Raw genomic sequence first — 72,089 nt, 5'->3', positions numbered from 1 at the left:
ATAGGACCATTTAGGAAAGGGTCCATAGCATGCTTAGCTAGGCTGGCTTACCATAGTCCTTTGGGCTGAGGCAATTACTACTGTAGTGCATCTCATTAACATCTCGCCTAGCAGTGGCATTGACTTTCAGGTTGCAGAGGAGGTATGGGCAGGCAAGCCCCCCTCTTATGATCATTTGCGTGTCTTTGGATGTGAGGCATTCTGCCATGTGCCCAAAGACAAATGCAATAAGCTGGATCCTAAAAGTGTCAAATGCATTTTCATTGGCTATGGGGATGTAGGAGAGATGGGTTACCATCTATGGGATCCGCAGGCACGAAAAGTGATCCGCAGTCATGATGTTATCTTTCATGAGGACAAAATGCATATGCAGCCTGAGAAAGTGATTGAGGTATGCAGAGTTATCTTTCAGGAGGAGCCACCTACTCCCGTTCAGCCCGCCGCTCCACGGCCAGCTAGACAACGTGCAGCATCACCTGATGCTCATGGCCCAGATGCTAGACATACTAATGTTAGACAAGATGTCGGTTAGGCAGTAGAGCCTGGATTGAGGCATTCTACTAGAGATAGATGACCTCTTGACCGTTTTGCGCCCTCTATGGATTATATACTGGTTACAAATGCAGGAGAGTCTCTTACTTATGATGAGGCTATGCACAGGGGTGATTGTCACTCTTGGGAGAGGGCTATGCAGTCTGAGCTTGACTCATTACATAAGAATCGGACTTGGGATTTGATTTCCTTGCCTCAGGGTAAGAAGGCTTTGCCATGCAAGTGGGTGTACAAGCTAAAAAGTACCCCTAGACACCCCAAGCCGGTATACAAGGCTCGATTGGTTGCTAAGGGTTTTAAGTAGGAGCATGGTGTTGACTTTGATGATGTCTTTTCTCATGTGGTCAAGATAACGACCCTACACTTAGTTTTGGCCTTGGTTGCATAGCTTGACCTAGACTTGTACCAGATGGATGTCAAGATGGCTTTTTCACATGGGTACTTGCATGATGAGATTTACATGGAGCAGCCTAAGGGCTTTGCAAACCCTGGCAGGGAACACCTAGTGTGCAAGCTAAAGAAGAGTCTATATGGCTTGAAGCAGGTACCTAGGGAATGGTACCATAAGTTTAATGCATTCATGCAGTCACAGGGCTACAACCACAGTGCTATGGATCCGTGCTTGTACACGAAGAAAGCTCGTGAGGGTTCTTTACTGATTTTGGTACTCTATGTGGATGACATGCTTTTAGCAGGGAAAGCTCAAGAGGAGCTAGATGCTCTTAAGACTCAGCTCAAGAGGAGCTTTGAGATGAAAGATCTAGGACATGCCTCTCATATACTTGGTATGCGCATTACACGCGATCGATCTCAGGGACTCCTCTATTTGTCACAGAGGGAGTGTATTCTTAAATTCCTTGAACGCTTTCGCATGTAGGATGTTAAGCGTATTGGCTATCCATTACCTTCTCATGTGAAGGTTTCACAGGCCGATTGTCCACAGACAGATGAGCAGAGGGCCAAGATGGCCAAGATTCCCTACGCATCAGCCGTGGGCAGTCTTATGTATGCCATGATAGCCACCCGTCTAGATATAACTTTTGCAGTTGGGGTTGTGGCATGTTATATGGCTACACCTGGCAAGAAATATTGGGATGTCGTGAAGGGTATCATGAGGTACCTGAAGGGCATAGTAGATATGTGTCTTTGTTATGGCAGCCAAGATATAGGAGTCATGGGGTACACTGGCTCTGATTATGCATGACATGCAGATAGTAGGAAGTCCACTTCTGGCTATGTGTCCACCTATGCTGGAGGGGCTATCTCTTATATGTCCAGGGTGTAGAAGTGTACGACCCTTTCTATTACAGAGGTCAAGTATATTGCAACCACATAGGCTTGCAAGGAGGCTATCTGGTTAGGCCGTTTGATTGCAGACCTTGGTATGATAGATGCTATGCCTACACTGCATTCAGATTCTATGAGTGCCATTCAAATGGCCAAGAATCCAGTCTTCCATGCGAAGACGAAACATATTGAGGTGAGGTATCACTTCATTTGCGAGGTCATTGAGGACAAGTCTATTGACCTTGTCAAGATTCCGACTGAGCAGAATCCTACAAACTTGCTCACGAAGAGCCTCACTACTGAGTGCTTTGCCTTCCTCACAAGATTGATGGGCATTGGATGAGATGACATCTTTTTCCTCATCCTGTTATACATGTGTACATGTTATACTGCCATTTCTTTTTTCTCTCTCTCACTGGGGCAAAGTCGCCTTTAAGTGGGAGGTTGTTGGGGGTAAAGGCGCCTCCGTCTAGCTACCCGTGTATTACTATACTGATAGTACCCACCATTGCACACTGTAGGTGGTGGGTGCCCATCACAATCACTTATTCTTTATTCTTTTAGTGACAGTTTGAATAAAGGAAGGCCTAGCCACACATTGTGGTTGTTGGAGTTGCCACTTTTGAGTCTCTCTCTCTCTCTCTTGGCTCTTGCTCTCCATCCGCCATAGCTCTCACTGCCAAGATTCTTCCTCTTGGGTTCCACTTCCCTTTCAGACTCAAAACAAAAGCCTTGGATGATGGTTCTTCATACCCATGCCGCCTAATGCACAAGATTTTAAGGGTTTTTAGACATCATTGTTGTAAGTGGAGGCTATGCCAGTGCCTCTAGGAAGATAATTATGCCTCCAAGAAAGGGGGAAACAGTATTTGTATCTGGATTGCAGGAATGGACAACATGTAGTCTTGGTAGTTTTAAGAATATTTCAGCCATGTGCAGGGCTAAAAAGAAATATGTAGGATGGGCTGAAAAAGAGCTGAAGACATATGGTTTGATGGCTGCAAATGAAGATATGTCATGGTTGTTTTCAGGGCTGGTTGATATGGATACATTAGATGAAATTTTTGCAGTAACTAATGCTGAAAATAGGGCAGAAAAAGAGGTTATTTGTGTTGACACTTTAGAGATGTATAAAGTCATTCAAGAGTTTGCTAAGCATGAATGTTATGGGCTGCAAAATAGGGCTAAAGCAAGGGTGGATACGAAGTACAAAATAATTGGAAAGAAGGTCAAGCTTGTGGCTTTGCCTTTACTGCTTGAAAGGGTTAAAAAAGTGACTCAACAGCCTAGTTTACGGGATCCACATGGAGTAGGACATAAATTTACAGTTGAAACTTTACAAGAGTTGAAAATTGGTGGTACAAGCTTTCTTTTGCTTGCAGAAAGAGCTTGTTTCTTGCATATGTTGGCAAGGCATGGGAAAGCCTTTGCGTTTTAGCCAAATGAATTTGGATGTGTTGAGTTGCATCTATGGTGATCTTTATAGTACCTCATGTGCCATGGAATTAAAAGCCTATTCCAGTGCCTTGGGCATGTTTTCCTAAGCTACTAAGCTTTTGAATGAGAAGATCAAAATGCAAATTTTGGAGCCTTCTTTAGCTCCATATTTGAATCGGTGGTTTATTGTTCCAAAGAAGAATGGTGCTTTGAGATTTATGCAAGATTTACAACCAGTTAATAAGGTCACCATAAGAAATGTTGGATCAGGCCCAATAGTAGGTGAATTTGCAGAAGCATTTGTAGGCAAGGCAATTTACTCTATGGGTTATTTATATTTAGGATATGATCAGTTCCAGCTTGCAGTGGAAAGCTGGGATATCACTACCATGAAGACACCACTTGGATTGGTTAGGATGTGTACGCTTCCATAGGGAGCAACCAATTCAATAGCACATATGATGAATGCTATGCATAAAGTTTTGAGAGAGTATATTCCTGAGTTGGCCTTACCCTTTCTTGATGATGTGCAAATCAAAGGATGTGATATTTATGAGAATAATGAATAGTTAAATGGGCATGGATGAAGAAGATTTGTGGCTGGTTGATTGTGACAGGATTTTGAGCCATCTTGAAGAAGTGCATTTGACTCTGTCAGGAGAAAAGTCTGTTTTTGGAGTGGAAGAAGTATTAGTTGTTAGGTGGACCATATGGGAGAAAGCCCTCACCACTAGTAAAGATTGATGCCATAAGTAGGATGCGGGAGACATGCTTGAATGTATCCAAGGTGAGAACATTTTTGGGTGCATGTATCTTTTACTTGATATGGATTTTCCACATTTTGCTCATGTGGCTAAAAGTTTATATTAGCTCTTGAGAAAAGGGAAGAAGTTTTGGTAGGGTAAACAACATACGAAGGCAATTCTCAGAAGTTAAAGAGCTTATTGATTTCAGCCCCAACATTGAAGAGAGCAAATTATGAGAATGGGCAGCCTATTATTCTCATTGTGGTGGATACAAGCCCAATTGGCATTGGTTGGCAATGGGTCAGGATGATGCTGATGGGAATAGGTATGCCATTCAGTTTGGAGCAAAGGTCCTCAATGAATGGCAACAGTGATATTCTCAAGTCCAAAGAGAGCTTTGGGGTGTAGTGACAGCCCTTAAGTGTGATAGGGAGTATTTTATGGGAGCTCATGTAGTGGTAGAGACTGATTGTCTACTTATATTGGGCATGATAGTAAATTGCTCAACTCTTGATATTGCCATGTTACGGTGGATTGCATATATAAAGTCACTTAACCCTAATTTTCAGCATATTGCAGGTAGAGAAAACCCCATGGCTGACATGCTTTTACAAGCAAGGCTTGAAGATGAAGAGGAGCTGATGGAAGATGAAGAGGATGATGTGATAGGTGTTGAAAACGATTGTAAGACAGGAGGAAATGAGTATGCAGCTGTTGTTACTGGACATACAGATTTGAAAATAGCAAGTACATTTGTCATAATAACAAATACAGCAGTACAACTATTGTAATAGGGATTTTAGTGATAAAAAAAGAACTTATAGCCATGGAGAAGAGATGGGCAGTAGAAAGAAAGCATCATTAGTGTTATGCTTCAGTGAGAACACAATTTTTGGAAGAGTTGTATGAGGATGATTGGCTAAAAATAGGCCAATATCTCAACCTCATGACAAAGAAGACTGAGTGGTCAGAAACTGAATTCAAAAGGATTAAAAGAAAAGCTTATGGGTTTTTCTTAAAAGATGGATATTTATGAAAGCATGCAAAGAAAAATAGAGGAGCTCCAGTATATGTATTGGGAGATACGGCTTCTCAACAATAGGCGATGTAGGAGTTTCATGAAAGTTTATGGGCTAGACATAGAGGAGTTTGGGGCACATTTTCCAAGATCAAAGAGAAGTATTGGTGGCAAAAAATGTATAAAAGTTGTTTAGCATTATGTGAAATCATACAGTGACTGTCATATGGTAAATCATAGAGATGGGTTGCAACCGACCTATCCATTGTCTATGCATTACAAATGGGTAGTTGATTTAGCTACCATGCCTACAAGTTTATGGAATATGAGATATCTTGCGCTTGCACGAGAAGACTTGACAAATCAAATGGAAGGTTGAGCTCTTAGTACAAAGACTACTCAAGTAGTTTGTAGGTTCTTATTGGAAGAAGTCTTTTGCATGTATGGTGGTGTTGGTAAAGTGGTTTGCAGATAGAGGAGAATTGGATACTGATGAGGCTCGTGACTTCTTTTCACGATGCAGATGAGGCTACATGGACACATTGTGAAAAGCTCTAGAGTGCATCATTATTCGGCTTTCTTATTGATCTAGAGAGTCAATGCCATATTATTCATTAGTGTCAATGTCCGTGTAGTGTGGATGGTTCAAAAATACTAGATTTTTGGACAATTTTAGCATATTTTTGATATTTTAGATATTATTTCTTATAAATATCCAAAAAGTGTAGACAACTTCTAGAATAGGATGACATGTAAAAAAAAAAAGCAAGTGCCTTTCAGTCATTTTTGGAGAATTTTATGCAAAAAGAAGGATTGGTGAAGTCGCACACAACGCACAATCGCAGTTTACAAGCAACAAACAACACTTCGAACTGCGAGAAGAAGGAGTGATCTAGAAGAATTCTAATAAGGTGTCCTGGTATTTTACTCCCCTTTCGAAGTCAATAGAAGCATTAAATTGACACTCTGGGCAGCAGAGAGAAGAAGCTATTGTTTGATGCACGTTTTTAGTCTACAAGGGATTTATCTTCTCAGGATGCAGAAATAAGTTGACAGGCTTCACCTCTATGAGTATTCTTCTACATATTCTATTTCTTCAAATCCCTTCTCTTTCATCAATTGCTCTCCCTGAATCTCCTTTTACCCTACTGTCTCTTACCCCCATGGTAGACTTTCGGCCCCAAATGCTTCAACAACGTCACTATTGCGATGCCGCTTTGAGAAAGAAAAAGTGCTGAAAACCCGAGCATGGCATTTTGCCGCAAACAGTCTGAGAGAGAGTGAAAGATATGGTGGCTTTGGGAGGGAGAGAGAGAGGAAGAGAGAAAGAGAGCTTCTCGCCACTACCACCGTACAGGAAGAAGAGAGAAAAGTGCACGAGGGAGAAAGAGGGGATGTCGCAAAGAGGAGACGAAGAATCCATCCTCGGGCCTTTGCGCTAGGTACATTGCCTCTTCTTAGTTTGTTCTTGTGCTTTTTTCTTTTCTTTCGTTTGTTTTTCTTGAGAATGAGATGCATAGAGAGAGAGAGAGAGAGAGAGAGAGAGGAAAGAGGAGAATAAGTGAGAAAACAATGAGGGGGTAGAGAAACAAAGAGAGAGGCAAAAAAGAAATAGAAAGAGAGGGGAAAGAGAACACGATACAGAGAGTGAAGAGAGAAGTGGATAAAAGGGTGAAGTAAAGAGAAGGAGAGTGTAAAAAAAAGAGCGAGCTAGAAAGAGAAGGGGAGAAAAAGAAACAAAAAGAGGGAGAAAAAGATAAATAGAGAAAACAACAAATAGAGAGCAAGAGAAAGAGAGAAAAACAGAAAGAACGAGAGAATTAGAGAAAACAAAATGATAGAAAGAGAATGGTAGAGTGGGAAGAGAAGCACAAAAAGGGGAGGGAGAGAGAGTCTTTCAATGTCTTGTTTTATGATTTTTTTATTTTTTATCTTTGATTTTGATTTTGATGAGATGCTTGAGTGTGAGTGAAGAGGAAATGAGAGAAAGACATAGAGAAAAGAAGGGAGGGAAAGGAAAAGAGAGGAGAAGTGAGAGTGGGGAGGAAAGATGGGGGGGATAAAGAAACATTTATAGAAAGAGAGGGGGAGAGAGAAGCAAAGAAGGATGAAGGGAGGCAAATAAAAAAAGAAAAAGAGAAAGAGAACAAAAACATATTGTTTATTGTAATGTAGACAAAATGGAAAACAATGATAGTTGTGATGTCCAAGATCGTGAGGCATATCTTAATCAGCATGTCCCGTGTCCTTGCTCTCAATGCAAGCTAGCAATCAAATGAAAGCGTTGTTTGTCTATAGAACACGTATGATGCTTCGGCAAGTTCCAATCGGAGATCATTGATCAAGCAATCTTAGACTTTGAGAAAATGGTAAGAAAAGTGTGTATCAATCATGCCTTACATTCACAAACTAATTGAATATCATATACAAAAACATTAGACGTGCCTGTAAAATTTATACAAGGAGGTGACACCTCATTCCAAGGAGGAACGCACCTATTATGACTAGTTAGAAGAGTTTGTGGGCATTCAATGGATGGAGTGCCTGAGCCAATCCACCACTTGGAAGGCACGACTCAGTCTACACCCTCGATACCAGAGAAGACAATCATCCTTTTGGACCTTCCTCCAATCTTGGAGTCTGAGATGGAGACAATGATCAATGCATTGATGCCCATGGATGCCAAGTCATCTGATCTGCTAAGAGAGGAAGTATCCATACTGTTATATGATGGGTGTCAAGTATCTTGCCTGAAGACAATGTTTGCACTTCTAAGTGTATAGACAAAATATGGGTGGAGCGATGCAAGTGTAACCGAGTTGTTTAGGTATATTCTATGTATGCTGAGTTGATCTTTTTAACTCCATTATAAAAAAACTTGTGCTTTTTCAAGGTGTTTTATGATTTTTTTAAAGGTTGCTAAAGTATAATATATTACCACTTGGAAATACAATGCCTGAGTCTCGTGATGATGTACGACATGTTTTACGAAAGCTTGGCAAAGACTATAACAGCATCCATGGATGTGCCAACGATTGCGTGTTGTTTTGAGGAGACTACAGGACTATGGAGACATGTCCAAAGTGTAGTACTCACAAGTATCGATAGGACTTGCAAGGACAAACCATCCCTCATTAAGTTCTTAGATACTTTTCACTTATACAACGTATATATCACATGTTTCATATGTCAAGCATGGCGAGCTTGACAATGTGGCATGCACATAATAGATCCATAGATGGAGTCCAACGAATATTAGCAGTGGATTCACACGCATAGAGCCACATTGACTCTACCTTTCCAAGCTTTGCACGAGGGCCAAGGAATCTTCGGCTCAGTCTTGCTATGGATAGCATGAACTCATTTGATCTTCGCTCAACTTTTTACAGTGTGTACCCTATAGTCCTTGTTAACTACAACATCCTGCCATGGCTTTCTACAAAGAAAGGACACCTGATCCTTAGCTTGCTTGTTCCTAAGCGCTACAAAGTCAAGAATATGGATGTCTGTCTCCATCCATTAGTTGATGAGCTTAAGATTTTGTGGGAGGAGGGGGTCACTGTGGAAGATATGAGCAAGTGCGATGGTCGACAGTCTGCCAATATACGAGCCATTCTCATGTGGACCATCCATGACTTTTTAGGATTTGGAGAGTGCTCATGTAAGTAGGCTTCCGTTCATGTTGGTGATATCTAACATAGCTCGTTCAAGTTTGTGTTGACTAAATAGGGGTGTTGGGACAGGTCTAGCTACCATAGGTTATCATGCATGTCCATTGTGTGGGCCACAGTTAGACTCTCCAAGGTCACAAACCATGAAGAAGATGGTATATCAAGGGCACTCTGTTTTCTTGCCAGAGGGTCATGAACTAAGGGAAGGTTTTCTTGGACAACCTCTAGCATGACTGAATGCCCAAAGCTGGTACGTGTTGAAAATGGTCCATATAGAGTCACATCAAAACGGAATGCAACAATTCTCAATTTTCTACGAGTTGCCATATTGGACCCACTTACAGATCAACCACTTGTTAGATTCCATGCATATTTTCAAGAATGTGGGCAGCTTATTATGGGACCACATCATAGGAAAGAGAGACATTGTAGGGGCACGAATGGATTTGAAGGAGATAGGCAAGATGGAGGTTTTTTGGCCACAGTTGAGCAATGATGGTCGCTTGCAACTACGTCACGCTCCTTGGGTTTTTTCCACTAAAGAAGAGCTCATTGTGAAGCAAATTATGAGGTCTATCTGCACCGTGATGGGTATGATGCGTTCCCTCAGATCCGCTTTTTCTAAAGACGACCAACTATCAGGGATAAAATCCCATGATTGGCATAATATATGTTAGGTTTGTAGTGGTATCGATTGTAAGTGGCCTGCGTATTTTAGTATTTAGTATCTAGTCGGTGTTTGTAATGATTCTTCATTTGTGACAGTTTGTACTACCGATTGCGATCACGGGATGCCGCACTCCAAAAATACACGGGGTGATTTACAGGTTGTCAAATTTAGTGCAATGAACCTCATAGAAGGAGATCAAGACATCCTCTATTGAATCTGCAAGGCATGGAGTAGTGGAGATGGTCTATCTCTTTGGGAAGTATGTGTCCACCAGCATGCTCACGATACAAACCCACCTCTTGGTTCATCTTGTAGATGAAGTGAAGATTTGTGAGACCCGTCCTCCATACGCAATGGATGTTCCTCTTGGAGAGCTTCATGAAAACCTTGAAAGAATTTGTGCAACAACAAGCTCGGCTAGAAGGTAGCATGATTGAAGGTTGGCTGGTGTTGGAGGCATTATTGCATACTTCACAATGGCTACCAACTGTGGATTCAGACAACAATATGCTATGGTCTCGTTGAAAGACGATGATAGACTGATTGGAGATGTGGTGGTTGGAAATGGGGTAGAAAAAATGATGTATGTTGCAATGGAGAAGAAAGTGAATCGTTTTTGTATGTTGCATCATGCATCCATGGAGACGTGGCTCACTAGGTATGAGCAGGCTGTCAGGAAAGATCGAGAAGAAGCGTGATCAAAATTTCGATGTTGCAGTTTATGTCTATGTGATGATGACATGGAGCTTTGATCGCAACTTCTCGTGAAGGGGTGCAGGTCTCTACTGAGAAGTGTGAATTCTTGAGGGGATGTAGTCCAAAAGTGACCACATGTTTTATAAGCTATCGTATCTAGATTTTATATGTGACAACTAATCTAACCATTTCAATGCACAATACAAAATATACAGTGCAGCATGGTAACGTGAGCAACATTTCCACGTTGAGCGCATCGCCAAAATGCGCTCCACAACTGATTGCGGTATCATGGCAAAGTTTGAGCAAGAGAGTCGATGGTAAACCACGGATCCAAACATCGTTATAGATGAGATGGAGTATTTTGGGAACTTACAAAGTGTTATCTCAGTGGATTACCATAGCTTCTCCATGATCATATTCGATGTACAGTGGTTCAAACTGGTATTGGAAGAAGTTGGGACAACCATTTGGCGAGATCCATCTGGATTTTTGGAAATAGATTCCGAGAAAAGATGGACAGATTTGTGCGACATGTTTGTCAACTCATTGTGAATAGGTGCATAAACTATTTTTTAAAATTTTTTAACAACATAGAATAGTCACAAATGTTGAATCACTCTTATATGTGATTTTAAACAAGTAATTTTCTATCCAAACCCCCAACAACCTCAATGGTGGTATGTTATGCCTTCAGCTCCTCAGAGTGCAAGTGTGTATGATGAAAGCAATGTTCCTAACATAGATGAGGAGAGTATGCAAGTGGAGGGTCAATATTGTAAGGGGTGGAGGTCGAAGAGGTCTTGGAGCATGTAGAGGAGGCAGATTCGAGTAACAATTTGACGGAAAGATAGGAGGCCAGGAATTCTTTGAGAACAAAGTGAACTCCTCCTTCTATGGTGACCTATCTATAGATCTTCCAGTCTACACAGAGTTGTGCCAAGAGATTGACATGGGACCAGGCTAGGTCATATTTGCTGCATCCACCTACTCAATTCATTGATGAATCGCTTTTAAGGGTACTTTAGAATATGCATTTTAAGTAACATAATTTTTTTCAGACTTATATTATCATGCTTTACTTGAATCTTTATATTGATTATGCTAACATCATTTTCTATATGTGCAGGTTACCTTTGACGATATTTTGAGAGCATAATGAGTTGAGGGATGTGCAACGAGGAGTTTTAGGAGATATTCACACGTATGTCTCCAGATTTGATGGCCCGATTCAGAAATATGGCATACCAGGAGCTGTCTCGGACACCATCGGGCCATTCCATGAGATCTACTTCGATGGCATGTTTTGATGCTTTAGTTTTTAGTAGACGAGGTCGATGCTCCAAAAAACTAGGCCCATATAGAGGGAGTGGTTCTAAGGGTTGCTGCAGAGATATGGATGCTGTGATCCCACACTCGATGCTCCAAATAGGGGTGCTACTCCTCACTCTCATATAGGTTCCACAGAGGGTGGCTCAAATGGGTGTTGTGGAGGCATTGATGCAGTGTCTCCGTCTCATCATTTCTAGTGGAGGCGTGTCACCTGTAGGATTTGTCATGCCTATGGGGACATCTATTCCAATGACTCTAACTTTTGCTCAATCGTCTGCCAGGTGGCACCCCTATGGGTACCACTCCAAGATATACTACCCCCATGGGTACACCAGATGTACAGATGTCTCCTAGTTATGCCCAAGAGCATGGTCGTAGATGGGAGAGAGTACACCTTAGACATACCCTAAAGGGGTATGTATACCTCATAGATGACAGGACAGGTACTATGATCGTGAATGATGAGGGGAGGAGGGTGATGTCTCGCATGACAGAGTTGTGCCAACAAGTTTTTTGGCACAACGTCTTGGACCATTGGAAGAATATACCTGAGGGGAGCAAGGACTATATAATGGCATCCTTGCACGAGGAGTTTTTAGTACCTATTGCGGCAGAGAGGTTTTCCACTGGGTGGATGATAGAGTGAATGCGTGCATACATGTCACATAGATGATTAGACGCAACGCAATGCACTCAAGAGTGGCACCTCAAAGCCCGAGTGGTTAGATGCAAATGATTAGCGGAGACTCAGGGAGGAGGCTACAGATTCTCCAGGATGTTGGTGATAGTAGCAAGAGGCAGCGAGGGCACAATTGGAGGCAGGGGTCGTGCATCATCTCAGGAGTGGTGGCCAAAGGACTTATTTGGAGAACTTTGTAAGTTTTTCTTTTGTTCTTCTCACTTTCTTATTTGCAATATCACTTATACTGATAATAGTGTTTCTAACAGTTGTATTCTATTTTCTTTTGTAGCACTCCATTACAAACCACAATCCTTGGCTTGGAGACTCGATAAGCAGAGAGAATGATCTCACTGCACTGATTGATAGATTGTACACACATGGCCTAATAAGTCAATCATATTTCTTTTCCGTAGTTACCATTTTTTTTACATGCATTATGTTTGGTGGACTGATGTGCAGTTGTTCATTTTGTAGAGTCTGTTCGATGCTCCTTTGCATTGGGGGAGAGCTTTCTGATAGTGAGGATCTATAGCTCGTGCTTGGATTCATGGAGTGCGCACCCTCTTCTTTTTAGTCCTGTGATCTTTGCAGACATTTTCCATGTACTATTCTTTAGATGTACTTATCATCCTTTGTATCTTACCATAATTCCATGAGTTTTCATCAGCGATCTTGTACTTATTCTATGTATCAGTCTTGTGGGTTCAAGTACATTTTGTGCTCATCTTGATGACCATTGCGTACCTAACATGTAATTCATTTGTAGAATATCACACAACACATGGTGCTATATGTGGCAACGTAGCTTGTTGCCCTGCCACAAATTATTATTTTTCTCTGTAATTGTCGCTATTAGCATCACAAATTTATTTCATGCACATTGTTATTAGCATCGCAATATATGTCATTGCAAACTGTCACTATTTTGCGTCACAAAAGCGACAAAAGTAGCAATGCAAATAGCGACACATATAGAGACGGTTTTGTAGAGACGCTGATATCGATGCATTTAGTGATGACGAGGATAATTTCTTTAATGAACATTTGCGTCACTTTGAACATCAGTATGAGGCATGTATCTTGCAGTGTCAATTAGCCAATTGATTGCACTAAAGTCAATTTTAGAGTGGGTGAGAAGCAAGTTTTTTAAGCTTTCTTTTGGAAAATCACCATTTTTTATTCCATCCATTCTGATGATATATCTTCCTATCATACCACAATCATCACCTCTATATACAACCATGTCCACCACCTAGCCATTACTGCCATCACTAATTGCTAAAATTACTATCATAAACACCTCCAATACCTTGCCATTTGTCATCACTACCCCCATCACCATTGCTACCTTACTACCACCATCACCCCCCGCCCCCCAACACACACACAAAGCTTAGTGCCCTACCTATCCATCCTATTATTCTCAATCTTCTCTTGCTCTAGGGTTAGGATATTAGGACCCTACTTATGTACCTCTTTTGACTTTGTAACTTTTTTATGTACGGACTAGCTCAAATGGTCCTTCCCCTTGTGTTGTGATTATTTAAGTCCTAGACAATTATTTTAAGAAACAATCTTGGTTTACCTTTGTGAATAACTTGAGCTCATACAAATTGGGAGATGGATGTAACACTACAAAAACTAGGACTTACTAGGCATGTCCTACACTTGAGGATCCAATCCATGTATGTAGTGCAATTAGTGCATGTGCTTATACAAAGTCCAATACATGAGCTAAATAAGTTTTTGGTTTCTTATTGTTGAAGATCATTGTATTAGCAAGGTTGATCTTCATGGTGGAGGATAGAAAATATTATTGTCATTGAGGAAAAGGGTCAGCAAGAATATTGTAAAGAGATGGAAGGTTAGATCGATAAGCTTATGACTTTGATTTAGTGACTTTGATCTAAGATAGAGTTGAAGTGTAGGATTTCAATGTAATCACAATCATGAATTAAGATGGTAGTAGTGGAGAATGAATCTTATTTGATTGAAGTGCCTCTTCCACATTACTATTAGCAAGCTCCTTCTTTTGCGTTAGGGTGGTGAATGGACTTAGGGAAAGAAAGGCGCAAGCAACTTAGGGAGTTAGGTCTAACACTGGGCAAGCAACAGCTTCCAATGTATGACTTGCCCTTAATGTGTCTTGAGAATATGTGGGGGTGGAGAAGGGGGCTTACGGGGTTAGAGATGGGGCTTTTGACCAAGACTATTGGACAACTTGAGGAGCCTTAGATGTGATGTAGTGCCTTGAGGAGCCCTAGATGTGAGTGCATGGTTTGTTTAGAGATGGATCTGATCGACCAAGACCATTGGACTTCTCTAACTCAAGGACCATTAGGTGCAATGCAATGAATAAGAGTGCATATTTCCTTTTCTTTGTTTTTGTTGCTATTTTTACTTTGTTTTTCTTGGTGGTGTGCTATATAATATCATTTCATTAGGATTCCAAACTTGTTGACATGGTACATTAAAGTGCAAGGCCAATAGAAATTACAACTTGGATCTCTCAATGGAATGGCATGAACATGAGTGCAATATAAAATAGTTCAATTTAGGATGTTTATAACATAATTTGAGATTTTTGATGAAGATATTGTCATTAAAGATGTTCTAAGGATGTTATTCATGGGAAGATCTTTGAGCCATTTGGAGAAGCATTGCGTGACTCTTCTTGAAGAAGCTTAATGTCAAAGGATGCATGTTGTCAAGGTAAACTTTACTTGAAGATGGGTTGGATTGAGCTGATGGGCCTTGATGGCTTCCGCCTTGATTACCATGATTTCAAGATGTTGCAATGGATGGGCTTGCCCCTTCTAGATTTGATTAGGATCGAAGAAATCAACATGCATTTTCTTCATTCTTCTTGGGGATTCTTCAAGCTTTGTCTCTTCCAACCTTGTCATTTCTCATTGATATCTATAGTCACTAGATCAAACCATAAGAATAGCATGTAATTATAAATTAAAAGCTAAGATATGTAAATGTGTTATGAGCTACTAAATAGCATCATAAAAAGTACCAAGACTATCAATGTGATACATACCTAGAAGGCCTTGTTTGCATTACCTTTGTCAGGTTGGCATTGTTATTAGAGATATACATTACGAAAGCACATATGCAAGCATATTTTTGAGCATCATCTAGTAAGAACAAATGACTATATGATTAATTCCACTTGACGGCATGGGTAATTTCCATATCCATTCAAGTTCACAAAAAGATTTTTCATGATGCAAAATCCTATCTTATTTGTTAGACTACAACTTCGTACACTATCAAGTTTTCACTTGCACATTAGTTATTAGTATTATAGAATAGCATTAAATAAATTAATAGGTGCCCATCTTAATGCATTTCTGATTGCATCATTTTGCCAAGATGTTAATCATAAGAATAGGAGGTCTAATACTCTGCACAACAACCAAACATAGTGTATAATAATTTATTCAAACTTGCTACAACATGTTGTAGCACTCTGAGAGAAGGTTTGCTTTAGTAAAACGTGAAGAGGAATCATCTTGTTGTGATTTTTGGCACTTGCTCATCATCTTGTCCTCATCAGCATCTCCCTCTGCTGCTCTGCGAGACAATTGGCAAGTTTGCCATCTCTCTCTTTGCTCTCTCTCTCTTTCTCTCTCTCTCTCTCTCTATATATATATATATATATATATATATATATATATATATATATATATATGTATGTATGTATGTATGTATGTATGTATGTATGTATGTATGTATGTATGTATGTATTGTGTATTCCTACCATATTTTGTCCCAAATACTTGCTCCTTCTATTTCTTTATTTGTGTAGAGCATGTTCTAAAATTACTCATGCTATCTACATGATTCTAGCTAGCATTCCTTACATGCTTCGCATGCAAGAAAAATTAGGCTACTTCGTAGTAGCTTTATGCTATCGTACAAAGATACTATGAAGTAGCCTTGCAAAAGGGGAAATTTTTTTCCATGAAGTGGTGTGTGGACCTATGTCATGGGGTGGTAGCATGGTGATTTCACTTCCCTTCTACAAGCTAGTTTATTTGTAGGTATATACATATTGTGGTTTCTATGGATTAGGAAGTATAGTGCATGAGGGTGTGTTCTAATATTGTGTTTGAGAATATATGGGTCTAATGTGTGCATTGAAGTTTGTCTTTTCATCTACATTATGTATGAAAGAGAGACTAAGAAATACTATATACACATGTTCATGTGCTCTTTCTCTCTCTCTTCACATGTGTGGGTCTACGTGCATGTATATGTGTGTGTAGTGAGGAATTACAATATGCTATATGCTTTTAATAGTAGTCCTTGTGTGCTTCATGTGGTAGCTTCATGTTGTTGTGAAGCAACATTATAATGAATGAAAACTTTGCTTCCCTTGCTTCTTCCTCTCCCACTTATTGGAGTTGGCATGTTATGATTCTCCCTTCTCTTATTCTCTCTCTCTCTCTCTCTCTCTCTCCCCCCTCTTTTCTTTTTCTTCTTACCCCTCCCTCTGTCTCTCCCCTTTTTTCCTTCACGTCTCTCTCTCTCTCTAGAACTGAAGGAAAAGGGGGAGAGAGAGAGATAGAAGAGAAAAAAGAGATGAGTTTTTTTCTTGACATTAGCCATTAATTGCTAAATTCTCATTATTCTCATCAACATTACTCCCCTTCTCTTGACCAACAACCTAATCCTTAATCCAATTACTATTTACCCCTCTATCCCATAACCCTTATTATTACTATTTATCTAGTCATCACCCTTCATATATTGTCACTACCCCCATCTTTGTAAGGTCACCAATTCTTATTATTATCCCCAATATGCATATTTTATCAATAGTTAGATCCACTACCCACTATCAGTAAAAGCTCCAAGAATATGTTTGTAGAAAGAAAAAAGAAGGGGAGACACACACACACACACAAGAGAAGAAAAGAGAAAGGAGAGGAGAAAAGAAGTAAGAGAGAAAGGGGAGAGAGAGATCCTCACACACACACACACACACACACACACACACACACACACACACACACACACACACACACACACACACACACACACACACACACACACACACACACACACACACACACACACACACACACACACACACACACACACACACACACACACACACACACACACACACACACACACACACACACACACACACACACACACACACACACACACACACACACACACACACACACACACACACACACACACACACACATTCTCTCTGTCTCTGTCTCTCTCTCTCCCCCCTTGTTTTTCTCTCTTCTCTCACTTCTTATGTATGGAGAGAGAGAGAAGAGAAAAAGAGAAGAAAAGAAGTGAGTTTTTTTTTCATCAACCATTAATTGCTAAGTTTTTATTACCCTCATTGGCATTATCCATTCTTTTTCCCAACAACCTAATCCTTAATCCAATTACTATTTAGCCCTCTACTCCATGATCCTTATGTCTACTCATCACCACAAGGCACATCTTACCAACAATTAGATCCATTATCCACCATCAACAAAAGGCTCAATGAATATTTTATAGCGAGCAAAAAGGGGACACACACACACACACACACACATACAGAGGTGAAAAAAGAGGAGAAGAGAAGAGAGTGTGTGTGGGGAGAAAGCCTCTCTCTCTGTCTCTCCTCCTTTTTTCTTTTTCTCAAACCTCCCTCTCTCTCAAAATAAGTAAGAGAAGATAAAGAAGAGAGAGAGAGAGAGAGAGAGAGAGAGAGACAGAGAGAGAGAGAGAGAGAGAGAGAGAGAGAGAGAGAGAGAGAGAGAGAGAAGAGAAAAAGAGGAGAAAAGAAGCGAGTTTTCAGCCATTAATTAAGTTCTTATTACCCTCTTTGACCACCCTTCTCTTGACTAACATCCTAATCCTAATCCAATTACTATTTAGTGCTCTACCTCATAAGCCTTATGAATACTATTCTTATACTAATCACTTCACATAATATCACTATCCTCATATCTTAAGGTCACTAATTCTCATTGGTATCCCTACAAGCCACATCTTATCAATAGTTAGATAGTAGACCCTCCATCAACAAATGCTCATAGGATAGATTTGTAGAAAGAGAAAAGAGGGGAGAGAGAGAGAGAGAGAGAGAGAGGACACACACACACACACACACACACACACACACACACACACACACACACACACACACACACACTCTCTCTCTCTCTCTCTCTCTCTCTCTCTCTCTCTCTCTCTCTCTCTCTCTCTCTCTCTCTCTCTCTCTCTCTCTCTCTCTCTCTCTCTCTCTCTCTCTCTACACGAGGCTTCCCCATTTGATTGCAAGAATAGATCCACCTACATGGCAACGAGACCTAGGCTAAATGTTACATGATTCCATGTAACAAACCCTATTGTTTCGTGCTAGGAAAGTTCATCATGTTTAGGTAGGCAAGAAAGGCTTCTTCTCCACCAACAGTGAATAGGCTATATTGGCAAGATTCTGTTGCAAGAATCTCACATCTTCACCATTCCATTTTGTACCATTTGCATAATGCAAGTCTACTAGTACATATATACTTCCTTGTGCTCCTCCATCACAAAAGGTAGACTGTGCTAGTACGCCCTATAAGTATGCCTACCATTCTTACTCCTCATTTACTCTACAAAGAAAGCATCCAGATCCCCCCCTTTCTGAGTTCAATATGCTCGCTTGTTATTCTTATTTCTACCTTATTCGTATTTTCTATATTTTTCTATGCAAAACTAGATTCTAAAATTCCCCTCTTATTTGGGAATGCATGCATGTGCCTTTCTCTTTTCTCGAATTCTATCAGTGGATTATTGAATTCTATTAGAGTGTTTTATAGAGCATGTTGTTAATGATTGCATTCCCCTCTTATTTGGGAATGCATACATACACCTCTATCATTTCCAAGAGTTGATAAGTCAATTATTGTGAGTTAATGCATGTTTGTGTTTCAATGTAGGCATGAATTAGTGTGCTTGTCTTGTTAGTTAGCGTGTTATCTCGCTATATTGTTGTGCATGTCTTGCTATTCTCTTGATGCATTGGTTTGTTTATTTTTGCATTAATGTAAGCATCCCACAATGGATGTACCTTGTAATCCATATTTCAATGTTAGTATCAGTAAGTATGCTTGTCTTGATGCAATGTGCATGTTTATCTTGTGACATAATGTCTACCTTGTGTGTGAGAGTTAATGTGTGTTTGCATTTCAATGTAGGTGTTAGTTAGTGTGTTAACTTGCTATAATGGTGTAAATTTCTTGCTCTTCTCTTGCTACATTGGTCTACGTCTATGTGCATATTAATGTAAGAATCCCACAATGGATGTACATTCAATTCATGCGTTTCAATGATGTGTTTATCTTGTAAAATAATGTCTACCTTGCATGTGTGAGATAATGCATGGATGCACATAATGCATCATGCTTCAATAATGAAACAATATCCATAAGATGAAAGTATGTAATTATATGAAGTGATAGATGATGTAATTACAAGATTCAAGGAAGAATGAAATTTAGGGAGAGCAATCCAACACAAACAAAATTTGTTAGAAAGGCATACATGTTGCAGTTCATTGCTAATTGTAGGGCTAGATCAAGCAATAGTGGCATAGCTATTTGCTAATTGTAGGGATAGAACAAGAAATAGTGAGCAAATAGTGAGCTAAACTTGATCAAAGGCTGATGAATATTTGACAACTTATATCACTTGCAAATAGTTTTACATATAAGCAAGCATTAAGTCTCCATTAGCACAGAGAGAGAGAGAGAGAGAGAGAGAGAGAGAGAGAGAGAGAGAGAGAGAGAGAGAGAGAGAGAGAGAGAGAGAGAGAGAGAGAGAGAGAGAGAGAGAGAGAGAGAGAGAGAGAGAGAGAGAGAGAGAGAGAGAGAGAGAGAGAGAGAGAGAGAGATGGCAAACTTGGTGTAAGGGGAAACTAATCAACAATTGTTTATCGATTGCAGTAGAAGGAGATGTCAATGAGGGTGGAATGAAATGTTTGGCTTATAGGCAAGCTTAATGTGTGTGCCATCCAAACACCACCACAAACATTAGGTAAAAGAGTGATGGTTTGAAAATCTAAAAGAATTTTTCTTAACTGCTCCCTTGAAGAAACATAAATTAGTGTTAACCTTAGCTTTGTAGCAAGAATGTCTACTACAATGTGGTAGTACTTGCACACTGTGGATGCACCAATTTTGAAGGTATCCACAATGTGGTGGGTGGAATCATTTGTGTGCCAATTGAAGCAAAGCATATCTAAGAGCTTTCTTGGGCTTGATAGGCATGTAAACTATCTTGATCACCATCCCTTAGGCCAACGCAACAACACAATTGTTGTAGAAGATGGTGGAATGCATTGTAATTTGAACATGTATGGATGAACTCTCAACCAAAATATTTGTTGCCTTGGGAAAACCCACTAGTTGCAAAAAAAGGTGGTGGTATAAAATATTGCTTACTCGAGTGTGGGGCATGAAAATAAACAAGAGGGGAGAGAGGTGAAGAATTAAGAGCATACAAACAAAGGAGATGGAGACATGAGCATATAGAGAGATAGGGCTGAAATCTTCTCCTTCTTCTTTTCTCTTCTTCTTCCACACAAAAAAACCAAGTTTGTAGCATTATATATATATATATATATATATATATATATATATATATATATATATATATATATATACATACATATATATATATGTATATATATGTATATGTATATGTACACACACACACACACACACACACACACACACACACACACGTGTGTGTGTGTGTGTGTGTGTGTGTGTGTGTGTGATCACTAAGTGTGAACTTGCTAAGAAAAGAAGATATGGCACAATGAACGTGCCATAACCAAGGGTGCACTATGTGGGTGTAGACCAACTGTAGAATCACTAGTGTATCCTCATGTCGGTCACCTAGCATGTCACTAAATAATATCTTGCCTCATCACCAAGATGCACAATGGATGATGCTGGCTCATGTAGAGCTCGACATCTCAACACTCCCCCTTGAGCTTAGCATGAGCTTGTGAACTCTAAGCAGAGTCCTAAAGCATTGAAGCTTCTCACCTCCCAAGGCCTTGATGAAAATGTCAGTAGCTTGATTCTTTGTGCTAATATAAACCAAGTCAATATCACCCGCCAGAACTTGCTCCCAAATGAAATGGTAATGGACCTCTATGTGTTTAGTTCGTGCATGATACATTGGGTTCCTAGCCAATTGAATGCTACTAAGGTTATCATAGTAGATGATAACCTTCTTGTCCACTTGCATTCCCAAATCACCAAGTAGCTTGCATAACCAAGTTACCTCACATGGTGCAATCGTAGCACCTTTATATTGTGTCTCTGTATACTAGACAAGGTAACTATCGACTATTTTTTGCTACTCCAAGTAACAATAACATTATCAAAGGAAAACATAAAACCATTGGTAGATCTCTTGTGTGGAATATTACTAGCCCAATTTGTATTTATGTAACCATGTAAGTCCAATGGTATACTTGTACCATAGAATAAGACATAGTCTAATGTGGACTTGACATAGCACAATGTGCATTACACTGCATCCAAATGTAGTTGCATAAACTAACTCTCTAGACCAACTATGCAATTTAGGTATGGCCTAGTGATTATCAAATAGATAAGGCTACCCACAATCTTCTAATACATAGCAACATCCTCAAGAGGTGAAAGCCTCAAACAAGAAATGTTTACAATTGGCAAAAATATGCTTGGCAAGTTACAACTTAGCATTTTATATCTAACCCTAAATCCACGGATAAATATTAGCCAAGGTATTAATTTTGCTTTATTACATTTTTCAATCAAGGCTTGCAAATTGTTGTATTTTGCAAGTTGTTTGTTTTGGCAAATTTTTTAACAAATTTAATCAAATTGTTAGCAAGAATCTTAGTAAGAATAACTATCCTACATGGAAGTTTAGGATGACAAATTTCTTCAAGAGCAAAGGTATTTGGAATTATATTGAAGAAGATATGGTAGTAGCACCCAAAATTTCTACAAGAAATGTTACTACAAAATAGGTAAAGACTAAGAAAGATTGGGAGAGCAAATACAAAGTAAAGTCATGTGTTGGCTATCTGTTAGTGTCATAGATAGCATTTTGCAATCCTATCATGCCATGCCCTGGGTGCTTGCTTCAGACCATATAAGGCCTTATGAAGTGCATACATAATTTGGATGACTCTCATCTACATAGCCAAGTGGTTGCTTCATACAAACTTCCTCTTGCAACTCCCCCTACAAGAAGGTATTCTTAACATCCATTTGATACATAATCCAACCTTTTGATGCAACCACTACTATGACATCCCTTACATTAGCCATTTTAGCCATTGGATCAAAAGTCTCCTCATAATCAATACCATGAGTGTGTTCATATCCTTTCACAACTAGTCATGCCTTATAGTGCTTAATTCTTATGGTTGATCTTGTAAATCCATTTGTAGCCAATAGCTTACTTGCCTTCAGGTAAAGGCATCAACTCCCATGTGTCATTATCCTTAAGTGCAACCATTTCTTTATCCATAGCATGATCCCAATATTCATTATCCACTGCATCCTCAAAACAAGTGGTTTCCACAACCTACACAACCTTAGCCATGTATGCATACTGATGAGCTACATAGATATTATATATCAATTATTTCGTTGGCTTTCTTACTTTACTTGACCTGTGTGGACCTAGATCACTACCAGGTGCTTTAGCATTCTCTTGTGCCTTTTCCACACAGACTAAGTGTTTTAATAGATAGAATCCCAAACTCCTTATCTAAGCTCTACTTAGAGCCATCTAAATCAATATGAATATGAGAGAAACATGACGATACATCTATTATAATAGGTGAGTCTCCAACTTTCTCTTTACCTTTTCTTGATACTTGTGATGTACTTGGTGAAGTAACCTATGACCTCAATCTATCCCTCCAAGGTTTATTAACAAAACCATGACTAGGAGACTCTTGTGGTTCACTCAATGTCTGTGATTGTTGACCTATTTTCTACATAGCCACACTCTCATGCTCATCAAACCCAATTGCATTCTACATATTACTATACTAGAAATAACATCCATGTTAGTTTTCTTACTTTGTGTAACAGGGTTATAACATCTATATCCCTTCTACCCAAGAAAATATCCAACAAATATACATTTTTTAGCTTTGGGATCTAATGTATTGTGCAACTCATCAAGAATATGTATATAAGCAATACATCCAAGTACTTTCAGATTGGATAGATTTGGCTTTCTAAATATAAACTTCTCTTCAGGTGTCATACCATGTACAACAGCACTAGGTGTCAGTTCATAATATCTATAGTAAACAGCAACTGCTTTAGCCCAATATGAAGCAAGTTTCTTTTTGACACTAATGTATGGGCCATCTCAATAATATGCCTAGTCTTTCGCTCATCAACTCCATTTTGCTATAGAGTATATCTACATATATATTGCCTCTGTATACGATTTTTTGACAAAAAAACAAAAAACTCATTAGAAAGATATTCTCCCCCTTCATCCAATCCTAGGCATTTAATATGCAATCCCAATCAAAGTCTTTAAGCTTTTAAAGTGAGTGAACACTTCACTTTTCTCATGTAGAAAGTAAACCCATATTTTGTGAGTATGATCATCGATGAAAGAAACATAATACTTGCAACCACTCAAAGTTGCAGTCTTTGTAGAACCCCACATATCAAAATATATCAATTCAAGTGGTTTCTTGCATATGCTTTTCATGTGGGAATGCATGCCTTGCTTGCTTCCTAAATTAAGATGCTTTAACAAACTTTATGCATTCCATCAACCCTAAACTTGGGCAAGCCTTCCACAATTTGTTTTGACTACATGTCTTTCAACCATTGCACATTCACCTAATCAATTCCCTTATGCCAATTTTCAATATTAGCCACAATACCTAAACCTTGTGCAAACATAGCAGCATCCATTTCAAGCAAACTTACATCAAGAGTAAACAATCTGTCAGCATATTTTCCCTTTTGTAATCAACCTGTAATCACTTTTGAGATCGTCTACATAACAAGCATCAAATATTACTAAACATGCAATCCTTGTCTACCATCTGACCAACAAAAAGCAAGTTTTTTGTAATATTCGATACATGCAACACATCAACCAAGTACTTAGTTTTACCATCTTACACAATCAAAGGAACATTTTCAATATGAGTAACGGGGTGAGTTGTATCATCCCCTATCTCCAAATAGCCTAGAGACTCTGGACTACACATCTCTCTTAACCACTCTCCATGAGAAGTCATGTGGTTAGAGATGCCTAGGTCTACATACCATATATCATTGTTCGATGAACCATCAACACTCATAGTATTGATAAAGTATTACATAACAAACAATTGTTCACTTCTATCATCATTGTTTCTACTATTGGATGCATAATTACCTTGTTGCTTTTTTCCATTTCTAATTTCAACCTTCTTTTTAAAGCAAACTTTAAAAATGTGACCTTTTCAACCACAATGCCAACACTCTCTGCTATCATCAAAATTTTCTTGCCTATTAGAATCTAGAACTTGCCCTCTTTGACTCCCCCTTCATTGGAATTGTTCTCCTCTATTTTGATGTGCATTTGTAACCTTGACAATGGTCATCACATTGGCCTCTACCTCGTATGACCTCTATCTCTGTTAGTATAGTAAATTGCATGTTCAAACTTATTCTTGCTTTGAGAAGAAGAGGAATACAAGCCAAGGTTCTTCTCCTCAAGTATCAACATAGAAATTAAGTCTACAAAATCAAGGATATCATCCATCATATTCATAGATTATATGAAGCTCTTGTACTCATCTCCCAGTCCATCTAAGCATGCATGCACAATATCATCATCAACTATCACACTGATAGATCCAAGAGCTTCTACAATACTCGTGATCTTCAAGATATAATCATAAATGGACATATTCTCTCTTTTCACTTGGTTCAACTCTGACTTGAGTTGCAGCTTTAAATAGCCATCATGCTATCAATGACACTGATAGATAGCCAATATGTGACTTTACTTTGTGTCTGCTCCCAATCTTTCCAAGCCTTTATTTGTTTTGCAGTAGAATTTCATACATGAACTTTAGGTGCTACTACCATGTCTCCCGCAATGTAATACCAAACACCTTTACCCTTTAAGAAATTTATTATCATGAACTTCCATGCAAGATAATTGTCTTTATCAAGCTTTGCAGACAATTTGGTTGAAGTTGTCTGACATTTCAACAAAATAGATAACCTTGTAAAAATTGTAATCTGCAAGCAAGTTGATACTAGGTGCACCATAACTAAACATGCAAGCTTTTTTTACTAGCTACACAAAAATATTTGCAATTTGCAATCTATAGTAGATACCTTTTGTGTCTACAACCTAGCAAACACCTAAAATCTTTTAGATTTGAAATATGTAATCTATGCACCTATACACAGTTGACATAGCAAAAATTGTAGTATACCCAAAAGTACTGTCGAGGCCACTTGCAAGTCTAGAACGCAAGTCGAAATGACCTTAGATGCCAAAAATGATAGTAGAAAAGCTCTAAATGATTACTCTACAATGTATACACTATTCATTTTACTCACCGAGTTTCATTGGAATTGAAGACTGTAGCCTTGTTAGCCTTAGGATCCTCCTACAGCGATAATCCAAGGCAAATCAAGCAAGATGAAAGAGCTTCTTACTAGTTGCTTGCTTGCTTACTTTCATATTCCAACACCATCATCTCAGTCTTCAATCAAGCTTTGGCACAATCCTAGAATGGCTTTGATACCATGAGAATAGACAAGAGGGAAGAGAGATGAATAATTAAGATCATACACACAAAGAAAATGGAGACATGAGCACACAGAGAGATAGGGTTGGAATCTTCTTCTTCTACTTTCTTCTTCTTCCACACAAAAGAACTAAGTCTACAGCATGATAAAAGACTAATATAAAAGTACCACAACATATGTATATATGATCACTAAGTGTAAACCTAATAAGGAAAGAAGACATGACACAATGAATGCACCATAACCAAGGATGGATTATGTGAGTGTAGTCCAATTGTAGAATCATTGGCATATCCTCATGTAAGTCACCTAACATGCCACTGAATAATATCCAGCCACATCACCAAGATGTGTACTGGATGCTAGCTTATGTAGAGCTTGACATCTCAATAGGGTATAGCATGAAGAAACATCCAAAAGTGCCCACTACCAAGTAGTAAGCCTAATGAGATTGATCTTTTATCTTCTTCAAACAATTGCATTAATGTGAGCATGTGGAGCATTTGATAAGAGTGCTCCATTGAGACATTCAAGTAGACAATGACAACAATTGAATTTGTAATTAGAGAGGCTTAAAAAATGTGACGACCCTCAAAGATTTAACAAGTAGAGGTAATAAGATTAAGGGATAAATATGGTTTTTAAAGGCAAGGTGATAGGATGAACATTGAAAGGCTTATAAGGTGTGAGCATAGAGAGAGAGAGAGAGAGAGAGAGAGAGAGAGAGAGAGAGAGAGAGAGAGAGAGAGAGAGAGAGAGAGAGAGAGAGAGAGAGAGAGTGTGTGTGTGTGTGTGTGTGTGTGTGTGAGAGGTCTAATTTGTAATTTTTCACAACAAGCTTGGTAGAGGAGGACAAAGCTTAGCAAATGTCCATGGTGTTTGCTACTAAGATACAAAGTAGAATACCACTAATAAGGATAAAAATCTAGTCTCTAACAAAACATTTATCATCTATTGGTGGCCTAATAAATGACAAGTGATGTGTACAAAATCCAATTGGTGAAACTTAGTTTGGTTTGCTAGTTAATTAGCACACATGATTGCAGTTTGTCATATGTACATCACATCAAGGGGTAGGGTGGGGGTGTGCTTAAGTGAAGCCAAAGTAGTTATGGCTTAGCATAGTCATACTCACATATAGTACTATGTTTAGCCCATCAAGAGATGAGAGTAAGGATGAGGTCATGTTGGGCTAAATGCACAACAACCATGGCATTGGATGTCTTCTATTATTTTAGAAGCTGCAACTTGTTTTGGGAATAATCTCCAACCTTGTCTTCTTGAGACTCCACTCTATCTAGCCATAAATCCTCCTCTCCAACCTAAGAGAGTAAGAACCAATACTAGCTTCATGGTAGAGTGAACTCACCAACTTAACTTCCTGTGTTTTAGTCTGAAAGATCGAAGGCTCAAATATAATTTCATGACCCAAGCAACACAATCCATGTCATCGCTACTTCATATCCACCACCAAGCACACCAATAGTGAGAGAAGGAGATGTGAGAGAAAGTGAGTATTGCCTCTCTCTATCCAATTATCACTCTCCTTACCATCATCATTATCACTCACTTAAGTCATATTTCCTTTATAATGATTTTAATATCCTCATCTTAGATGGCATCATTAAAGCATGTACATAGTCAAGGAGCATTGTAATGTTGCAAAGCATATTCAAGGATGGCTCCGAAGAGGTTCACCACTCATTTTAGCCCTTTGTCCATGGCCAATCTCACATGCATCACCATATGTAAGAAAGATTTATTTGATCAACTTTAGATCCAAGTTATTATGTTTGTCATTGGGACTATGGCAAAAAGCCTCACATCCAAAGGCACGCAAGTATACATACGAGGGAGGCCTACAAAACCATACCTCCTTTACAAGTCTACCACCAAGAGTAGTGTATGGGGATCTATTTATCAAATGAACGGTAGTAGCAATTGCCTTAGCCCAAAAGTATTGTGGTAAGCTTGCCTAACTAAGCATATTGTAGACTCTTTCCTACGCTCTTTAACACCATTGTGGGGTGGGTGTATGAGCCATTCAATTGATGCTTAATACCCCTCTCATCATAAAACTGCCCAAATGCATTAGAGACATATTCACCCCCATTACCAAAGCGTAGGTATTTCAGCATATGCTTAGATTGGTTCTCAACCATAGCAAGAAAGCGTTGAAACATAGACAAAGCGTCTAACTTCTACTTTATGGGATAGGTCCAAACCTTATGCGAATAATCACATAAATAAACATGCCAAAAAATTAGCACCACCCAAGGACTAATATGGCATGGGACCACAAACATCCAGATGAACTAGAGCTAATGGCTCACCCATGTGCTTAGAACTAGACCTTTGGTGCATATTATGAGACTAATGGAGTGTAACTCATTTAAATGAGTAGACATAGGAGTCACCTCCTTCATGCAAAGGTCCACAAGCTTCTTCAATCAGTACAAAATCGAGATAGGACTTTGTTGTCATAAAGATTAGCTATCTTTTTCCATAAATCATGAGCACCACCTTTAGTCTCACAAACATTGAACTACACCTACTTAGACAAAGAAAATTTAATGGTGGACTTGCACAGCTCATCAAGCTCATCCTAATCCTCTCTATCGCAAAATTTTGGCTTTATTCCCTTCATTTTCAACGTCCCAACCTTTTTTTTTGCACCAATACCTGCCAAATCTAAGTCTTCCAATATTGGAAGTTATTGCCATCCAACTTCTTTATGTTAAAGATAACATTGTCATTAAATGCATTTGAAACACCTGCCATTTTTTTGCCAACCAAAGAGATATGGGTTATTGTAATAACATCAAGTTAGCCTTAAAACCAAGCCAAAATGCGTGATATAAGAGGAAGGCTGAGCCAATACACTACTGTCCACAAGAAGGAAGCCCTAGAGTGCAGAAATACAAGTGTCTGCTCTTAAGGAAATGGCTTGTCTTAAAATTATAGTAAATAAAATGTTCAACTATAGAAAATTAGCAAAAAACAAGGCTCCCAAAGCCAAGAATATTTGGGTAGCAATTGGGATATACATTATAACTAGCAGTGCAAAATAAAGCATAAACCGCTAAGGTACCAAATTCTATCAAAGACCCGAAGATGTTAGAGACATAGATGCAATCCCAAATAAAAGAGTAGCATGTACATAAGCCAACTATGCATATGAGATCTCCAAAAGCAATAGAGATCCACCAATCTACTAACTCACTACATATGAACAATGAAGCTCAAGTAGATAACCAAGAGTATGCATGCAAAACGGACAAGCTCATTTGATAAAAGAAAGTACTGGGTATACAAGCCAAAGCTGAATCAGCCAACAAGCATTAGTATCTGCATGAATGATATGGACCATAACTAGCTAAGTATATATATATATGTAAGAGTCTTCCATTAACTCAAGAATCCAAGCTCTGCAAAGAAAAAAATCAAAGTGCTCCCATGAAAGTAAACCGAAATGTTTGAGACCAAAACCGAGACAAAAGCAAGGCTTAATACATATGCCCCATAGCATCCAGGTGCCCAATGACATAAAGTAATGCATCCACGAGTATGTACCTGCAATAAGCCTCGTAAGTGGGAAATCATTGAAGCAAATAGCCATAGCAAGTATGCAACCACTAGAGCTCGAATCCAAGGCCTAGGTCTCAACATAAGCATATCTAAGCATAATAACCAATGCCAAGCATCAATACATCAATGTAGAATCCCTAGAGCATGTGTAGGCATTCAATACACAAGCCCTAATAGTGAATGCTTGCTAGCCACAAGGCATTACAACAAATAACCCTTCATGAACTAAGCTAACTGAGCTCTAATCAATCCAAAAGCCTTTGCTAGATCATCAATACATCATTTAGGCATTGGAAACTTTTCCCATAAGCATCAATAGAGCATAAAATAAGCAAATACTTGCTCTCCAAATAGTGAACAATAGGTCTATCATGAATTGTAGAACAATGGATAATCCAAAGCTCTTCAACTGATGCCAAAGACAAAGCTAAAGGAAGCTAGAGACCCCCAAAGATTGGGCAAAGCATTGGGCAAAGTGACAAGATCAAATGGCAAGGGAGGGATCAATAGCGTAGCCCTCTAAAAATACATTGAAATTTATGGGGCTACTCTTGGGGCTTTATCTACTATGGCTGACCCTCTTGGGTCATTTGGCAATGGGGGGAGATGCTCTGAAGGCTAAAAACAATCGAGAAGGAAGGGGAGTTGCTGCATATATCAAACGAAGTGGGGTTTCCGTGGAGCTTAGTTGAAGCTTACTTCTTGGGTTGAAGTGAATGTTGGTGAAACTCCTCGAAACCTCACTTTGATATCCATTGAAAGGTGGAGCAAGAGGTGAGAGTACAAGTGGAAGCAAGAAGATACAAGAGCTATGGAGGTTCAAACAAGAGAGAGCAAGATGGAATGTGAGAACTCCAACAGTCACGACGTGTGACTTGCCTTCCCTTATTCTATTGTCATAGAAAGAACAAAGAATAAAGTGACAATGATGGGTGACTGCCACACATGTAGTACAAGTATGCAAGTAGTAAGTATAAATAAATATAGGTAGTTAGGTAGAGGCAACCTTTAATCCCCAACAAGAACAAATGGCTGAAAAAGGGGTTCTAGTAGCAAGGGGTTTTGAAGGTAGTTAATCCTCCATATATAAATCTCTCTAGGGTCAAGAGACTTTAGAGTTGCCCAAAAAGGACCTAACATGGAGAGGGTATGAATTAAGATGAAGAATTCTAGAATTGACAAACTCTTGAATTAACTTTAAATCTTGAGAATAAACGTTAGGATTTATCAAAAGCTTATTAATGATTAGTAAAAAGATGTCATTAAGGTCCAATCATAATATGCAATTCAAGGGCAACTTAAATGATATTTTTAAACCCCCAAAAGGGGATAGTTGAGGTCATATGTGATGTGGATGCTATTTTTTTGTTGCATAACATTGTGGGAATGTAGTATCATGTACCAGTTGGAATTATGTAGTTGTATTGCCTTGAAAGGATTTTTTTTTGCACCTTGGCATAGTTGTTCTTGGGCTTCATCAGCCCAATAGGAAGCATACCTGCATAGAGCATTGTGATTGGTGCTTAAGGCAAAAAGCCATCCACAAAAGCAAGGTTTCCATCTATGGTGGCATGGGAACCAATGGGGCTCTAATTGAGCAAGTAATCCCCATGACAATCCTATGATGAAGAAATCCTCCATAAGCCTAATGCATGGGCATCAAAAGGCCTGACTAGAGGGGCAAAACTATATAGGAAAAGTTACACGATGTTGTTTTCAAATAAGTGTTTTACTAAACTGATTCTTTTCAAGTGTTTTTGTGTATGTGCTTAAAGGACAGTCAACAAACCTTGTGTAATAGATTAATCAAGGAAGTCATTTTAATACATGCTTAGAATATTATAGGATACTTAAAGGATGTTAGGCACATTGGGTGGATGGTGATCTGGATAGTGTTATCCTAAGGAAGCACTAATCTGCTTAATGGATTGGCTTTCTACATGATTATTTGGAAAGAGAGCCAATCAAACACAACTATTCAAGTATTAGGTTAAAACTTGAGCTAACACTATTGTTGGAGTTTAGATATGTGACTTTGCTATGATAGAGGGGTTGATGCTTAACTAGCCCTCATTCCACACTCTCCTTGAGCCAAGTGTAGTGTCAACTATTCTTATCCTTGGTTGGTTGTGAAGTGTCTCATTTTAGATGGGCGTTGCTATTAGGGTGACCTTACTATTGTCAAGATGAGGACATCTCAAAATTTTTAAGGGAAAAAGTATCCTTCCTTCTCTGCACCTCTCATGGCCTCCCCTTCTTTCCCATGAAAAAGAAAGGAGGAAAAGAAAGAAAGTTGGGTGGGGGGTTGCCCCCCCCCAAACTTTTCCTACTCAACATGCCACCCTCCCCAAGCCCTTAGCCCCCTACCTCTGACCCCCTCTCCCTCATTCGTCTTCTCCCCCACACCCCAAGACCTACTCCCCCTCACTCAAATAGACCTTCCATGCCCCCTTCTCCCATCGTTACTTGTCTATCCCCATCCCCTTCCATGATGAACTCCCCCTCCTTGACTAGTCCCCCTCCCATGAACCATCAAACAATTTAGTTAAAAGCCACCTCTAAGGTGACTACATTTGATTGCTTACTTAGGGTTATCCTAGATGAGGATTATGCACATATGCATCTAACCACCTCTACAAACCATAATAAAAAAAGGACATAGGAAAAATAGCAATCAATTCTTGCTTAGGGTTATCCTAGACAAGTATTGTGGAGCTATGTTTGACCATCTCTACAAATTATAGTTAAGAAAGGGCGTAGGAAAAATTATGGGTTTGAAGGTCTCTAGGAGGAATTAAGATGGACCTAATTAATGGTAAGTATCTTACTTGTCATAGAGAAGTCCTGAAATCATTGGAAGCTAATTACCCATAAAAGGTTGATAGTACTGAGGGTCTTTAAAGGTGGTCAATCCTCCATAAATAAATGCCTCTATGGGCAAGTCTTAAAGTTGCACAAAAAGGACCTAACATAAAGAGGGAAGGCATTAAATATTAATAATAATGGAATTGAGAAACTCTCAAACAAAATTTAAATTTTGGTGATAGACCCTAGAATTTATCTAATAATTAGAAAAAGAACTCATTAAGGTCCAATCATAAGATTTTATTTAATGATAACTGAAAGGCCATTTTTAAACCTCTAGAAGGGAACAATTGAGGCCAAAGGATATATAAGATGTGAGTGTTGCTTTGTCGAATAACACCTAGTGCTTTGAGTGAACATATGCTATGCAATAGTTGGAATTACACAATTGTATTTTCTTGAAATGGATTGAATATAGTGCTATGAAAATGGTTGGAATTACACAATTGTATTACCTTCAAATGGATTGGATATAGTGTTATGCAATGGTTGGAATCACATAATTGTTACCTTGAAATGGATTGAATACCTTACAAGGTTTGTTTTTTATGTTGGCATGGGTATTCTTGGTTGCATCTTGTGATTAAAATTTTTCTATGATGTAAGTGTATTTTAGTGAAAGGTGGAGCAAGAATGGAAGCATGAGTAGAAGCACAAGCAAAAGCAAGAGAGAAGTAAGAGCTATGGAGGTTCGCACAAGAGAGAGAAAGATGGTATATGGGAACTCCACTAGTCACGATGTGTGACCTACCTTCCTTTATTCTATTGCCATGTAAAGAATAAATAATAAAGTGATGCTGATAGGAGGTAAGTATAAGTAAATGTAGCTAGCTAAACATAAGTGGCCTTTAACCCCCAACAACCTCCCACTTGCAGGCGAATGTGTCCAAGTATGAAGAAAATAAGAAAAAAATGATAAAGTATAATAATGTTCCACAAGGAGACTTTTAGCAAGTAGATCTATAGGATTCTTATCAGTCGAGATCTTGACAAGCTCTATCTAATTGTCCTCAATCACCTCCCTAATGGAGTGATAATGGACCTCAATGTGCTTGATCTTCACATGAAAGATAGATTATATGCCTAGACATAACCAGAGGTGTACTTCTTACTCTCTACATGTCCTATATAATCAAAGTTAGTATCACCCATGACTCCAATATCCTAGCCACCATAACAAATGCACATATCTACAATGTCCTTAAGGTATCCTATGATGCTGTTTACAACATCATAATGTCACATACTAGGTGTTGCCATATAAAGAGCCACAAATCCTACTGTGAATGCGTTGTCAAGTCTAGTGGCTATCATGGCATATATTAAGCTGTCCACTCTCGATGCATACAAGATCTTGGCCCTCTCATCATCTAATTGGGGACAATCTACATGATTGACCTTCACATATGAAGACAATGGATGGTGAATAGGCTTACTACCCTGCATATGGAATTGCTCAAGGACTTTATGAATGTACTCCTTTTGTGCGATAAGTAGAGGAGTTCCTTAAGAGAGATTGTGTAATGCGCATAGCAAGTATGTGAGAGGCATACCCCATGTACTTCATCTCAAAGCTCTTCTTGAGTTGAGCCTGGAAAGCATCCAACTCATCATGAGCACTCCCTACAATTAGCATGCCATCAATATATAGCACCAAAATGATAAGGCCACTATCACATGCCTTCTTTGTGTAAAGATATGGATCCACATCACTTATGGGAATAACCCTTTGAATACATAAAGGCATCAATGCAAGTCCTCATGTAGAAAAGTCATTTTCACATCCATTTAGTACAAATCCAAATGCATTTGCACAACCAAGGCCAATACCAAGAGTAGGGTAGTCATCTTAACCACACGAGAGAGTATCTCATCAAAGTCAACTTTCTTCTCCTACTTAAAACCCTTAGCAATCAATCTGGCCTTAAATATTGGCTTAAAGCAAATAGGGGTACTCTTTAGCTTCTACATCCACTTGCATGGCAATGCATGTTTTCCATCGGGCAAAGAAACCAAATACCATGTATAGTTTTGCTACAATAAATCATAATCAAATAGCATGGCCCTCTCCCAAGAGTGACTATCACCTCTGCGTATAGCCTACTCATAATAAGTAAGGAGCTCACCAAAATCTATCACCATAACATAATGCATAGAGGGCTCAAAACGATCACGAGGATCTAAGACTTTGATGGAGCATCTTAAGACTACTATGGGGCCTATATAATTTGTCCTCTCTGTCCAACACCATCATCCTACACAATAGGAATCCCGAGCAACTACATCATCAATAGAGTTGCAATAGGCCATCTAATTAGGGTTGACTGTACTGTAACAAGGGGGTCCTCTTGAAATATCACCTTGCATATCTCAACTCTCTACTCTAGTTTTATATACATATTTTCTTCATGGAATATGACATAATGAATGTAGATAGCCTTTCGAGCCTATGGATCCCAAAGGCAATAGCCCATCTCACCTATATCGCTATATCCAAGAAAGATGCATTTGAGGAGCTTTGGATCCAAATTATTGTGTTTGTCTTTGGAAATATGGCAGAAAGCCTCACATCCAAAGACATGCAAGTATGCATACAAGGGAGGTTTACAAGACCATATCTCCTTTACAGCTCTACCACCAAGAGCACTGCATGGGGATCTACTTATCAAATGAATTGTAGTAGTAACTGCCTCAGCTCAACAATGTTGTAGTAAGCCTACCTAATTAAGCATATTGCAAGCTCTTTCCTAAATAATCCTATTCATGTGCTATACAACACCATTCTAGGGTAGGGTGTATGAGGTGGTCAATCGACGCTTAATACCCCTCTTATCACAAAATTTTCCAAATGCCTTAGAGACATATTCACCCCCATTGTCAAATCATTGGTATTTTAGCTTATGCCCAGACTAGTTCTCAATCATAGCAATAAATAATTGAAATGTAGCTTACACCTTTGAATTTTGCTTAATAAGATAGATCCAAATCTTATGAAAATAATCACTTATAAATGTCACAAAGTACTTAGCACCACCTAGTGTGACTGATAGGGCCACAAATATCGTAGAGTACAAGAGCCAACAACTAACCATGCACATAGAGCTAGACTTTTTATAAGAGTTATGAGTCTACCTTCCATATAAACAATGATCACAAGAGTCAAAACATGAGTAGTCAAGAGGCAACAAATGCTGCAAATGAGTGAGTACTTTCAATCCTTTAAGGGATATATACCTAAGATGGTGATGCCAAAGAGATACATGAGAAAGAGCAGTCATGGCAAAAAATGATCAATGAATCCAAATACAAGCAAGGGGTATACACTACCAACCTTGGTACCTCTAGCAAATACTAGACTACCACGAGTAGTCTTCCATGCAGAATCACCAAAGGAGACATGGTACCTATCATCATTTAACTGTCCATAGAGATAATACTTTTAGTCAAAGTCAAGACATGGCATACATCATGAAGCAAAAATGGAGCACCAATACTAAATTGCAATTTCACATCACCTATGCCAATAATATCCAATGTAGTGTTATCTCCTAGTCTAACCGAAGATGTAACAATATGATAGGTATAAAACCAATGACGATACATAGTGATATGAAATGAAGTCTTTGAATCAAGAAGCTAATACTAAGAGTAAGAAGATAGAGCATTGGTCAACAGAGTAGCATCACGTGATAAAATAGCAATTTTATAATCATCAAAGCTGTACTTCGAGACATTTATGTCTTCTATCTTAACACTAGGCTTAGGAACAATGTTGTGATCATCAAAAGATTTGGCATTATCATGTGCTTTCCCTATGCCTTTTTCATGCCTATCATTGCACATCTTGTTGAGATATCGAGCTCCACTCGTGATACGCCAGGGTGACCGTTGTGTATTTATGTCACCGACTTGTCAGTTGCAGACGCGGTTGGTACACCGCCCATGAAAAATAGCTACATGACAGCTATCCTTATTTACTCTAGTTTGTGGCTCAGTTAGTATGCCACCTTAGTTAGTTGAGTTTGGTTTGAGACCCATACATAGGGTTCTTCTATTTCTTTATATATGAGTTCTTTTGGCTTCCACAACTAAGAAGAGGAAAACTGTTTTCAGCCTCCACCCTTGTGTGTATTCCCCCATTGTGCAAGCAAGAAAGCTACAAGTGAGACTCCTTCCTTCTCTCCCACAATCTTGACATGGTATCAGAGCCTTGTTCATGGTAAGGAGCTCAAGAAAGCAAGCCAAGCTCGCGGTGTTCTGGTAAGAGGAGCAGTGTTGCTTTCATTTTCTGTTTTGGGAGTAGATCTCTGTAGGTAGCACAGCCGGAAAGTGCAGGAGTGCATTGTCTCAGGTTGAGACGCCCTTCGCGGTGAAGCAAGAGGGCAGTATATGCTGCGGGATAGGGCTTTAGCCCTTGGCGACCTTGTTTTTTTTATTTGAGGCCATTTCAGGGCCTGTTTTGGAGGCGGAAATTTTCTGCACGCACTCAGGAAAAGGCCCAGTTTTATGCTGTGCAGCCACTGTTTTACAGGTCGGTGAAAAGTTGCTGTAGAAATTGCATCGTATGCTTGTGCGTAGAGACATTGGGAGTTACAGAATCATCCCTGTTGCCTGTTGATGCAAAATCGTCACTAGGAAGTGACTGTGTGGTCAAATACCACTTTCGCCAGTTTTGCAGATTTTCCCTTGTGAGGGTGAAGCTGTGTTCTTTGCAGTGACAGAATTTTTTGCAGTGTTCTGTAATGGCGTCTGATTCTCTCTCACAGATTGTCACTGAAAAACTTGACAAGAACAACTTCCAAGCATGGAAGTTTAGAATGACGAATTTCCTTATGGGAAAAGGATATTGGGAATTTGTTGCAGGAAATGAAGAAGAACCAGTTCTTCCTGATGTTCCCAATCAACAGCAAATGCATGCATTTAAAGCATGGCATGAGAGAGCCAGGAAAGTTATGTACTGGCTGTCTATCAGTATTTCAGACTCTATGATTGTGCATATTCAGGATGCAAGTACGCCAAAGGAGGCATGGGATACTTTGTCAAAAATGTATAGCACAAATACGCAAGCCAGGAAAATGCAGCTCAAGCAAGAGTTACATAATGTGCAAAGAGAAAGTATGAGCATCAATGACTACCACATGAAGGTGAAGAAGATTGCAGATGCACTTGCTTCCATTGGGTCGCTAGTGAAAAATGATGATTTAGTTTCTGTGACCTTGAATGGTCTAGGAAAGGATTATGCACAATTTCGGACATCCATTTCAATTCGTGAAATATTTCCTGATTTTGAGGAGTTGATTGCTCTTCTAATTTTTGAGGAGCAAAGAAATGGTGGTGCATCTTCTTCAGGAGGAACTTCAAAAGAAGTTGTCTTCTACTCAAATGCTGGAAGAGGTAGAGGCAGAGGTAGAGGAGGCCGATTTGGAGGCCGTGGTAGAAATCAGAATATGCAGCAAACTCAAGAAAACCAATCCTATGGAGAAGGACGTGGTAACTCTAGAGGCAGGGGGAGCCAAAGAGGTCGTGGTGGATGGTAAAGAGGCCAAAATGCAAACAGTAATGTTGAATGCTACTATTGTGGTAAAATGGGTCATATGGCTAAAGACTGCTATAAAAAGCAGAATGACATCATGAATGGAAAACTGCAACAAGGGAATTATGCATCTTCTAGTAAACAGGGTGATGACAGAAATGAGCACTTGTTTATGGTGCAGCACATGAACAATTCTGTGACAAGTGTAGAAGAAAGCAATGATGTATGGTATGTTGACTCAGGTGCATCAAACCACATGATAGGTCATGCAGAATGGATGGAGGATGCAATAAAAATGGAAAAACCAGGATTTGTGGAGACTGGTGATGATACTGCACATCCTATTGTGCAGATTGGAAAAATTCATTTGTCTATGCAGGATGGGAAAAAGAAATACATGTCCGATGTATTTCATGTCCCGAATATCACGAAGAATCTGGTTTCTGTTGGTCAAATGGTTGAGCAGGGCTTGCAGGTCAGATTTAATCCTCATGGATGCTTTGTTGAGGATATGAAAAATAAAGGTCGCTTGATAGCAAAAGGAAAGAAGAAGGGCAGAATGTTTACGTTAGATGCAGACATGCTTGAATTGAGTGCAGCAATGTTTGCACATGGGACCGGTGTAGTTGCAGATATTGATATCTGGCATAAATGCATTGGTCATGTTAATGTACAGCGACTTAAATCAATGCAGGCCCAAAATATTGTTGCAGGATTGCCCAAATTCAAGGTTGCAGAAATGCATAAGGTATGTGAAGCCTGTCAGTTTGGAAAATAGGCAAGGAAACCATTTCCTAGACATGTTCAAGAGAGTGAGAAGGCATTGGAATTAATCCACTCTGATGTGTGGACTACTAAAGCTGCATTTCTTGGGGGCTATCATTATTTTGTCACTTTTATTGATGACTATAGTAGAAAAGTTTGGGTATATTTTATGAAAAAGAAAAGTGAAGTTTTTGGGCATTTCAAAACTCTTAAAGCTATGGTTGAAAAAGAAACAGGCCTGCAGATAAAATGCCTAAGGTCAGATGGAGGGGGGAAGTACCTCTCAAATGAGTTTGCAAAGTTCTTGCAGGAGCATGGCATAAAGCAGCAATATTCATGCAGTTATACCCCACAACAAAATGGAATTGCAGAAAGGAAAAACATGCATATTAGAGAGGTATCTCGTGCCATGCTCAATGAAAAAGACTTGCTAGATTTTTATTGGGCTGAAGCAGTTGCTACAGCAGTCTACATAATGAACAGGACTCCCACTGCAGCAATACATGGAATAACTCCAGAGGAGAGACATACTGGCAGGAAACCAAATATTTCTCATTTGAAAATTTTTGGTTGCATTGCCTATTTACATGTGCCAGATGAGTTGAGATCCAAGTTGGATCCAAAAGCTGAGAAGTGCATCTTTATTGGTTACTCTCTGCAGCAAAAAGGGTATAGATGCTATAACCCTTCTACTCGTAAGTTTACAGTGAGCAGAGATGTTGTCTTTGATGAGATGAGTAGCTGGTATAAACCAGTAAATGTGATTGATGATGTAGATGCACAAAATGGTAATGCTGCAGAGAATTCACAGCAGCAGTCACAAAATATTAGTGGACCTGGAGCGTCCTCTAGCAGTGGTTCACATTCTTTGCCATGGACAGGCAGATTGAGACCAGGAGAATCTTCTCAAAACAATGTAAATAGTGGTATGCAGGTATCACGAAAAGGAAAAAAGAAGGCTGATCAGCCCATGTTTGATGTGAATGCAGGTCACTCTTATGTGGATGGTGAATCCAGTGGCTCAGAACAGAGCATTGATGATGAGTTGGGTGTTCATTCTATTGTTACACCTAGAGTAAGGAAGACCAGGAATGTTTTGAGAGCACCTGGGAGTGAACCTACTTTGCGCAGGTCTAGGAGAGCTAGGTATCGTGTGGATAGGCTGAAATATGATGGATTTACAGCCATTCACTATGCATATATGGTCAAAGTGATACAGGAACCAGAACCCACTTCTTTTGAGCAAGCCATGGGAAAAGAAAAATGGGAGAAAGCCATGGATGAAGAAATGGATGCCTTGGAAGCAAATGCTACATGGGAATTGGTACCTTTGCCTAAGGGTAAAAATGCAATTGCCTGTAAGTGGGTTTATAAGGTGAAGCACAATGCAGATGGTTCTGTGAACAGATACAAGGCAAGATTAGTAGTTAAGGGGTATGCATAAACATATGGCATTGACTATGAAGAAACATTCAGTCCGGTTGCAAGGATGGCAACTGTAAGAGTAATCATTGCTATGGCTGCATCAAAGGGATGGTCTTTACATCAGATGGATGTAAAGAATGCCTTCTTGCATGGTGATTTGCAAGAAGATGTCTATATGGAGCAGCCACCAGGTTATGTGCATGCTATTCATCCTGAGTTTGTTTGTAGGTTGAAGAAAGCCTTGTATGGCTTGAAGCAAGCACCTAGAGCATGGGCTGACAAGATAGGACATTATCTTGTCACTATTGGCTTTCAGATTTTCAAGGCAGATTTCTCACTTTATGTGAGAAAAACAGAGAAAGGTATTATACTACTTGTCATTTATGTTGATGATTTGATTATGACAGGTGACAGTGATGAAGATATCCTTCATGTGAAAATGCTATTGAAGCAGAAGTTTGAGATGAAGGATTTGGGAGAGCTGCGTTATTTCTTGGGCATTGAGGTGATTAGATCACCAAGTGGGATACAGCTCTTGCAAAGGCAGTATGGATTGGACATGCTGTCCAAATATGGGATGACAGGCTGTAAGCCTATTTCAGTTCCTTTGGAGCAGAATGTGAAGCTGAGCACAGACGCAGATGAGCTTCTAGAAGACCCTACTATGTATAGACGCATAGTAGGAAGTTTGATTTATATGACTATTACCAGGCCAGATTTGAGCTATGATGTTGGATTGGTAAGTCAGTTTATGCAGGCTCCAAGGAAGCCACATTTGGATGCGGCTAGACGCATACTCAGGTATGTGAAGTCCACATTGCAGTATGGACTATTTTATGAGACTGGGGTTCAGATACAGTTGCATGGATACACTGATGCTGATTGGGCAGGTAGTATTTCTAATAGATGATCTACCAGGGGATATGTGTTCTCTTTTGGGAGTGCTGCAGTCACTTGGAGCAGCAAGAAATAGCCTACGATTGCCTTGTCCAGCACAGAGGCTGAGTACAGGGGTGCAACAATGGCTGCATGTGAGGTAGCTTGGTTGCATAAGCTACTTTATGATATGTATCAGTTTACAGATGGGCCAGTTGTCATTTATTGTGACAATATGAGTAGTATACACTTGGCAAATAACCCAATCTATCATGCTAGAACAAAGCACATTGAGGTGCATTATCACTATGTGCGAGAGAGGGTTTTACTAGGTCTTATTGATCTAGTTTATGTCAGCACAGAGGATTAGGTAGCTGACATATTCACGAAGGCATTGGGCGCAGAGAAGCTGCGCAAGTTCAGAGACATGCTTGGTGTGCAGGAATTGGGATTGAGCTCGAGGGGGAGTGTTGAGATATCGAGCTCCACTCATGATACGCCAGGGTGACCGTTGTGTATTTATGTCACCGACTTGTCAGTTGCAGACGCGGTTGGTACATCGCCATGAATAATAGCTACATGACAGCTATCCTTATCTACTCTAGTTCGTGGCTCAGTTAGTATGCCACCTTAGTTAGTTGAGTTTGGTTTGAGACCCATATATAGGGTTCTTCTATTTCTTTGTATATGAGTTCTTTTGGCTTCCACAACTAAGAAGAGGAAAACTGTTTTCAGCCTCCACCCTTGTGTGTATTCCCCCATTGCGCAAGCAAGAAAGCTACAAGTGAGACTCCTTCCTTATCTCCCACAATCTTGACACATCTTATGACACTACAACCTTATGTGACCTTGCTACCTATAATAATGATAAGTAAGACAGGACTTAGAACCAGGGGACTTACTGTGTGATTGCTCATGAGACTTAGACTTGCCTGTCAGGCTGTGAGTCTTTGCCATGATTATTATTCCCATTAACTTGCTTGTCTGTCTCTCAATGTAAGTACATAAGAAGTATGGGCTGATTAATATTCTTCATCTTTACTTTCTCTATAAGCAAAGCACCCTCTACATCATTGAGCTCAAAGCCACCTTCAAGAGGGCTTGCATTGATAATAATGCAAAATATATCCCAAGTCTCAGGTAGTATAACAAGCAAGAAAAGAGACTTGACATTCTCCTTAAACTTAAGACCCTGCAAAGTAAGCTAATTGAAAATGGAATGAAACTCATTTAAATGAGAAGACATAGACATCCCTTTATCCAAAGGTCCATGAGTTTCTTAAGCCAATATAGTTGTGTTGCGGGATTTTGCTTATCATAGAGATCATGAATCCTTTTTCATAATGCATAAGCATCACCCTTGGTCTCAATGATATTGAAGTATACCTACTTTGATAATGATAAAATAATGGTAGATTTATATGCTCTTCCCATTCCTCTACATCATAAAGTTCTAGCTTTATGCCCTCTGATTTCAGTGGCTTGACTTGCTTCTTTTGTACCAATATCTATCAAATCTAAGTCTTCCAATACATGAAGTTTATTTCCATCCAACTTCTCTATGTTGAAGATAGCATTGTTATTGGAAAGCATTTGAAGCACCTACCATTATGTCTGCCAAATAAAGAGACTATGAAATGCCATAATAACAATAAATCAATCCCAAAACCAAGCCAAAAAGTGTAGCAGGAGAAAGACTAGGTCAATACACTACTATCAATGAGTTGAAAGTAGTACAATGATGAATACAAGTGTTTGCTCTCAAAGAAACTGCTCAAAATTGATTTTCGGCATAGCTATCCATAAAACTATAGTAAATCATTCAAAAGTTAATAGTATTTGGAGAAGGCTAAATTGGAAGGTCAAAGTGCAAGTTCAAAGTCTTTTCTTTTTCAAAAGGATTATTATTTTGTGGAGCTTTATTATATTATTTTGGACATGTGTATTATTCTTGTACCTCATGGACATCTGATTATCATGGATGTATTATTTTGTGAGAGTTGGGCTCACTCTCGGGCACATTACATTTATCTCCTGCATTGTATTTGTTGCACCCGCAGTTGTTGTGTGGGTTCCGCACATGTATCTATCATTATATTAGTGAAGACATGGGCGAATTAGGCTAAGGATAAAGCATGTTTTGAGGAATGAACCACCTAGAGCCCACAATGTGGATAGGGTGCCCAAAAGAATGTGCAAACACTGAAATGCAAACAATGCTACCCTCTTGGAGAAGTGACCTAGCCCTAACCTACCGAGTTTGTGTCTATATAAGGGTGGAAGGTCTTAGTTGTATTTATCCTTTTGGTGCATACATAATATAGAAGGTCTGTTGGTGCAACCATTCCATCTTTTTATTCTATCATCTTGCCTCCATGGTTGAGAGAGAGATAGGGAGAGGAGTGTTGAGTGAGGGACTGAGGGAAGGCAAAGCTCTACACTATCTTCTTTCTCTTCTTATTCTTCTTCTCTACTAGCTTCTTGACTTGTTAGTATACTCAGTGGTGGATGTGAAGGAGCGATGGCATCGAATCATGTTTCTTGGGTCGTGGAACCATCTTCGAGCCTTCAAGCTTTTGGACTACAACATGAGAAGGTAAGTTAGTGAGTTCACTACAGCTTGATGCCAGTCTTATATTCTTGCTTTCATGGGTTTGAGAGAGAGATGCATGATTAGATAGAGTCTCGATAGAGTGGAGTGTTGGGAGACAAGGTGAAAGATTATTGCCGGAGCAAGTTGCAACTTCTGAAACAATAAAAGTCTATCTAGTGTCCCAATTTTTGTGCATTTAGCCCAACATTTTGGTTCCATTGCCAGGACGAAGGATGATGCAATCGCCAAGATTCTTATACTCCTATTGTGTGGCAAAATAGGAGACTTGTGCATGAGCATGAATGGGATCGATGGGGCATCGATTGTCCACATTCATGGCTAGCATACTCTGAAGCCCATGTGGCTAGTTTACGGAGGCCAAATTGGGAGAAACTAGTTTGTTGAATTGAGCCTAGAAAGACTGGATTTATTAAACTAGGTGGGAATTCAAAACTCAAATTGAAAATCACAATAAAACTTAAAAAAAAACACAAAATTGCAAAAACACATAATGAAAAATTCAAAAGTCAAACTTTTCTTGCTTAAACAAACCATGTGATATTATAATGAATTGAAGAAAAATTATGTTTGCCATATTTGTTTTTGTGTGTGTATTGAAGTGAAAACAACACAAAAATGCAAAACTCAAAACTCAACTCTTCTTATTGAACAATCTGTGTAATAATTTTATAGATGCAACTTTTTGATTATGGATGATTAATAGTGTGAGCATTGAAGGAAGAAGAATGATTAAAATTTAAGAAACACAAAACACAAAAGACAAGGCAAAAACTCAAACCTCAAACTTGTCTTATATGAACAATTTGTGTTACACTATGATGGACTAAAGATGCATCATGCTTGTCATAGTTATTTCGTTATAGGTGAATTGTGGTTGTATGTGCATTAAAAGAAGGGAAGTGATCAAAACTCAAAAATTGCAAAGCTCACAATGCAAGAATCAAATACACGGCCATTGTTTTCATTGTTTGGTTGGTTGTTGCTTGTTGCAATATGTTGACTTGGTCGATTGCTTTTAGCTCTTGTTATTTGCTTTGATCTTGATTGATATCCCTCTAATTGAACACATGCACATAGCTCATTCACACCCATTCACTTGCACTCACTCATTTGTTTACATATGTTTGTTTGCACTAAGAGCCTTTACACCTAGATCATTCGCACTTAGGATACTTTTGCACCTAGGGTTAGAGTTTCTTCACACTTAGGTCACAAAGTTAATTCTCACCAAAGTTGATTCACATCTAGGGTATTAAGTTCATTCGCACTTAGATCATTCACACAAAGTTCATTCACGCCTAGGTCAGTAAGTTCATTCACACCCTAATAATGATGGGTAGTATGTACAAGTCGATGCAAGTGTCTAGGAATAGGTAAACTTTAATCCCTAACATTTAGTTGGACAAGAATGATTCGGTGTCACAGCTCCCAAAGTCTTCAAAAGGACTCCATCACCTTGAACAAGAAGTATAGCTACCTAGAGTGTTGAGACTAATGCTTGCTTCAAGAAAGGGGCCATCCATGAGAGGAGGGTTCCTTCCTATGGCAACACGGGAACTACTGGGGTTTTAATCAAGCAAGTAATCCCCATGGCCATGGAGAAGAAATCCTTTATGTACCTAACGTATGGGTATTCGAAGATCAAATTCTAGATAAAGGTAGGGTGGATATCTATCCTAGAGGGAACAAGCTGCTTTCAAATAACTGTTTCAGTAAAATGATTGTTTTTATATGTACATGCCTAAAGGATATACAACAAAGCTTTATAATAGACTAATTAAAAAAGTTGTTTCAACAAAATGATTGTTTTTATGTGCATGCCTGAAGGATGTTCAACAAAGCTTTGTAATAGACTAACTAGGCACTCCGCGCCTAGACTCGCCCCGGCGCTTCGACGGGCGCAATTTTCGCGGCGAGGGTGGGTGCTGGACGTGTGGCACCCGCCCCTGCGTTTCTTTGTGGGGAGGTTGGGGGCTGCCACATGGCACCCTCCCCCACCTCATGTTAACTAATAGTAAAGATGCCTCTTATGTTGCTTAGATCCTTTCAATGAACATGTTGATCCATTTAGTGCTCTCTCTTTCTCTCTCATTTTCAATAAGGTCTCCATAGTTCCACTGGTGCCATTGAAATTTGCTTTATACCAAGAAATATATCAAAAGCTTTAGTTTAACATTGGAAGTGGGTATAAGAATCGACCCGTACTACACACTCTTTGCGAGTACTTACTATCCGACTGACTTTCACGATTTGAAAGGCTTTGGCAGAAGAGAGTGAGCACATGTAGTCTTGTCCCTGAACCGTTTCTTAGGTGATCTGCACGCATGTAATGTTAAACTGTTTGCGGACTGCTAACAATACATCAGGCGGAGGCCATGCGTGCTTACTCTTCTTCATGTCAAAGCCTAGAGAGAGAGAGAGAGAGAGAGAGAGAGAGAGAGAGAGAGAGAGAGAGAGAGAGAGAGAGAGAGAGAGAGAGAGAGAGAGAGAGAGAGAGAGAGAGAGAGAGAGAGAGAGAGAGAGAGAGAGAGAGAGAGAGAGAGAGAGAGAGAGAGAGAGAGAGGAGCCTAGTCACACTCAACGGCGACTGCAAATATGGGTAAGAATTTGTTCTTCGACTCCAGTATAATGGTCATAATTTTCACGTCAAGAGAGAGGGAGAGGGGGAGAGAGAGAGTGTGTGTGTGGGTGTTCATGCGCGGGCATTTTAGTTGTGTAATCGGAGCAAATGATCGCCGGAGCAGCTCTTAATATAGAGTTGGTTGCTACGTAGCTCGTTGTGCAGCTTGAGGTGGAGGGTCGTCAGATCGCCGTGCAGCTCGAGGTGGAGGGTCGTCGGTCGAGGAGGACGCAGCTCGAGAAGGCGGGGGCGCAGGTCGATGCAGGAGCCTGTCAACGCCCTTTTCATAGCGAGGGGGTGCCGGATGCGTGGCACCCCCGCGATAAGTCAAGGGGAGGTCGGGGGTTGCCACGTGGTAGCAACCCCCGACCTCCTCTTAACTAATAGTAAGGATTAAGAAAGTTGTTTCTACATGTGCTTATAGTATGGTAGGACCTTTATTTAGAAAACTAAAGATGGTGTTTTCATTGGTTGGAATGTAGGTGAATGGTTGTCATAATGATCCTATCCTAAGGATGGGTGGACCTAATTAGTTGAGTGGCTTTCTACATGATTATTTGGGACTAGAACCAATCAAACACATCAGAACCCAAGCTAGCACCAGTCCCCCTCGTTTTCACACTCTTTTTGAACTAAGTACAATGCTAGCTATTCTTATCTTTGATTGGTTGTAAAGTGACCCTTCTTAGATGGGTGTTAGATAGATGTTAGGGTGACTGTAGTTGTATATTGATCCCTGAGTTAAGGCCTAAATGTTTTGCTACAAGGTAGACTCGAAAAATGCCCAATTAGCTAAGTCTACGAAACCTATAGGGTCTTGACAGTGCCCAATCACGGAAACACAATTATACCCTTTTTAGTCAATTGTATGGTCCATTCTCTTCCACAAGGGCCATGTTGGGAATATCATAATACAAAAACTTTGCAGGGACCTAGGTAAAGTAGCTAAGTATCTTGTCCCATCTTTGTTCTGACTTTACTAGCAAGACTCCAATACCAAGTTACCCTATGCTTGACTTTGTTTGCCACAACTTCCACTTTAGTTCACTCAAAAAATTGACTTGAGCTTAGCCCAAGTCAAGTGGAGCGTAACCATTTGGTGGTATCATGTCCAGCAGCAAGTTGTTCCATGCATGGACTTCTCTCAATAGATAGAATCTCAGTGTCCTCCTGTTGTCCCCGCCCACCAATGCAGGCCTAACAAGTTACAACACAAGGAATTTTCAAAGCACGTTATTACTAATGTATTCTGCCCTAGCTCCCAGGCATTATAAGGAAGAAAATATCTGGTGTCCTTTAAACCCTCTCCTCAAACAGAAACCAGGGTTTTGCTGCAGAGTAGGAGCTAGGGTTTGTTGCTTCTGGCTCTGCCTGTGTCAGAGGCGAAAGGCGGAGGAGGAGGAGGCCAAGCTGCATTAGAAGGAGGAAGAGGAAGAAGAAGAGGCAGGAAGGTGTAGAAGAAGGGCCGCCATGGATCCATACGCCTTCTTGAAAAACATAGACTCGCGCAATGCCTTTATCGATGGCATGAATCCCCTCAGCAGCCTTAGTGGCCTCAACCTTACCCTTCCCCCTGGTGCCGACATCCGCGGCAAGACCAGGATCGCCCGCGAGGAGGCTGCCCTCGAGGCCAAGGTCGTGCAGATCATCACCTCCGGTGATTGGGCCTCTCTCAAGCCCAACTCCGGCAAGGCCATCTCCATCGGCGACCACAACATCTGTGTTTCCAGTCGTGAGGACACCGACACTGGCTTCCGTATCTGGGAGTGGCACGGCCACCTGCTTCTCTTCGACGATGAGGAAGGTTTCACGCTGGAGTATGTGTATGGCAACCATTTCCAGCCGCTCGAGAAGAAGGCCAAGGACAGTAATGAGGGCAGCAGTGCAGCTGTGGGGCTTAGCGGACTTATTTACGGCGAAGACAAGAAGCAGCAGGGCTCTATCGTTCATAGAGGCATGAAGAAGGAGGTTTTACCTGCCTCTTCTGTGAAGAAATGATCTTCAGGATTTCAAGCTTCTCATGTCATTGTATAGATAGGCGGATCTTTTCCGATCCGGTGCTCTTGTTTGGTCGATGAGAGTCATAGTCTCACTGAATCGGAGGGGCACAGGTTCAGTAAGATGCTTCTGGACATAGATTGTTTTTAGTCCTTTTTGCCTGATCTTGTCAGCTGCTGTGATTATAATAGGAGAGTATCTAACACGTCAAGAAATTCTAGTGTTCTTTTAAAAGATCTTTCTTGTGTTTGAGGAAAGAAATCATTCATCTAGAGAGAAACATTGTAATGATTTGCAGCATGGTTTTTATGCTCCTTAGCAAGGCTTTTGGCGTACTTCATTTGTAACTTGATTTCAAGATTTCACATACCCTGTGAAGATTTAGCTCTACTTTTTGGCCTTATCTCTTAAGTCTCCACGAGTTGTGTTCTTAAGAACTCCGGATTATGAATTATATGTGTACGTGTATGTCATGGGATTTGCTCCTACATATATGGCGGGATATGGTGGAAGGGATGCAACCAGGTCATTGGAGTGAACAAAGCAGGAAATGGTGTGAGGATACCTTCTATTTGTTTTAGATGCAGTACTTGGATTCTGAGGCTGCATGGGGGAATTCTGTTAACAGTTCAAATGGTCATGATAACTTGTCTCTTTCAGGTCCAAAAGGTGCAGCCCTTAATGAGATGCAGAAATGAGCTAGTTCAGTTCGCCACACTGGTCTTGCAAATGAACTAGCGTTGTCATTTCCAGAGGGAGTGCAAATGAGGCATAATGCAGTGATTTGACTAACGCTAAGCTTGAACAAATTATGATGGAACACCCAAGCTTAAGACTAATTTTTTTAATGATGGAAAGAAACCTTTTTTGTGTTTGAGGAAAGAAATTATGATGGAACACCCAAGCTTGGGAGAATTGAAGGTTCACCCTTTAGTTCCTCAAGTTTTAAAATTTACTTGATTTTCTTTTCACTTTCTTCATGTTTTATTACTTAGTGAGCTTGGCTCACCTTAAGGTCTTGAATTCTAAATTTACTCTTTATGTTTTTTAATTCTCCCTCTTAAGTGAATGTATTATGGTGAGGGTTCATCATGTGCTTGTATGCTTTTGACTGTGAGAAATTGCGGTTATAATAGTAGTTATAAATTACTAGACCAGAAGCATGAATTGTATAGAATGTGAAGCCGTAGTTATAAATTACTTGACCAGAAGCATGAATTGTATAGAACATGAAGCGGCCATTGAATGAAACACTCAATGATTGTATTCTAGCTGTGAAGACTGAGGGTCTGTCACATGCTTGTAAGTTTTTGACATTGATAAGTTACAAAAGTAGCTGTGATTTACTAGAGAGTAAACTCAGGTTGTACAAAACATGAAGAAGCCATTGAACATTATGAAGTGTTTATCCACTATAGTTGATTTGCTGTTGATAATGTAGATTTTATACTGATATTAAGAAGTAAAAGATCACAGCATCTCTGATGCAATGTGGATTAGACCTAAACTTTTCGAAGAACAGTTTGAAGGCCTAATGTTTTGCCTTAGCAATTCTAAGAACAGGTAATCTCCTCTTTGAGCACCTTTACGTATTCATTAGGTGGATGTCCATTACTGTCAAACAAAACCTTGTTTCTTCCACTCCTCGCGAACTTGAGTTAGTTGCAGAGATGAGGTTGATCAGTCTCTGGTTGGCCTCATCTAGATGGCCTTGTTTAGAGAAAAGGGCAGTGGTGATGCCAAAATTGCCTTTTAAATTGGCAGCCTTGATACACCTCTTAACTTTCCTCCAAATTGGTACCACATAGTTGCAGGCCCAATTAGAGGCCTTGGTTCTCAGCAGGGATTTAGGAATCAATTTGATTAGGCCATGATTGAAGCTAGCCAGGATCGCTCTTGGCCTTCTTACAAAGTTGAGCATGGCCACTTCACAGCATATATGTCGCATAGTGACTGGAAGACCTTCAGAGTAGGCCATTTGGATGTGGGGCCTTGCCAGCCCCCATTTGGAAGACCACCCACTTCCCTACATCTTGACTATTGAAGCCAAATGCCCCTAAAAAACTCTAGAAATCACCATGTTCCCATGTTCTTCTATACAAGAAATGGATTCTCTCTTCTGCTTCTTTAGTGCATTGAAGAAGAAATCAGTGGTGCCATCACCCAACTGTTGAGAAATAGACAAATGATGTATGCTCCAAGAGGAGCTGTCCTAAATCCCATATGCACAGTGAGGAGTGGAACAACTCAAAGCCTATAAAGCATTGTACTTGACTATGAAATGAACACAATATCATGATGCTTTGTACTTTCAGTTAAGTGTCTGTCATTGTCGATTCTACACAAGATTGTGTTTATGAGTCCCAAGTTAATCTATCTTGGAACCTAATTCACTTGTGTAATAGTTTGTCTCTACTTGTCCATGTCATTATGAACTTGGTTTACATCTTTGATCCACCATAGCTTGTGTCATATCCTAGATCCACATCATTTAACATGGTATCAGAGCCCAGTTGGGCATGGCACAGCTCACACTCTGAATCTCTAGTCTCCCTTCATCTCTGGTGATCTCTAACCAGCCCACATTCAGCTCATATCTTCAGTTTCAACTTCAAATCTCAGTTGGACCTTGTGGCAGCCATAGCCAGCAGCACCCTGTCATCTTGAAGCTCCTGTATCTCACTTCACATACCAAATCTCTCTGAGCTTCCTTCTGGAAAGTTGTTCCCCACCTCACAAAGCTTCCTTGTATCACATCAATCCATGAGATTTGGCTATTTAGACCTCAGCATTGTCACTATTGTCAGTTGCTGCCATAGCCCTAGTTTGTGGCCTGCAGGACATACCTCACTTTGAGCTCTCATATCTCTCAAACCAGGCAATATTTCAGTGTGCTTTCTTCAAGAGGATTGTTCTTCTACTCAAGGAGCTTCTGCCTATCACATCTAAGCCTGACATTGGATGCTTACAAGCCTGGCATTGCTAAAATTCGACGTCGTTGCCATAACTGCGCCTGGTTACGTTTCGCTGATTTGCGTGCATACTGTTGTACCCGATCTTGATGATTATCATGGGGTTCTTGTAGAGCATGGAGTAAGCTACATTTCCATAAAAAAAGTTTTCAAAATGATCAATTAGAGCTCTAGATATTTGAAAAAAACCGGTCAAAACCCTAATCTAGGAAGCCATAGCCATCAAGGTGCAAGCTCAGTTTTTCTTCAATTTCTCATTCCCTTTAACTTAGGGTACACACTACCACTCTTATTTGAGTTTGAACTCAGTTTCCAGCAAGATTAACACTTCAAATCAACAAGCAAGAAGAAGATCAAGCATCGAGATTTAATACTAAGCTCAAGAATAGTATCTATTGATACTCAACTAGTGTCAGTTGACACTAACCTCCTTGTGACACTTCACAAATCCCCCTTGCTGGTCTTTTCTCAGATTATTGGAGCTGCTCAACATGGCAGAACTTGAGCAAATACCAAAGCTCAATGGAGAAGGCTTCCATGCATGGAAGGAAAAGACCATGTACCACCTGATGCGAAAGGACTTATGGAACTTGTTTGAAGATGATGAAGATTGGTTCGTTGAAGAAGACCAGTTCAAATCCAAAGAATGGAAAAAGATGAATAATAAGGCACTAGGCATCATTGTTTGGGGATTAAGTGATGATGTGCTGCATCATATATCTGGCATTAGAAATGCTAAAACCGCCTGGGAGGAACTTGATAAAATGTTTGGTACTCGAGCAAAGAATTCAAAGGTAAAACTTCTCATGCAGTTTTATAAACTGGATATCAAAGACAATGCTTCTATGACCATACACATTAATAAGTTTAAGAGTTTAAAAACTCAACTTGCATCTCATAAAAAGAATATTGAGGAAGATGAAGCAATAGCCGTACTGCTTGCAAGTGTAAACAAGGATCCATATGAAAATCTTGTGTCCACTTTGAGTAATGTTCCAAGCCTCACACTTAAAGATATTGAGCACTCACTACTCGATGAAGAAGGCAAAGTAAAAACCAAGAATGCAAAAGACAATGTCTCATCATCTAGGGACAATCTTTTGTACACCAAAGGAGCTGCGGGACCTAAAGGAAGAGGTCGAGGATTCATCGACAACAATAACAAGGATCGGATTACATGTCACTATTGTGGTAAGACTGGCCATGTAGCCAGTGAATGTTTCCACAAGAAGAGAGCCCAACAATTGCAAAGTGATCATCACTAGAACCAATTCATGAAAGAAGGAAAAGAAGAAGAATATGCCTTCACTACCATCAACAACTCTGACAGATTGTTTTGAAGAACTTTCATTGTATCTTTCATATGTTTTTCCCATAGTGGATCTTTCTTTTCCTTAGTGAATTTATTTTGTACAACCCTTGCCAAGATGTAAAGTCTCAAGCTTTAACTTGACTAGGCTGCCTATGAGCTAGTCTTCTGGGCCATGTTATCATGAAGGGGGGACAAAAGCCAACAAGTGTAGGGACTCATCATTTGAGGGGGGGTGTTGAGAAATAGACAAATGTTGTATGCTCCAAGAGGAGCTGTCCTGAATCCCATATGCACAGTGAGGAGAGTGGAACAACTCAAAGCCTATAAAGCATTGTACTTGACTATGAAATGAATACAATATCATGATGCTTTGTACTTTCAGTTAAGTGTTTATCATTGTCGATTCTACACAAGATTGTGTTTATGAGTCCAAGCTAATCTATCTTGGAACCTAATTCACTTGTGTAATAGTTTGTCTCTACTTGTCCATGTCATTATGAACTTGGTTTATATCTTTGATCCACCATAGCTTGTGTCATGTCCTAGATTCACATCATTTAACACCAACCTCTCCCATTGATCCTCCAACTGCACCTTAGTAAGCATGTACTTTGATCTCTTCCTATTGTCTAAGAAAGCTTTCCACATAATTCAACAATCTCTGTAAGACTACATTTTGAGGTTGCCACCCCAGGGCTTGCAATAGTGATTTACAGCCTTGAGTGGCCCCTTCATTATCCCATCTTCTTAGCGTTGCTTTTTTCTTGCAATATTCCTTAGCCAATTGAGTAAGTGCTTGAAGGCACGTCATCCAACTGTAGTTTGGAGTGACGTCAATGTCCCTAGCCTCGGCCCTGACTGTAACTGCATCTTGAACTAACGATAGGTCTCTCGGAAATATTGTGCTGAACTTGTGAAGGGTGGGGGGCCTTCGACACTCATTGAGGTAGTGACCATCTTGAATGTTATTAGAATAGGGATACGGTTATAAGCAATGACATCATTTAGGCAATAGTACGCAACCTCACCACCTAACCACCAAGCCCCTTGGGAGGCATAGATCCTATCTAATGTACTATCTCTCCATGAAGATCCCAAAGGCTTATTGTGCCATGTATAACTAATGTTCTTGTAGTCGCTAAGAGAGCTTGGTTGTCGAGCTTGCAAGAGGAGACCTGGTCATCTCATGATCTTTCTTCTAGGATCGCAAGGCCCCACCATGCAGATGGTGACTAGCTTGCTGTCATATTCTAGGCCCCACCAATTATTGTTGTCTTGTCCATTACTTGCCCCTTTATAAACTCCCATTGCTTGAGCCTACATGCAGATACATGATACAACTATGACCGGTGCATTGCTTATTTTGACAATTACTGTTACAAAGCTTCCATCCCCTGCTTTGCAACTAAAGAAAGGCTCAAAATCCTATTCAACAAGCAATATAGTGTCTCTTGCATGTGTCCTCTTCCAATTTGACTTCTTGTAGTGCTACTACATGGGGCTTATATGTATTGATAAGACCGTAGACCACTTGCTTTCATAGGTCAGGACTCAGAGGTGAGCCCACAAACATTCCATGTGCAAAAGACAAACTTTGGCAAGAGATTGACTCTCTTGCTAGATTGCGAACGGCTCATCCATCAATTCACGCTCTTCACTTGGAGCATAGTAATTGCGGTCAACTAATGGAGTGCACGCCAACTTCTTAAAAGAAGGCTTGCCACACTCTTGTGAGCATTCTCCCCATATTGGGTCTTAGGGTCTTGATTCCCCTTTCTCTTGATCCCTTCCAGATCTTTGTTTTTCTGCAGTGAAGATTTTGCTCCTTGGGTTGTTTGTCCCTATGCACGAGAAGAAGTCTACCCTTTTATACTAGGTTCATTCCTCTCTTTGTCTCTTGATGGGCTTTGATCCCTAGTTTGCCAGGATCCCTCTTTGACGCCACTCTCTTTGGGGGGCATGCCTCAGTAGAGTCCTTAACACGATAGGAGCAAACAAAATATTCATTGCCTTTGCAATGATAGCATGTATTCGAGAATGTCGAACATCAAACATTGAGCACCCCTTCCAACCCTCTAGAGTCCTTTAACTACAGATATCCAGGGGGGCTCATTACAACGGTCCCACAGAATGCGGACTCATCTATCATTCTTGAGCAAGCCCCAGGGTGTTGCCATAGATGGAGCATAAGAGACCTCACCAAGCGTGGCAATAATGTTGGCTGCCTCCTCATTAAGCCAAGGTGGAAGAGCAATGAAAGTGATGGAGATGGGGCATTCATGCAATAACACACCATCAAGATAAAATGAAGAATACAATGGTAGAGCATTCCCTTTATACTCGACTGTTGAGGCAAGTACCCAATCCCACTCCGCTTTGGGTAATAGTAGCATCAAATAGAAACCCTTGCCCACAAATCTAAACTGAGTGATGGAGGCTTTGCCTTGGTACCAACGATAGAAGTCGTTTTCCATAAGAGGTCGACTAAGAAAATATAGGTACACTCCTATGGCTAGTAGATTTGCATACCTCTGACAAACTTTACCAAGTGAGAGAGCAATGGATGCTTTGTGCACCCTAGGCCCCTTGGCTGCCTTTGTTGTGCAGTCTTCATTATGCCTCAATTGATCTTTCTTTAGCGCAGCATCAACCTTTGCCGCGTCCACGTTATTGGTTCTCAAGGCTTGCTTGTCGTCTCTGGGGATCGTATCAGAGTTAGCAGTTATCTCTTCAGTCCTCCTTCTCCATCTCTTGCATCTGCACCTTGCATGCATTGCTTCCCCGCCATGTGTATACTCAATAGCCCATAAAGCCACCTTAGCCTCCATGTCAAGAATAATAGCTTGTTAGGCTCTTTAACGGCCACACCGATGAGTAACTATCTCGATAGGAGCACGTTAGAACTCCCCATCTTCTCTCTTCTCTAAACTCTTGACTCCTACCCTCTCCATTTAGTTGATTTGGTGTTACCATATTGAAAAGTTCCATAAAATAGTATATTGTTCCAATATACATAGTCATTGCAACAGAAGTTACTTCTTGTGGCACTCCTAAATGTTGAAAGTTGAGGTGCATTTTCAATGCGAATAAATGATTCTTGGGATATCAACATCCCTTTTGTCGAGTTTTGTTAGAATCCTTACATGGCATTGAAATGTGCAGTCCTTGCAGTTCGTATAACATTTATTTTAAGAGTGTTGTGATGTTTACCACAATTTCATGCTCACCAACTATCTAATATTGTAATAACCACAATGAATCTACACACAAAGAAGATGTCACTCCAAAACCCCTACATTGCAATGATGTGCTAACTAAGTACTTGCGTAACAATGTGCACTTGTTTTGTTAGTTCATGAGCTTGGTCCCCTGAAGGTCTCTCTCTAGACAAATCATTGCTTCTAAAGTTTGCTTCTCATTCATTGTGAGATTTGTGCCATATTTGTAGTATTCTAGGGGTGATGGATCATTAACCATGTGATTGCCTTCATATTCTTACATGATTGCCTTTATCCCAAAATGACTTTGGATGTTTGATTTGTATTGTTGCATTGTTGGAAACCATGGTAAGAAAACAAATCAATAGAATAATTGACAATGGAAGAGTAATGGAGAAACAACATGAAACTTTTCAACTCTCCTATCAAAAGAACAAACAAAATTCTCAATGAACAAGAGTAGGCTATGTATAAGCTCCAATAGTTGCATGAGGACAAAATAAGATCGTAAGGAACAATGAGGGATCCATGGAGACACAAGACGACACTCATACAACTCTACTATCAAAGCTAACAAGAAAGAAGAACAAATATTAGTCTAAATGAACAAGGATGGGGTATGTATTGTTGAGATATCGAGCTCCACTCGTGATATGCCAAGGTGACCGATGTGCATTTATGTCACCGACTTGTCAGTTGCAGATGCGGTTGGTACACCGCCCATGAATAATAGCTACATGATAGCTATCCTTATCTACTCTAGTTCGTGGCTCAGTTAGTATGCCACCTTAGTTAGTTGAGTTTGGTTTGAGACCCATATATAGGGTTCTTCTATTTCTTTGTAAGAGAGTTCTTTTGGCTTACACAACTAAGAAGAGGAAAACTGTTTTCAGCCTCCACCTCTGTGTGTATTCCCCCATTGTGCAAGCAAGAAAGCTACAAGTGAGACTCCTTCCTTCTCTCCCACAATCTTGACATGGTATCAGAGCCTTGTTTGTAGTAATGAGCTCAAGGAAGCAAACCAAGCTCGCGGTGTTCTGGTAAGAGGAGCAGTGTTTCTTTCATTTTCTGTTTTGGGAGCAAGTCTCTGCAGGCAGCACAACCGGAAAGTACAGGAGTGCATTGTCTTAGGTTAAGACACTCTTCGGGTGAAGCAAGAGAGCAGTATATGCTGCGGGTGAGGGCTTTAGCCCTCGGCGACCTTGTTTTTTTGATTTGAGGCCATTTCGGGGCGTGTTTTGGAGACGGAAGTTTTCTGCACGCACTCAGGAAAAAGCCCTGTTTTATGCTATGTGACCACTGTTCTACAGGTCGGTGAACAGTTACCATAGAAATTGCATCGTACTTGTGTGCAGAGACATTGGAAGTTAGAGAATCATCCTTGGTTCATGGTTATGCAAAATCGTCACTAGGAAGTGACTGTATGGTCAAATACCACTTTCGCCAGTTTTGCAGATTTTCCCTTGTGAGGGTGAAGTTGTGTTTTTTGCAGTGAGATAATTTTTTGCAGTGTTCTGTAATGGCGTCTGATTCTCTTTCACAGATTGTCACTGAAAAGCTTGACAAGAACAACTTCCAAGCATGGAAGTTTAGAATGACGAATTTCCTTATGGAAAAAGGATATTGGGAATTTGTTGCAGGAAATGAAGAAGAACCAGTTCTTCCTGATGTTCCCAATCAATAGCAAATGCAGGCATTTAAAGCATGGCATGAGAGAGCCAGGAAGGTTATGTACTGGCTATCTATCAACATTTCAGACTCTATGATTGTGTATATTCAAGATGCAAGTACGCCAAAGGAGGCATGGGATACTTTGTCAAAAATGTATAGCACAAATACGCAAGCCAGGAAAATGCAGCTCAAGCAAGAGTTACATAATGTGCAAAGAGAAAGTATGAGCATCAATGACTACCACATGAAGGTGAAGAAGATTGCAGATGCACTTGCTTCCATTGGGTCGCTAGTGAAAAATGATGATTTAGTTTCTGTGACCTTGAATGGTCTAGGAAAGGATTATGCACAATTTCGGACATCCATTTCAATTCGTGAAAGATTTCCTGATTTTGAGGAGTTGATTGCTCTTCTAATTTATGAGGAGCAGAGAAATGGTAGTGTATCTTTTTCAGGAGAAACTTCAAAAGAAGCTGTCTTCTACTCAAATGCTGGAAGAGGTAAAGGCAGATGTAGAGGAGGCCGATATGGAGGCCGTGGTAGAAATCAGAATATGCAGCAAACTCAAGAAAATCAGTCCTATGGAGGAGGACGTGGTAACTCTAGAGGCAGGGGGAGCCAAAGAGGTCGTGGTGGATGGCAAAGAGGCCAAAATGCAAACACCAATGTTGAATGCTACTACTGTGGTAAAATGGGTCATATGGCTAAAGACTGCTATAAAAAGCAGAATGACATCATGAATGAAAAACTGCAACAAGGGAATTATGCATCTTCTAGTAGACAGGGTGATGACAGAAATGAGCATTTGTTTATGGTGCAGCACATGAACAATTCTGTGACAAGTGTAGAAGAAAGCAATGATGTATGGTATGTTGACTCAGGTGCATCAAACCACATGACAGGTCATGCAGAATGGATGGAGGATGCAAGGAAAATGGAAAAACTAGGATTTGTGGAGACTGGTGATGATACTGCACATCCTATTGTGCAGATTGGAAAAATTCCTTTGTCTATGCAGGATGGGAAAAAAAAATACCTGTCTGATGTATTTCATGTCCCAAATATCACCAAGAATCTAGTTTCTATTGGTCAAATGATTGAGCAGGGCTTGCATGTCATATTTAATCCTCATGGATGCTTTGTTGAGGATATGAAAAATAAAGGTCGCTTGATAGCAAAAGGAAAGAAGAAGGGCAGAATGTTTACGTTGGATGCAGACATGTCTGAATTGAGTGCAGCAATGTTTGCACATGGGACCGGTGTAGTTACAGATATTGATATCTGGCATAAATGCATTGGTCATGTTAATGTACAACGACTTAAATCAATGCAGGCCCAAAATATTGTTGCAGGATTGCCCAAATTCAAGGTTGCAGAAATGCATAAGGTATGTGAAGCCTATCAGTTTGGAAAACAGGCAAGGAAACCATTTCCTAGACATGTTCAAGAGAGTGAGAAGGCATTGGAATTAATCCACTCTGATGTGTGGACTACTAAAGCTACATCTCTTGGAGGTTGTCATTATTTTGTCACTTTTATTGATGACTATAGTAGAAAAGTTTGGGTGTATTTTATGAAAAAGAAAAGTGAAGTTTTTGGGCATTTCAAAACTCTTAAAGCTATGGCTGAAAAAGAAACAGGTCTGCAAATAAAATGCCTAAGGTCAGATGGAGGGGGAGAGTACCTCTCAAATGAGTTTGCAAGGTTCCTGCAGGAGCATGGCATAAAGCAGCAATATTCATGCAGTCATACCCCACAACAAAATGGAATTGCAGAAAGGAAAAACAGACATATTGGAGAGGTATCTCGTGCCATGCTCAAAAAAAAAGATTTGCCAGATTTTTATTGGGCTGAGGCAGTTGCTACAGTAGTCCACATTATGAACAGGACTCCCACTGCAGCAATACATGAAATGACTCTAGAGGAGAGGTATACTGGCAGGAAACCAGATATTTCTCATTTGAAAATTTTTGGTTGCATTGCCTATGTACATGTGCCAGATGAGTTAGAGATCCAAGTTGGATCCAAAAGCTGAGAAGTGCATCTTTATTGGTTACTCTCTGCAGCAAAAAGGGTATAGATGCTATAACCCTTCTACTCGTAAGTTTACAGTGAGCAGAGATGTTTTTGATGAGATGAGTAGCTAGTATAAACCAGTAAATGTGATTGATGATGTAGATGCACAAAATGGTAATGCTGCAGAGAATTCACAACAGCAATCACAAAATATTAGTGGAGCTGGAGTGTCCTCTAGCAGTGGTTCACATTCTTCGCCATGGATAGGCAGATTGAGATCAGGAGAATCTTCTCAAAGTAATGCAGATAGTGGTATGTAGGTATCACGAAAAGGAAAAGAGAAGGTTATCAGCCCATGTTTGATGTGAATGTAGGTCACTCTTATGTGGATGGTGAATCCAGTGGCTCAGAACAGAGCATTGATGATGAGTTGGGTATTCCTTCTATTGTTACACCTGGAGTAAGGAAGACCAGGGATGTTTTGAGAGCACCTGGGAGTGAACCTACTTTGCGCAGGTCTACGAGAGCTAGGTATCCTATGGATAGGCTGAAATATGATGGATTTACAGCCATTCACTATGCATATATGGTCAAAGTGATACAGGAACCAGAACCCACTTCTTTTGAGCAAGCCATGGGAAAAGAAAAATGGGAGAAAGCCATGGATGAAGAAATGGATGCCTTGGAAGCAAATGCTACATGGAAATTGGTACCTTTGCCTAAAGGTAAAAATACAATTGGTTGTAAGTGGGTTTATAAGGTAAAGCACAATGCAGATGGTTCTGTGAACAGATATAAGGTAAGATTAGTAGTCAAGGGGTATGCACAAACATATGGCATTGACTATGAAGAAACATTCAGTCCGGTTGCAAGGATGGCAACCGTAAGAGTAGTCATTGCTATGGCTGCATCAAAGGGATAGTCTTTACATCAGATGGATGTAAAGAATGCCTTCTTGCATGGTGATTTGCAAGAAGAGGTCTATATGGAGCAGCCACCAGGTTATGTGCATGCTATTCATCCTGAGTTTGTTTGTAGGTTGAAGAAAGTCTTGTATGGTTTGAAGCAAGCACATAGAGCATGGTCTGACAAGATATGATAGTATCTTGTCACTATTGGCTTTCAGATTTCCAAGGCAGATTTCTCACTTTATGTGAGAAAAACAGAGAAAGGTATTATGCTACTTGTCATTTATGTTGATGATTTGATTATGACAGGTGACAGTGATGAAGATATCTTTCATGTGAAAATGCTATTGAAGTAGAAGTTTGAGATAAAGGATTTGGGAGAGCTGCATTATTTCTTGGGCATTGAGGTGATCAGATCACCAAGTGGGATACAGCTCTTGCAGAGGCAGTATGGATTGGACATGCTGTCCAAATATGGGATGACACGCTGTAAGCCTATTTCAGTTGCTTTGGAGCAGAACGTGAAGCTAAGCACAGATGCAAGTGAGCTTCTAGAAGACCCTACTATGTATAGACGCATAGTAGGAAGTTTGATTTATATGACTATTACCAGGCCAGATTTGAGCTATGCTGTTGGATTGGTAAGTCAATTTATGCAGGCTCCAAGGAAACCACATTTGGATGCGGCTAGACGCATACTCAGGTATTTGAAGTCCACATTGCAGTATGGACTATTTTATGAGACTGGGGTTCAGATACAGTTGCATGGATACACTGATGCTGATTGGGCTGGTAGTATTTCTGATAGACGATCTACCAGTGGATATGTGTTCTCTTTTGGGAGTGCTGCAGTCACTTGGAGCAGCAAGAAACAGCCTACGATTGCCTTGTCCAGCACAGAGACTGAGTACAGGGGTGCAACAATGGTTGCATGTGAGGTAGCTTGGTTGCATAAGCTACTTTATGATATGCATCAGTTTACAGATGGGCCAGTTGTCATTTATTGTGACAACATGAGTAGTATACACTTGGCAAATAACCCAGTCTATCATGCTAGAACAAAGCACATTGAGGTGCATTATCACTATGTGCGAGAGAGGGTTTTACTAGGTCTTATTGATCTAGTTTATGTCAGCACAGAGGATCAGGTAGCTGACATATTCACGAAGGCATTGGGCGCAAAGAAGCTGCGCAAGTTCAGAGACATGCTTGGTGTGCAGGAATTGGGATTGAGCTCGAGGGGGAGTGTTGAGATATCGAGCTCCACTCATGATACGCCAGGGTGACCGTTGTGTATTTATGTCACCGACTTGTCAGTTGCAGACGCGGTTGGTACACCGCCATGAATAATAGCTACATGATAGCTATCCTTATCTACTCTAGTTCGTGGCTCAGTTAGTATGCCACCTTAGTTAGTTGAGTTTGGTTTGAGACCCATATATAGGGTTCTTCTATTTCTTTGTATATGAGTTCTTTTGGCTTCCACAACTAAGAAGAGGAAAACTACAAGTGAGACTTCACCTCTGTGTGTATTCCCCCATTGTGCAAGCAAGAAAGCTACAAGTGAGACTCCTTCCTTCTCTCCCACAATCTTGATATGTATAAGCTTCATTAAAAAAAGCTATTAAGGAGAGAGCCCAAGCACTACATTTGTTCACACATCTCTACTATACAATGTTGGGTAATTCACTATATGAATATGGTTGATAAATCTAGAAAAGATACTATGTTCAAAGTTTTATGGAAGGCTTTTAAAGTTTAAGAGGAGAGAGCCTTATGCAAAGATCTACCAAGTTGTGTAGGGAATCGGTCAAGTCTCACTTGTTACCCAATTAGGATCTCAAAAGCATGTACTTGTGGATCACCACCATATGAATTTAAAAAAGCATAATCTTGTGTGCCCTGAAAGTAGCAAGAAGGATATGCATCACAACTTGCCAATTTTTTGAACTTGGTTTATCTATAAACCTCACATGTGACAACAAATTGCACATTCAACCTAGGGTGACAAACATGAACAAGAGATCCAACAACTGATTGTTGATATAAGGATGCATCAACTAGATCACTTAGGTATTGAAGAAAAGATCCAATGGGGATACAACTAGGTTCTATAGGATCAAGATGTAAATTAGTTTTTGTAGGAGTAGTTATAAGATTACCTACATCAAAAGCAAATTTTTTTAGTAAGTCTTGGATGTACTTCACTTGCTACATAACAATGGTATCTTTTTGTTGTGTAAAATGAGTACTAAATAGCATAGTAATTTCAAGTCTAACATATCAAAAGTAGAGTGCAAATCAGCTTTGAAGGTTGAAATCTTAGTCTCATTTGGTTTAATGAGCAAAAAAAAGAACATATAAATTTATGACCAATAAAAATCATTTCTATGTGTTGGCATATATTATACTCTCAATTGAATAATTTGTTGGATTTAGGGTTGCCAGATTGCACATGCACGCAAGCGCATGTGCATGCGCGCACGCACACACACACACGCATGCACGCACGCGCAGAGAGAGAGAGAGAGAGAGAGAGAGAGAGAGAGAGAGAGAGAGAGAGAGAGAGAGAGAGAGAGAGAGAGAGAGAGAGAGAGAGAGAGAGAGAGAGAGAGAGAGAGAGAGAGAGAGAGAGAGAGAGAGGGAGAGGGAGAGGGAGAGGGAGAGGGAGAGGGAGAGGGAGAGGGAGAGGGAGAGGGAGAGGGAGAGGAGCTTTGAGAGAGCACATCATGAAATGTATTGAGTGATATCAATAGACAACATTTACAAGGCTAAGTATACCTTAAAGTCAATAGGCATGTATACAAAGTTAGGGGAATAAAACCTCCTACATAGGGAGAAAAGTGACCTAGTGGTGAAGAAAAGCTAGCATTCATGGATAAGGAAGTGCCAAGCCTAGTGGACTATTGTAATGTACTAATCTTAAAACAAATGCAAGTCTACTTTTACCATTGCAAGCATCATGAATATGTGCAATTAAGATTTGACAGTAGTAACCATACAATAAAAATTGATGATGGCTACGAAGGCCTTACATTAGTACTTTATGGCAGTCTACTAAACCTTAGAAGTTAGTAGATTATCTACTAGGATAACCCTTATAATAATTCCAGTAATTGTTGCACATGTATTAGCATAAATAATACTACTACAATTCTAATATAGTCATAGTACTATAATTAGTTGCATGGTATAAATGGTTATAATTTAAGGTTACCTACCTTAAACAATAGAGTTGAGAGTTGATTTAGCTAAATATATAATAATTAAATTCATGATAGGACTACAAAAACTAATAATAATAGTATTAATGTGGATAGCCTAATATTATTAACTAAGGCTATAAAGTAATAATAAAGAAACAATAGAATACTAAGGCTTATGGTATTATCGAGATTATTATATCCATAGTTGTCACAATTTGCACAAAAAAGGGGTGCCAACACATTGTGTGCAGGTTGCCATGTGACACTACCAACACATGCTCAGAACCACTATGAACTCAATGTGGAAAAGGAGGCATCTTGGCCGAAAACAAGCTTTAATCATCATGGAAAGCTATGCCAGACATATGATAGTATCCATGGCTAGTAGAATGCGAGATGAGAAGAAGAAAGGCTCAGTTACCATGTAGGATGATCATTAAACATCATGCCCAAGATGATGGGAGGAGGAATGTTGTGTAAGAGGAGGTACAAAAAGCTTGAAGGACACAAATTAGAGCTAAAGAAAAAGGGTTATCTTGTTGTTGCCATATTGCTATGGCGACCCTTCATCAAGAGGAAGGAGGAAGGGAGAGGAAGGACTCTATTGAGCTACCTTATGCTTCTATTGTGGTTATTCTCCAGGACCATCTCTCTCTCTACCCCCTCCAAGCGGTCCTCTAGTTGCAACTAGCTTCATCTTTAAGCCATGCTTATTATAGTAGCTAAATTGATTGGCTCTTCCCTTATAACACTATACTCTTCTCGATTTTCTTATAAGAATAACCATCACCTACTACTATACTCTTTTACATTGAGAATACACTCTTCAAGTTGGCATCAAGGAGCCACATCCTTTGCTAAAGAGATCACAAAAGCAAGCTTGGACAAGGATATTGTATGTGAAGGAGCACATGAGGAGGTGAAGGATAAAAAAGGGAGACTATCATGGCAGCCAAGAGGAACATGACCAAAATGGGATGCAAAGCTCCCCTTTCATCAACTAATGTCCATGCACCACATCTTTTTTCAATAATTGGAGATATAGGATATATGGTTTACTAATAATATGTAGCTATCTTTGGTTGAGAATCTCTTATGGGATCCCTTTCTGGAGGAGGGCATGAGATAAACTTGACCAGGTTATGTGGAGTTTATGGGGATGATTTCCTACACAAATATCTTCTCTTAGGAACTAGTGTGCTCATAATATGGTCAGTAAGACGAAGTGGGTTTGATCCTAATTATTCAAGATAGGAAAGGTAGGAGAATACTTAGTTGGATTGATTAAGGCTGAGTTGGGTAGTTGTATTTATCATATCCAGAAATGACTCACATGAAGGAAAGGAAATCATGGAATATGACGAAGGAAAGACTCTATAGGCAAGATCTCTTATGCATAATCTGTCTCATGAAAGTGAATTTTGTAAGATATAAATGCTACCTAAGACCTATAAAGGATCCTATCTCAAATTGAAATCACCTAATAAGATCCCAAGGGTAGACATTATAAGAAGCTAGAAGGTAGATAACACTAGGTACTTCAAGTGCCTAAGTTAAGAAGACCAAAAGTCCTAACAAACGAAACTATTTCCCCAAGAGAGTCTATTAACTTAGGCTCTAATGACTTGCTAGCTTTTAAGAAAAAAAGGAATTAGGAAAGATGATAGAATTTGAAGTTCACTCAATGATACCCATAATTAAGAGAAGTAAACATGAACCCCAAGTAAGAGGTCCAACCCCTAAGTAACTACTTATAATTAAGAGAAGTAAACATGAACCCCAAGTAAGAGGTCCAACCCCTAATTAACTACTTATAAAAAGTACAAAAGGAAAGTCAAGAAAGGACTTGCCGGATGTTGGACTCCAAGTAGATCAGGTTTGAATTTTGTGCTAGAAAGACTCATCAACAATCCAACAACATGCTTGCTTCTTGATATGTACAATTAGTTAAATACTTGTTTGCAAAAGATTGCTTGACTACATGTGACATGAAGGATTGATTTCCTTGATTGTGGTTGCTAGAATTTCTTAATAAAGTTACCTTCCCATATATGTGGTTATGGGGGATGCTCTTGACTCCCCCAAGTTGGCCATTGGGTTTCCCTCACAAGAGACCTTTTTGATTCATGTGCTAGGACCTACAATAAGAGAAAGAGGTCTCTTTATAGGGGGAAACTAGTTTACAAGGTGCTTAGGAAACTAGGGGGGCTCTAGTAGTAATACCCTAGCATACTTGGGGTAAATAGTTCCTTGTGAGCCTAGAAGGGGCGTCTTTTGCAAGGCCTTCATAATATTAGGGGTGGATTTTGGTGTATGCATGTAGGCGGGACCCCTAACTTGGGCTAGAAATGGTCGGGTTGTTAAACTAAGATTATATGAGGTTGTGTCTATGAAATAAAAAGGATTGATTTGAAAAGATTGTTTTTTCTTGTATTCGTGTTAATACTCTAAGTTATGTGAAAAAATATTTGATTAATCGACTTAATTAAGGAAGCTAATTTTAAACGTCACACTTAATATGGTAGGATAATTTAAAAACTATAGCAAGCCCCATATGAGTGTAGGTGAGTGGAAGGGTGGAGTTCTTGATGAGTCCATCCGATGGTTGGTGGGTGGTCTTGATAAGTTGGGGAGGCTTCTCAAATTTGAAAGGATTCCAGGTAAACATTGCAACTACGATTAGTCTTGTTAGGATAGGTGTTGAAGCTTGACAGGTGCTACTTATTGTGCCTATTTAGTCTCATTAGGATATGTATGTTACAACTACTAGGAAAGATCTGCAAGGTTGTCCTATGTTGACACTTAGGCCAAGATGATCTCTCCTATACATAGTCTCTCTTGCCATAGCACTTCAATGTGCTTAGAACAAGAGTGGAACATTGGGTTGTGTTGTGTATTTGTCATTGCACTTTGACTGTTAGTAAAGATGGTGGTGGCAGATGATTGTCTGATACCCAAATAACCCAAAAGGCATTTGAGTCAAACATACTCCATTGTAGTTGTGAAAGCTGACCTATACCTAGTTTTACAACTAAAAGTGGCCACAATGGGTATTCTCTTACTCAACCATGATATGCATGAGCTGCCAAGCATGAAGGAAAAAACACTTGTGTATACATGAGTGTCATAGCAAAAACCAATCCAGTCATAAATCTAAAAAAGCATCTAAATCTAGTGGTAATGATTTCCTCTTAGGATAAAACAACCAAAGATGCTTAATAACACTTAAGTGAATGCCCAAATAATGTTGCAATAGGACCATATGCGACATGTCAAGAGTTTAATTCAACTCAACCCTAAAATTAGCAATCTATGTGTCATTAGGATAAGTGAAAAACATGCCATAGATATAAACCACAATGATTAAAGGCACATCACCATCATGCTTGACATATAAGGTGTTCTTAGTTGGACTATTCTAATTTAACCATGTGTAGTTAAGTACACATGCATATCCTCATACCAAGCTCGAGGTGTTTGTTTCGGACCATGCAATGCCTTTTTCAATTTGCACACTTTCCTTTCTTGCCCCTTCTACACAAAACCATGAGAGTGAAAAACATATAATGTATATCACCATTCAAAAATATAGTTTTGATGTTGAACTAATGTATATTCCTAGCTTTATGAGCTCTAAATGAACAAATGTTATGAACTATTGTTATACAACAAGTAGGAGCAAAGGCCTCATCAAAGTCAATGCCCTTTTGCTGAGCATAACCTTTTGCCACAAGTCAAGCCTTGTAATGATCAATAATATCATTAGGCTTACACTTCAAATTGTAAACCCACTCAATACCGATTACATTTTTACTAGGAGGCAAGTCATAGAAGAACCAATTGCTATTTTTGATAATCATCATATTCAAATTATATAAGAGCCATCTAACTTTCTAAGTTTTATGCCTCTTCTAGAGAAATATTCTCATCCTCAACATATAGACTTGTTAGATATGCTCAATGCCCCACCCTCATAAGGTGCCACCAATGATCCATGGCGTTTTGAGTTATAAGACTCTCATTATGAGGAGAAGCCATGTGTGGGTTGGTGGGCCTTGACTTGTATGTTAGATGAGGTCTATGTTATTGGATGGCAAAAAGGTGACCTTTCTATGTCTAGCCTTTAGATTAGATAGAGTAGTTAAGCCGGAAACTTGAGGCACATGGCATCGAGTTGCAGGGTATGGGACTTATAAGGGACCCCTATTTTGGGATCTATGGACCATGGAAGTTGCCTCTTGTTGGGAGGTCTCAAGGGGGACTAAATGGCAATGAAAATATTCCTAGGCCAACTAGGGAAGGTTCATACAAGCTGATCAGACTACCTTCTTGGTCTATAAAAGGAAGACCCCTCTAAATCCATAATCAATCTATGTTTCACCCAACCATAATGTTCTTTTAGCTAGCCTTAAGCTCTTTGCCTATCATTTTTTCTTCTCATATTTGATGTGTATTCTCTACTCCTTGCTCATATTCTGTTTGTTGTGCCACGTAATTTTAACAAGATTTGAAATGACCAATGCATAATTATTTGATGCATAAGAGGCACTATGAGAGCAAAAATGAGCATGATTCAACAAAGATGCATCTAGTTTATTGTCCCACAGTGTTTGCACCAACGACCTTGGCATAGCCCTAGACTGCTTAATTTTTATTCTCTCATAAAAAAGTGCAACATTCACATTTGCATAAAAAATAATGGATGCATATATATTCTCAAGAAACGTTCATATGCTTCTTGATATCTTTGTCATTACCAAAAATTGTGCATGGAGTCACCCTCATTTATATGTCCATTTCTCTAATTGCTAACCTAAGCAAGCAACACATGTCTCATTTATTCCTTGATACAAATTTGCAAGAATATTCCAAGCATCTTTAGTTGTCTTACATGAGCAAATGTGTGGAATCATAGTACGCTTAATAGACAATGTAATTAAGGCATGAGCCTCTACATCTTTGCCATCCCAACGAATATGTTCCAAAGCTGGTAGTGTTGGTGCTCTAGCATTAACTAGAGTTGAAGTAGAATGTACAATGTCTTGGACAATACCCAATTTTTCTACTCTTGCAACTTCCAAAACACCACGAGGGCATTTTTCAATCCTATATATAATGCTCAAAAGGCCCTTTGAAACCAACACATGATGCATCATATAAGCCCATCGCAACTAGTTGATTCCATCCAACTTGTCCTCAACAGTGAACATATAAAATATATCATTGTTGCTAGTTGTGGATGTTGATTGTACTTAATGCAAAAGTTGTTTCTATAGAGGAAAATATACACAAATATAATGTATATACTATATAGCATAAGAAAAAGAACATCGTACAGGCTCTTACATGCAAGATGGATAGCGGCCAAAAAATTTACATAAAAAGAAAAAATAGCTTGCACAAAATTAGTATTAGTACTACAAATAAAAGGCTGGAGCAAACTTGAATGAAAGAGCACTCATGAAACCTTGTCCCAATTGGAGGAAATCAAGCAAAGGGTATTGATGATGAATCTGCTCAAGAGATCAATGACTCCTTTGTAAGTGTGTTGAGTGATTAATAGAGAAGATTTGCAAGATTAATAATTCTTTAAAGTGTAGGCATATATGTATATCAAGACCGATGAACAAAAACCTATTGGAGAGGGAAAAAAGTGCCATGACTATCCCAGTGTCTTCACATGCATAATTACCAAAATATGGTAATACTACTATGAAAATCCCAAGGTAGCAAGTATACATTTGTACTTTCATACAGGTAGTACCTCAAGGTGCTTGTTTAAGACCATAGAGAGCATTCTTCAATTTGTGTACCTTTGACTCATTTTCCAAATGACAAACCAAGACATTACAAAACATGTGCTTATGAAAGTCAACATTAAGGAAAGCAACCTTACTCTCCAAGTAATGAACTTTTGATGCACAATGTAAGGTAGGTGCAAAGATATCATCATAATCTTGGACCTCATAATCATTTCCTTTTTGTTGAGGACAATTCTTCACGAAAGAATGCAAGCCTTATAGAAATCAATGCTACCATTTGCATTCCACTTTTCCTTATAGATCTACCTGTTATCCATAATAATTTTAAATTTAGCCAAGTAAACCAAATCCCATGCATCATTCTTTAGTATTAATCATTGGCATGTATCCAATCAACACTATTTTGCATCTTAAAATGGGATTGGTTCATCTTTGGCATAAATGGAACAATAAGAGCATAATCACAAACAAATATGTATGCAAAGATATTCTTGACCGTATCTTCCTCAGCAAAGAAGGAAAACTCAATAGTGAGCACACCACATTTTTGTAATCGTTGTGTCTCATAAATTACTACTTTATTTTCAAATATTGCATCATCCAATCCATTCTAATGAATCATTGATGAATACTCTCTCTTCAATCACTACCTCCTCGTCGAAATCTATTCTATAAGCATACTAATTAGTAGATAAATCTCTACCAAGGTGTCTATTAGTGTTGAACAAAGGAAGAATTCCATCAAAGATATCTTGAACAGATCTAGTTTATGGCCTTCTACATTAGAGAGAGGGTTGAATTAGATTTTGATAAAAAACATGCTAAGAAATACTCTCTTTGTAATATGATTATGAAATCTTTACTCTTTACTTCCACCATCTTACACCACAAAAATGCAAGAAATGACTTTGTCATCAAACTTCTTGCATTGCTTTTTAGACACAAGAGCATAAGCTAGGTATCCAAAACATTATGTATAACAAAAGACTTTGTAGACAACTCAGTGTATATGATTAGCACACATAAAACCATTCAACCAAATATTTGATGAAATTTTTGCTCTTTCACCATGCATCATGGCATCTCCATAAGTGTCCAATGTTTCCTCTCGATCACTCTATTTTGCTATGGAGTGTAAGGCATGGTACATGGATGTTTGATGCCTTTTTCAACCATAAATGCACGAGACTCTTTAGACTTTTAGTTCACCTATATTACTAATAATATAACTCTCATTCTCTAAAGAAGATAAAAATTTCTTAGGCACATAAGTACTTTTGCACTTAGCTTCAAAGGAGGGTAAACCATGTATACCTAATTTAGTCTCATCTATGAGTGTCACAAAAAGCACAAATATCCATATTGAATGCATCATCATGGGACCAAAAATGTCACATGTAAAAGTTTCCATTTCTTAACTAGCCTAACTAAACCATCCTTAGGAAATGTATAGTGTTCTATTTAATCAAGAATGTAACTGTCATGTACATGTTTTGCAAGAATACAAATGTGGCAAACATGACACCATGTATTGCTCAAAGGTGAAACAAGGACCCGTTTTTCAAGTGCCCAAAATATGCACATTACATCTTAATATAATCCATAGGCTTGGCAAAAAATATATATGCATCATGCACAACCCTCTTAGAAACATCCATCTTGTAAAGCAATGACATAAGGTCCTTGAGACAATAGTAATGCCATCATCTTCTGGTCATGAACCCTACATTACCATTTACAAAATATAATTGTAGTATTACCTTGGTGGTAGAAGTTAATAGCATGTTCTTTTTGATGTGACTGATGTTAATGCTTGGTACATAAAGCACTAATTAGAGATTAAGTTTCTAGTCATGAGCCCTACATTACCATTTACAAAATATAATTGTAGTATTACCTTGGTAGTAGAAGTTAATAACATGTTCTTTTTGATGCTTGATGTTGATGCTTGGTATATAAAGCACTAATTAGAGGTTAAGTGTTGCTACCATTTGCTATTGTATGTTGGAATTTACCAAAACCTTGAATAGGATATGATGTGGCGTTGACACACTAAACATAGCCTTTCTATAGATGCATTTCCAAGGAGCAAGACAACTATTTATGAGGAGAAATAAGCTTGTTGCGACCACTATCAAAATACTACACATAGATATAGAAACTTCCATGCATCATGCACAAAAGGATCATAGCTAGATTGTGTACTGAATGCATAGTCTTCTTGAATATAATGCAAAACTATCATATATGTGTCATGCACAAAAGGATCATAACTAGATTGGGTAGTGAATGCATAGTCTTCTTGAATATAGTGAAGAGTTCAAAACCAAAATCTATTGAGACCAATGTGAAAAGACGCGGGATCTAGAGCATGGCAGTGGCTATGGTTGATTAAAGAGGAAGATTAAGCTCATGATGACATAAACATGACTTGACCTGTTACACAAGTGCCAAGATTGAGACTTGGACTCATAAACACAATCTTGTGTATAAGACTAACAATGACCAAGACACTAACTGAAATGGGAAAGCATCATGATATTGCATTCATCATATATCAAAAAGTGGTAGTCAAGTACAATGCTTTATAGTTGTTGGATGGGTAGCAGTTTCCCTTTCTGTGCATATGGGAGTCAGTCAGTCTGCATGTCCTAAGCCTAGAACTACCTCATACAAGGAGGCCATAGTGGGTGTGATTGCAAATATCTCAACACCCCTCCTCAATCACAACTAGAAAGTACAAAGTGTGTAGAGGCTTTAGTGAGACCAACACCTGCAAAGTGTGGGCACACCATAAACATGGCAAAACACCAGAGGCTGTCATAGAAA

The 72,089-nt window shown here is 39.4% G+C and overlaps 1 protein-coding gene across 1 annotated transcript; it reads left to right on the top strand.

Annotated features, from left to right (window-relative positions):
• Nucleotides 1-47,465: 47,465 nt before the first annotated feature.
• On the top strand, nt 47,466-48,585 carry LOC148028224 (uncharacterized). The gene has a single exon (XM_087690000.1). It carries the CDS (start codon nt 47,668-47,670, stop codon nt 48,193-48,195), a length of 528 nt encoding a protein of 175 aa, XP_087546126.1. The 5' UTR covers nt 47,466-47,667; the 3' UTR covers nt 48,196-48,585.
• The last annotated feature ends 23,504 nt before the right edge of the window (nt 48,586-72,089 follow it).

This window comes from Lygodium microphyllum, chromosome 12, assembly GCF_053477565.2.
Source record: "Lygodium microphyllum isolate KBCC chromosome 12, Lygodium_microphyllum_v1.1.10, whole genome shotgun sequence".
NCBI lineage: Eukaryota > Viridiplantae > Streptophyta > Polypodiopsida > Schizaeales > Lygodiaceae > Lygodium > Lygodium microphyllum.
Note: the sequence above shows the minus strand (reverse complement) of the source record. Positions and strands in the feature narration are given on the sequence as shown.

What these genes read in the sequence shown, in the direction of transcription:
- LOC148028224 (XM_087690000.1), top strand. Translation starts at nt 47,668, where the DNA reads ATGGATCCATACGCCTTCTTGAAAAACATAGACTCGCGCAATGCCTTT.